The sequence below is a fragment of the Triticum dicoccoides genome, chromosome 7B (assembly GCF_002162155.2).
Source record: "Triticum dicoccoides isolate Atlit2015 ecotype Zavitan chromosome 7B, WEW_v2.0, whole genome shotgun sequence".
Classification (NCBI taxonomy): domain Eukaryota; kingdom Viridiplantae; phylum Streptophyta; class Magnoliopsida; order Poales; family Poaceae; genus Triticum; species Triticum dicoccoides.
In genome coordinates this window covers 24757549-24829637 of record NC_041393.1, presented here as the reverse complement: position 1 = coordinate 24829637, position 72089 = coordinate 24757549, and the positions used below count along the sequence as shown (strand labels likewise).

Sequence of the window (72089 nt, the reverse complement as noted above, 5' to 3'; positions counted from 1 at the left end):
TTAAGGTGGAGGCGACATGCCACAATAGCTCCCAAGCTATAAGTGTTGTCGCCATAAAGTGCACGACGTAAAACAGCAAAGTCTGGAGCGCCAAGTGCACCTACCTTCTCTCTAGCAAGTAAGCACTTTGCAATAAATAGAGCAAAATAATGTACAGCAAGAAAATGTAAGCTAGTAGCGGTGACACCTGATACCCCTCTCTCATCCCCCACTATCAGAGTAAGGTAAAAACCAACAAACTCCGCGGGCCTAGGCTCTACCAAACTACCATCAGAAGGAAGCATGCATATGTCACAAAATTCGGTAAGTGGTATCTGATGGGTTTCAACATATAAATTAAACTGCACCTCAGGGGGATTATTCCTAGAATGGAAATGAAATTTTTGCACAAAGGAATTTGTGAGGAGATGATACTATTTGCATCCAGCTGGGATGAAGTCGGTGAGGCTGGCATTAGCAGTGTATTGTGCAAACTCCTGAAGGATTCTGGCTCCCTTCCATGAACGGGTTATGCGGCCATTCGCACTACCGTAGCTCTGCCAATCTCCGGGTATGGAGATCACTATCAGGTGACTCCCCAATAACTCCCTTGGAGCTCTTCTTGGAAGCAAACTTCCTAAAGATACTCATCCTTTTCCTATGAACAAAATTCTGAAATTTTTAGTCCACAATTTTTTTCTCAACAAAACTTCACAAGATTGTAAGCAACAACTCATAAGGATGTATAGAGGCCATAGCAAGCATTCAAACCAGTTAGAACTCTAAGAATTCAACATGCAAGCTCATCTATAGTAACACCAAGAGTAGCTAATTATTCAAAATATAAACCACTAAAGCAAAAACTAATTGGACACACGGAAGAGTCACATACCAAGCAACAATCCCCTGAAACAGTTTCAGAAATGAAGCTTCAAGCAAAGAGATTGAAATCCGTGAGGGTGAGAGCAAGAACACGAAAGAGAGAGCAATGGTGATTTTTTTCTGGAGGTAGGTGATGATGTGGTATGAAGAGATAAGTGAGGGGGCCCACGTGGGGACCACAACCGACCAGGGCGCGCCTGGGAGTCCTGGCGCGCCCAGGTGGGATGTGCCCACCTAGTGCACCTCCCTCTGATATTATTTGCACCAAAAATTCTTAAATAATTAGAAAGAATCATATTAAATTTTCAGAGCATTCTGAGAACTTTTATTTTTGGGTCATTTTTTTATTGTACGGAAAACTCAAAAAACAAACAAAAGCATGACATTTTATTTTATTTAACTAATAAAAACAGAAAACAAAAGGTAGGGACAGAAGGTTGATCAACTGCATACGTCTCAAAATGATCCATTAATAAGGTTGATCAAGTCTTATTAACAACCACTTTCGATTAGCATGAAACCGAAGAACTTTCATGAATCACTAAGTTACCTCAACTTGGGATATGAATGTCCCCAATAATAAGCGTTTCATATTTCTTTTTAATAGTAGGTATATGTAGTTGAAAACTTCTAATAGTGATGGTCGGAGATTTTCCAATAACATTAATACCATTCACTTGGAATTGTTTCTTCGGAAAGTGCACCGTATGCTCATTACCAGATATGAAAAGTGACCTTGCTTTTATTGCAATCAATAACAGCCCATGCAGTATTCAAGAAGGGTTACCAAGGATAATTGACATGTTGTCTTCCTCGGGCATCTCAAGTATAACAAAGTCAGTCAGAATAGTAACATTAGCAACAACAATGGGCACATCCTCACAAATACCGATAGGTATGCAGTTGATTTGTCAACCATTTGCAAAGATATTTCAGTAGGTGTGAGTTTATTCAAATCAAGTCTTTTATATAAAGAGAAAGGCATGACACCAGCACCAGCTCCCAAATCACATAAAGCAGTTTTCACATAATTTCTTTTGATGGAGCAAGGTATAGTTGGTATTACCAGATCTCCAAGTTTTTTACGTACTCCATCTTTAAAAGTGTAATTAGCAAGCATGGTGGAGATTTCAGCTTCTGGTATTTTTCTCTTATTGGTGATGATGTCTTTCATGTACTTTGCATAAGGAGGCATTTTTAAGATATCAGTCAAGTGAGTACGCAAAAAGACTGGCCTCGGCATTTCAGCAAAGTGTTCAAATTCTTCATCATCTTTCTTTTTAGTTGACTTAGGTGGAAAGGGCATAGGTTTTTGAACCCACAGCTTTCTTTCCTTTCCATGTTTTCTAGCAACAAAGTCTCTTTTATCATATCTTTTGTTCTTGGGTTGTGGGTTATCAAGATCAACAGTTGGTTCTATCTCAACATCATTGCCTGGTTCTTTATTATTTGTTTGTGTTTCTTCATGAACCTCATCATTATCGTTTTCATTATCAGAAGGTGATTGTTCACTACCATATTGACTTTTCAGCATTAGAGATAGAAACTTCATTATCATTATCAGAAGGTTTTTCTACTTCAGGTTCACTAGAGGCATGCAAAGTCCTATTTATTTTCTTCTTGTTTTTCTTTTTAGAAGGACTAGGTGCATCAGTGTTAATTCTTTGAGAGTCTTGTTCAATTCTCTTTGGGTGTCCCTCAGGATAAAGTAGTTCCTGAGTCATTTTACCTCCTCTAGTTGCTACTCTAATAGCAAAGTCACTCATGTTATTGTTCATTTCATCAAGCAACTCTCTTTGAGATTTAGCAACTTGTTCTAGTTGAGTTTGAACCATAGAGGCATGCTTTCCTACACCTCTAACATCATTTGAGATTCTAAATAACAAGTCACTTAAGTGAGCAATCATATTAGAGTTGTATTTCAATTGTTTCATAACATTTAAGTGATCTTGCTTTTTAATGTAATTATCAAACTCATAAAGGCATTGACTAGGATGTTTATTATGAGGATTATCACTATCATTGAACTTCATTAAAGAATTTACCTCTACCACCTTAGGTGGTGGTGTGGTATATCAATCCCATGTATTGCTTCAATAGGTGGTAAATTTTTAACATCCTCGGCTTCAATACATTTTTCCTTCATAGATTTCTTTGCCTCTTGCATATCTTCAGGACTGAGATATAAGATACCCCTCTTCTTCGGAGTAGGTTTAGATGGTGTTTCAGGAGAAGTTCAATCATCATAATTTTTCAATATGTTATTCAATAATTCTTCAGCTTGCTCAATAGTTCGTGCCCCGAAAACACAACTAACACAACTATCTAGGAAATCCCTAGAAGCATCGGTTAGTCCATTATAGAAGATATCAAGTATTTCGTTTTTCTTAAGAGGATGATCAGGAAAAGCATTAAGCAATTGGAGAAGCCTCCCCCAAGCTTGTGGGAGACTCTCTTCTTCAATTGGCACAAAATTAAATATTTCCTGTAAGGCAGCTTGTTTCTTATGAGCAGGAAAATATTTTTCAGAGAAGTAATAAATCATGTCCTGGGGACTACGCACACAACCAGGAGCAAGAGTATTGTACCAAGCTTTAGCATCACCCTTTAATGAGAATGGAAATAATTTGAGGATATAGTAATAGTGAATCTTCTCATCATGAGTAAAAAGGGTGGCTATGTCATTTAACTTAGTGAGATGTGCCACAACAGTTTCAGTTTCGTAACCATGGAAAGGATCAGATTCAACCAAAGTAATTAACTCTGGGTCGACAGAGAATTCATAATCCTTATCATCAATAAAGATAGGTGAAGTAGCAAACTTAGGATCACATTTCATTCTAGCATTCAAAGATCTTTCTTTATACTTGCATAATAATTTTCTAGATCATCTCTATCCTTACAAGCAAGAATATCTCTAGTTGCCTCCTCACCTATAACATAAACTTTCGGTACCTTTGGCAATTCATATCTAGGAGTGCTAGTTCTAATAGGTGTTTCAAGATTTTCAATTTCAAGCTCATCATCAGTTTCAACAATATCATGTTGTCTTACTCTAGCAATTTGTTCGTCATGAAATTCACCTAGTGGCACATTATCATCAAGCAAGGTACTAGCATCATCATGAGTAGCATTCATAGCATAGGTAGCATCATCAATAACTTGTGACATATTAGAATTAATACATGTGGTGGTGTTGCAAATTTACTTATGATAGAAGGTGAATCTAAATCGGAGATGGATGGCAGTTCCTTACCTCCCCTCGTCTTAGAGGGGAAAATCTTGTTCTTAGCATCCTTCAGATTCTTCATAGTGATAATTTGATAATAATCCCAAGTGACTCAACAAATATAGCTATGCTCCCCCGGCAACGGCGCCAGAAAAAGGTCTTGGTAACCCATAAGTATAGGCGATCGCAACAGTTTTTGAGGGTAGAGTATTCAACCCAAATTTATAGATTCGACACAAGGGGAGCCAAAGAATATTTGCAAGTATTAGCAAGTTGTCAATTCAACCACACCTGGAGATTAATTATATGCAGCAAAGTGATCAGTAGCAAAGTAGTATGATAGTTTTGAGAGGAGTAGCAACAGCAATAGTAAGGGTAATAGTGATAGCAACAGTTTTCTGGCAGTAACGATAGCAATAGTAACTTAGCAAGATCAGTATGTAGGAAAATCGTAGGCATTGGATCGGCAATTTGTTGGATGATATTCATCATGAGACTTTCATAACCTAGGGTGATATGACATTAGCTCCAGTTCATAATATAATGTAGGCATGTATTCCGTAAATAGTCATATGTGCTTATGGAAAAAACTTGCATGAAATCTTTTGTCGTACCCTCCTGTGGTAGCGGGGTCCTATTGGAAACTGAGGGATATTAAGCCCTCCTTTTAATAGAGAACCGGAACAAAGCATTAGCACTCGATGAATACATGAACTCCTCAAACTATGGTCATCACCGGGAGTGGTCCTTGTCGGCGTTCTGGGAACGGGGGTCCCCAGACTTGCCTGCCTGCGGCCTGCGGCGTGGCTCAAATGGTGATCCAGTACGGCGCATCTTCATCAGCTCAAGCTCGAGACCCTCGCGAGGGGCCAAGCCTCGCAAGGCGGATGACACAAGGCTTCCTCAGGAGAGGCCTCGCCAGGCAGGCTCGCGAGGAGGCGGAGAGATCAAGGCAGGGGTACCTCGCGAGGTACCCGTGATGCAAGCCATGACGATCGAGACCAGGAGGGTGCCAGGCGGGCGCCAGCCTATGCAATGTCCTTGTTTCCTCATCGGTGCAAAGGGGGCAGGTGCAGGCGCGGAGTACCGAGGCATCAAGCAAAGGTTGCCATTCCGGTGCAACGAGACCAAGACCAGCAGAGCGGCAGGACGGAGGTCACCGTGGAGCCCAAGGCAGCTTCATCGCTAGTGCCTTTGGCAGCCGAAGACCACCTTTAGTCAGAATAACTTGTACTAGATGTTCCCCTTCAAAATGGCCGTTGTTGGCGCCCTTCCCACTCAATATTTGGGAAGAGGACCAGGGGCTCTATATATAGGGCTAGCCACCACAGTAGAGGGCATCAGATCGAGTCCTCACCTGATCCAGAGGCGATCGAACCCACCTAAGTAGAACACCACACCAGCCCAAGAAAACCCCTCGCGAGGTTGTTCTTCCTCTGTACTATTCATCATCAGCCCCTGAGGCAATCCACAACACCACACACTGGATTAGGGTATTACACCACGACGGTGGCCCGAACCAGTATAAACCTTGCGTCCCTTGTGTTGTTCATCGTTTTAGCTTAGATTCTCAGCGAGGCGTTCGGACGTGGATCGGTAGGGGAAAGATCTTCATGCGCACCCTAGAGTTCGAACCTTAAGGGTTTTGTCGGATTTCGGGTTCCGGCAGACCCTCTAGATTCGAACACTGGGGTGCGCGCGGAGATTTCACCCTCTACCTACCTGCACCTCACCGCCTCGCTATGATCTAGGCAATCAAAGGAACAACACAAGAGACACAGAGTTTATACTGGTTCAGGCCACCAGTGTGGTGTAATACCCTACTCCAGTGTGTGGTGTGGTGGATTGCCTCTTGGGCTGATGATGAACAATACAAGGAAGAACAGCCTCGCGAGGGTCTGTTCTTGGCTGGTGCGATGAACTACTAGGGGGAGTTCACTCGCTCTCTCTACTGGTTTCTTGGTGAGGATTCGATGCCTCTACCTGGTTTCCTGGTGAGGATCCGATGCCTCTACCTTGTGGTGGCTAGTCCTATTTATAGGCAAAGGCCCTGGGCCTCTTCCCAAATATTGAGCGGGAAGGGCGCCAACAATTGGCCATTTTGAAGGGGAACATCTAGTACACTTATCCTGACTAAAGTTGGTCCTCTCCTGCCAAAGGCTCTGGTGGTGACGCCGGCTTGGGCTCCACGATGACCTCCATCCTGCCGCTCTGCTAGTCTTGGTCTTGTTGCACCGAAATGGACGCCTTTGCTTGATGCTCTCGCCTGCCCTTGCTCCCTTTGCACCAAAGAGGAAAGAAGGACTCTGCGCAGGCCGGCACCCGCCTGGCGCCCGCCTGGCTTCGGTCGTCATGGCTTGCGTCATGGGCACCTCGCGAGGTACCCTGCCTTGATCTCTCCGCCTCCTCGCGAGCCAGCCTGACGAGGCCGCTCCTGAGGAAGCCTCCTTTCGTCCGCCCCGCGAGGCTTGGCCCCTCGCGAGGGTCTTGAGCTTGTGCTGATGATGATGGGCCATGCTGGGCCGCCCCTCGAGCCACGCCGCAGGCCGCAAGCAGGCAAGCCTCGGGACCCCCATTCCCAGAATGCCGACAGTAGCCCCTGGGCCCAAGGCGCGCCCGAACTTGGCTGAGCAGAGAGGCGAAGGGGCAAGTGCGAAGCGCCGCGGGCCCTAACAGCATGCGGCCTCGGGCGCCGCGTGGCGGTTGGTTGGACGTGGGTGCCACAGCAACTGCGTGAATCGGCAAAAGAGCGGCATCTGCCTAGGCTTTGCTTCCCTTGCTTCCTCCGGTCATTGCCCAGATCCCCTTTCTTGCGCCCTTCCTCTCAGCCTCCGAAATCTTCAGATCTACTTCGACCGCGCACCCTAGCAAGTCATGGCGCCTCGCCAGACCCCGGCCGAAGCTTGGTATTCACCCGCCTTGGACTCGCCGAACGTGTTGGAGGTGAGCCTTGCCCGGATGCGCCGGATGGTGGCGGTGCAAGGCATCGACGGGGTGAAGGTGTTCAAGGCCGGCTCCACCCCTCCTGAGGCCCAAGGGAGCACCTTCTACCCGCTCTTCGTAAGCGCCATTTCTTCCGGTCTGGTACCTCCTTTTTTGAGTTCTTCTTCTCTGTCCTCCGCCATTACGACCTGCAAGCTCTACACCTCCACCCCAACTCTGTCCTTCTTCCAGTGATCTTCGCATACTATTGCGAGGCTCACATCGGGGTGCAGCCTTGGTGGCCTTGCTGCGCCACTACTTCTCCCTCCGGCTCTCTCGCGGTCCTCGCTCCGCGTGCGCGAGCTTCGTCGCGTATGGCGGCTCCAACACAATCTCGAAGCCCGGGAAGAGGATTGAGGGCTTCAGGAGCAAGTGGGTCATGGTGGATGCTGGGCGCATCCACCCTCGACTGATTCTGCCCATGGAGCAGCCCACGAGCTCCGGTGATTGGTCTAGCGCGGAACTCGTGGACCCCCGCGCGAAGCCGGTGTTGGAGAAGATGGGCGTGGATCTGAGGCCGGGGAACATGGTGACGGTGAAGCTGACTGGCGTGTCGCTCCTGAGGGAGTTCCTGGAGCACCAGGTGGCCCCGCTTCGCAAGTACTTGCTCCCGCTGTGGAGGCCCCGCCTGAGCCCCGAAGTTTTGGCCAACGAAGATCTGGCCACGGTCCTCCAATCTTTGGTCGGAGGGGACGTGGCGAGGCTGGAGGGCGCCCCTGTACCCTTGTTTCTTCGAGATGATTGGGAGAAGGTGGTGGAATCTATGCCCGTCTTCAATGGGGACGGGCCCAGGCCCGTGGTGGCTCACGAGGACCCGGCGGCCCAGGCGACGGTGAACGTGTCCTCCGGCGACTCCAGCGAAGAGGAGGAAGAAGAGGAGCGGGAAGGGGGGCCTGACTCCAAGGCTACCGACGGGGAGTCGAGAGCGCCTCTCCCCCGGCGCAGGTCCCGCACTCTCCGCCTTTTGCCGAGCGACGACAAGGATGGTGACGAGTGGGATGGCGGGAGCTTGCCCCCGATCTCGAAGAAGTCCAGGTCTGGGCTGATCACCCTCGGGTCTGCCCCGGCTCCTAGGCGATCCTCAGACGTGCCTCCTGCTTCTGAGCCTCTCGAGGCTGATCCCAGTAGCTGGCTCTCGGGCTTCAAGTACGGCCGAAGGTTGCTCGAGCTCGCGAGCGACGACCAGTGAGTGCTCGATTCTTGTCTTGTTCCTTGCTTTGTCGTTGAGGCTTGATGTCTGTATCTCTTGGCTAGGATGGCGCCTGCGGCGAAGAAATTGAAGGGGGCTCCTGAGGTTCCGTCCGGGGCAGCGCCTCTGCCCACGAAAGAAGGTGGCTGCAAGGCATAGGCCTTTCCTGCCCGGTCGTCCTCGCGGGGCCTGGTGGAGCTGGCTGGGGCGAGCTCAGCCCCCATGGCCCAAGCGACTCCTGAGGTATCCCTGCCTGATGCCATCGCCACAGCTGTTGGGGCGCAGTAGGTCCTGCCTCAGGGTGCCGTGGTTATGCTGTCGTCCTCTCCTCCTACTCCACCAACTGCTGTCTCTCCGACTCCTTCCACCGTCTTGGATCGCGTTGCTGCCGAACTGGACCGGCTGCGGCAAGATCTTCTGGGCGCCGACCCTTGCTTGGTGGTCGGGCGCTTGGAGCTGGCTTCTGGCTGGATTCACTCTGATGCTTCGATTCGAGCGGCGCTGGTTCATGCCTCGACGGCTTGCGATGAGGAGAAGCTAGCCGTCCTTGAGGCAAAGGCCGCTCGAGACGCCGCCTTGGGAGAGGCGGCTGATGCCCGAGGTCGCTGCAAGGCACTGGAGAGCGAATTGCATGGCCTGCGGGACTAGCTTGCCGAGGAGGTCCACATCCGCCAAGAGAAGGAACAAGACCTTAAGGCTCGTGAGGCGGCCATCAAGGACCGAGACGCCAAGCTTAACAAGCGCCGTTACCGCCTGGGCACACTGGAGCAGGAGTTGGAGGCGTGGAAGGCCGAGCTGGACGGCAAGGTGCGGATCCTTGACGAGGACCGCGAGGCCTTCACGGAGATGGAGGTGAAGGTTCGCGGCTTGCTGAAGTCGTTCTACGACAGCGGCCTGGAAAGCCCGCTGGCCGGCACCGAGGACGGCCCCGCCAAGCTGCTCCCCTTCATGGTCCGTGCTCTTGAAGATGTCACCCTTGGCCTTGGCCCTACGGCTGAGGCCGAGGCGCGCGTCCTGTCTTCTGCAGCGCTGACGCGGGTCCTTACCCACGTCTATCTTCGCGGCCCCAACATCGACCTCGACAGCCTACTAGAGCCAGCGAGCGGCCAGCTTGCCGCCACCGCTGCTGAGGCCGTGAAGGGTTGCGCGGAGGCTCTGCTATCGAAGTTCCGGGCCTTCAGCGCCAAGCCGAAGCGAGGCGCTGCCGATCCCGCAGCTCCACGAGGCGAACCGCTCCGCGCAGCTCCACCGCCAACAAATGACTCCATCGTGGCTCCTGTCCTGCTTTTAGCTTCTACAACATGCATCATGCCTCGGGGAGGCGTTTAAACTTGTGTTTGGTGTCATGATAACAGTTCTGGACTGTAATATTTGCTTTTGAATTCCTTGAAATTTGTGCTCTTCCTACTTGCTTATGTTCTACTCCGGCAGAGCCCAGCCCTGCGCATACCTCAGTCGCCGTTAGCCCCGACCGGAAACCAGGACGGGACCAAGGAGTGAGGGGCTACGTGACAAGTTAGGCTCCTGAGTCGTGATGCTCAGGAGTCCCCCTTGGCGCACGAACAGCAAGTAGGGAGGTGAGATGTGTGGGTGAATCTACCATTCTACGTCTGCAGAGCCCGGCCCCGCGCATACCTCAACCGCCGTTAGCCTTTCGGAACAAAGGAGTGAGGGGCTACATGACCAGTTAGGCTCCTGAGTCGCGATGCTCAGGAGTCCCCCTTGACGCTCAACCGGCCTTCGTACCTTGGCTCCGCTCGGGGAGAAACGCGTGACGAACCAGGCCCGAGGGGCCTGGCTGGGTGGCGTACGCCTGGGCGTGACCCAGGCGCAGCCCTCGTGCCCGGGCCCCTCGTGCGGCGCTCCCAAGGGGAGGCATTGCGATGAGGCCAGACACTGAGCTCGGGGCTCCCTGAGGTTGATGCGGCCGGGGGCCACCCTCAGTTGTTTATCACCAGCGCGGAGCATAGCGCTTCCGTATGTGTACGGGCATAGCCGCTCCTCGGCAGTGTCGTCAGCCAGCGCGGAGCATGGTGCTTCCACTGGTGCGTGGGAGGGGGCTCCCCTCCGGGAGGAGCCCCCAGGGCGTGTACAGCCCCGCCCTGACACGTGGCCGGCACGGTAGGGCATGAGGAGGTGTATCTGGGCACCCGTGAGCCAGCGCGGGACTCACGGGGCCCTACCTCAAGGTGGGTTCCGCCTGGCACTGGGCCTTAACTTGTGATGTGTTCCTGCAAATTTGGCCCGATGCTGATGCTCTACGTCCTCGGGTCCCAGCCCTCGAGCTGGTCTCAGCCGTCGCTGGTTTGCCAGGGCGCGATGTCGTGGACAAAGCCAGAGGGTGAGAGCTGGAGAGCCGGTAGGAGCCCTGAGTTGCGATGCTCAGGTACCCCCCCTTTAACGCGCAAGCTTGGTTAGATGTCGACGCTCTACGTCCTCGGGTCCCGGCCCTCGAGCGAGTCTCAGCCGTCGCTGGTTTGCCAGGGCGCGATGCCGTGGACAAAGCCAGAGGGTGAGGGCTGGAGAGCCAGTAGGAGCCCTGAGTCGCGATGCTCAGGTACCCCCCCTTTAACGCGCAAGCTCGGTTCGATGTCGATGCTCTACGTCCTCGGGTCCCGGCCCTCGAGCGAGTCTCAGACGTCGCTCGTTTGCCAGGGCGCGATGTCGTGGACAAAGCCAGAGGGTGAGGGCTAGAAAGCCAGTAGGAGCCCTGAGTCGCGATGCTCAGGTACCCCCCCCCTTTAACGTGCAAGTGGCCGACGCGAAGGAAGAAGAGGTGCCACGGACAGGCACCAAATAACAAGCATGATGGGTCGAATGCATGGCCAGAAAATAAACACAAGAGGGATACATGCCGCTGGGTCTGACCCGAGCGACTTGGGGATGACGCAGCCCGAGGGGCGCCCCCAACAAGGTAAGCTAAAAACATGAACAAAAGGGATACACGCCGCAGGGACGGACCCACGCGGCCTGGGAATGATGCAGCCCTGGGGGCGCTCCCAGCTGGAAATGAAACTTGAAAGATGTCACATGATAGTGTTGACGACGAAGGGGTGTTGAAGTAGTAGACGTAGCGGGCTGTGGGAGCCGATCTTCACGAGCCCCCAGGCCCAGGAGCCTCGGGAGGCTCCGGAGGCGCTGGTGGCTCCTCGCGAACCATCTCCTTCTCCGCCAGGACTGCGGAACGCCTGTCCTCCTGAGCCTCCAGGATGCTCCTCATGAGGCGCTGGCGCACCGCAGCCGCGTTCGGCAAGCCGTAGGGCATATGCGAACATAGCTGTGGGGTGGGCCTCCGCAGCGCCCCATGCGTGAGGGCCAGAAGCGCTCCTGAGAGGCGACTCGGTTGAGCCCTGGGATGTCGATGCAGACGCGCAGCCCACCATCCTCGCCTGGATGGGGAGCTGCGGCGGGTAAGCAGCGGCTGCCACTCATGACTCTTGACTCTTGCAACTCCTGTGTGACCTGACTGACGAACTCCTGAGGGTTGGACCCTCCTTGCTTTGCTCCTTCCTGAGGGAAACATGCTCTGAAACACGCCTCCAAGTGGTGCCCAAGCGCCTCCCTCGTGACCTTAGCAAGGTCGGTGGCCCTCCAAGGGGGAGCCCCCGAGCCCTGCTTGAGGAGGGCGCCGGGCGCGCCTCCCTATGCGACAGAAGGAGGTGCCCCCTGAGCAGGCGCAGACCCTGAAGGGCCTGCCTCCTGAGGGGTCGGGCCTGGCGATGTCTTCTTCTTCTTGGGAGCGGTTTCGGGGAGCCTCCCGCTCCCGCGATCTGGGTCTTCAAGTGATGCGGCCTGAAAAGCTCGTTCGAGGGAGCACACTGCGTCTCTTTCTTCACAGGGCACCGTGATGACTCCACCGCTTCCTGGCATCTTGAGGACGTTGTAGCCGTGATGAGTCACGGCCATGAACTTGGCGAGAGTTGGGTAGTCGAGGATGGCGTTGTACGGCAGGCGAATGTGGGCGACGTCGAAGTCGATGAGCTCGGTGCGGTAGTTGTTGCGTGACCCGAAGGTGACAGGGAGACGGACCTGCCCAATTGGAACTATGGAGCCGTCGGTGACTCTGGAGAAAGGCTTGGTTGGCTGAAGCTGATCGTAAGGCACTTGGAGATTTTTGAACGTCTCTACGGACAGGACGTTGAGCCCTGCCCCGCCATCAATGAGGGTCCTGGTGACTTGCACGTTGCTGATGACTGGGGAGCAAAGCATTGGGAGGACTCCGGCTGTGGCTGCGCACTTGAGCTGATCCGCTGAGCTGAAGGTGATGGCGCACGCCGACCACCTGAGGGGGCGCGTGGCTTCAAGCTTGGGTAGGATTGCATTCACTTCGCGGGCGAACTGCTTGAAGATGCGTTGAGAGGCTGGGGCTTGAGCTCCGCCCAGGATGCAGGTGATCGTGCGCGGCTCCTGGAAGCCCCCAGCCCCCTCGTCCTTATGATGGTCCTCATTTCTCCTTGGCTGCGGAGGCAGTGGAGGGAGGCCTGTGTTTCCTTGCGGACGATCCTCGCGAGGCTGATCCCTCCAGTCTCCCTCGCGAGGCTGATCCTGCCAACGATCCTCGCAAGGTCGGTCGCGCCACCCTTGGCGAGGGCCGCAGTCTTCCCAGCGTCCTGCATTCCTTCCTCCTCCTCGGCCATAGCCACGATCATTGCGGTCGGGGCGTCGGCCGACCCTTCCTTCTCCCACGGCTCGTAGCTCTTGGCATTCGTTGGTGTTGTGGGTGTGGAGGTCGTGGTACACACAGTACCGGCTGCCCTTGAAAGACTCAGGCTGATCTCTGCCCCGCTTGGTGTCTGGTTCTGCCGTGAGCACGGCAGCCCCCTTGCGCTTCACGTCCTTGGCCTTGGATTTCTTCTCCTCTGGGTCTGTGGCTGGCAGCTCGAGGAGGGAAAGGCGCCCTTCCTCAGCCCTGGCGCACTTGGTTGCCAGGTTGAACAGCTCCAAGGAAGTGCACAGATCTTCATGCATCGCCAGCTCCTCCTTCATCTTGACGTCACGCACGCCGTCAGAGAAGGCTGAGATGATGGCCTCCTCGGTCACCTTGGGAATCTTGAGACATGCGTTTTTGAAGCGCTGGATGTACTTCTGCAGGGTCCCCCCTGGTTGCTGCTTGATGCGGCGCATGTCGCTCATGGTAGGTGGCCGGTCGCAAGTACCTTGGAAGTTGGCGATGAAACGGGTGCGCATCTCGTCCCAGGAGCAGACCGTGCCTAGGGCCAGGTTTAGGAGCCAGGTGCGGGCCCCGTCCTTGAGTGCCATGGGAAACCAGTTAGCCATGACCTTCTCATCCCCGTTGGCGGCTTCGATGCCCAGCTTGTAGAGCTGGAGTAACTCCGCAGGGTCGGCCGTGCTGTTGTAGCGAGGGGGCAGGTCTGGCTTGAACTTGCAGGGCCACGCGACGCTGCGCAGCTCGGTGGTGAAGGCGCGGCAGCCTGCTGTGGCCACGGGAGGCCTCTAGTGACGAGGAGCTTGGTCTTGTGGGGCCCCATGCGCTGCAGCTGGGAGCAGCGTGGGGTCTTGGCGCGCTGGAACAGGAGCGTGGTCGCGACGGATCGGAGCAGGGAGCATTCGGGCAGCTTCTTGGGGGCGAGGAACCTCTTGGCAGCTCCGCTATTGCTGCGCTGGCGCCGGACGGGGTGGGTTCTGTCCAGGGGCCACGCGCCTTGGGGCCAGGGTGCCTTCTTGAGGGGGAGGCGGCTGAGCCACCCCCGGAGCTTCATTGCCCGCGCAGGGCGGGGCGCGGTGCAGCGAGAAGGACGGCGCGGGGGAGCCCCCTGCGGCACGGACGAGCTCGGCGATGCGGTCAAGCCACTCTTCGTAGACGTCGTTGACTAGGTGGTAGCGCAGGAGCTCGTTTGCCGCGATGAGCACAGCCCGAGCCTGCATGGCCGCGCGGGGCGCGCGGGACAAAGAACCAGCCGGGGCGAGCGACGGAGTGGCAGTGCGGCCATCTCGCCTCATGGATGGATGCTGGGACGATGCTTGCTGCTCGTTCCCCGCCGGGCCGGTGGCGGCGTTGACGGCAGGTGACGGGGAACGGCGGGGGTGGCCGTCGACGGGGGCCGTCTGGGCGATGCAGGAAGCGAGAGCTGTTCAACCTGGTGACCAAGTGCACAAGGGCTGAGGAGGGACGCCTCTCCCTTCTCGAGCTGCCCGCCGCAGATCCAGAAGAGAAGAAAGCCAAGGCCAAGGACGTGAAGAGCAAAGGAGCAGTTGTGCTTGTAGCAGAGCCAGACACGAAGCATGGCAGGGACCATCCGGAGTCGTCCAAGGGCAGCCGGTACTGCGTGTACCATGACCTCCACACCCACAACACCAACAAATGCCAAGAGCTCAGAGCCATGCGAGAAGGACGTGTCGGTCGGTGCCCTGAGCGCAACTATCGGGGCCATGTCCGAGAAGGAGGAAGAGGTGGAGGACGATGGGACGACCGTGGCCCTCGCCAAGGGTGGCATGACCGCCCTCGTGAGGACCGTTGGCAGGACCAGCCTCGTGAGGGGGCTTGGAGAGATCAGCCTCGTGAGGATCGCCCGCAAGGCAACGCAGGCCTTCCTCCTCTGCCACCACCACCAAGAAGGAATGACGACCATCATCAGGACGAGGAGGCAGGGGGCTTCCAGGAGCCACGTGCTATCGCTTGCATCCTGGGCGGTGCCCAGGCCCTAGCCTCTCAGCGCATCTTCAAGCAGTTTGCTCGTGAGGTGAATGCAGTCCTCCCCAAGCTCGAGGCCACGCGCCCTCTCAGGTGGTCCGCGTGCGCCATCACATTCAGCTCGGCGGATCAACTCAAGTGTGCAGCAATAGCCGGCTTCCTCCCAATGCTCTGCTCCCCAGTCATCAGCAACATGGAGGTCACCAGGACCCTCATCGATGGCGGCGCAGGACTCAATGTTCTGTCCGTCAAGACGTTCAACGATCTCCAAGTGCCGTACGATCAACTTCAGCCAACCAAGCCTTTCTCGGGAGTCACTGACGATTCCACCACCCTGATAGGGCAGGTCCGCCTCCCTGTCACCTTCGGACAGCGCAAGAACTACCGTACCGAGCTCATCGACTTTGACGTTGCCCACATTCGCCTGCTGTACAACACCATCCTCGGGTAGCCAGCACTGGCCAAGTTCATGGCAGTGACTCACTATGGTTACAATGTCCTCAAGATGCCGGGAAGCGGCAGAGTCATCACAGTCCCCTGTGAGGAGAAGGACGCAGTGTGCTCTCTCGAGCGTGCCTTCCAAGCCGCATCAATCGAAGACCCGGACAGCCAGAGTGGGAACCTTCCCAAGGTAGCCCCCAAGAAGAAGAAAGCGTCACCCAGCTCAAGGCCTCAGGAGGCATGCACCTCCAGTGGCACCACGCCAGGATCCGCTCCCGGCCAAGGGGCGCCTCCCTCCATCGCATAGGAAGGCGCGCCCGGCACCCTCCTCGGGCAAGGCTCGGGGGCTCTCTCCTGGAGGGTCACTGACTTTGCCAAGATCACGAGGGAGGCACTCGGGCACCATTTGGAGGCGTGCTTCACGGCACGTTTCCCTCAGGAAGGCGCAAGGCAAGGAGGGCCCAACCCCTAGAGTTCATCGACAAGGTCTCTCAGGAGCTGCAGGAGTCAAGAGTCATGCGCGGCAGCCGCCGCCTACCCGGCGTAGCTCCTCATCCAGGCGAGGATGGCGAGTTGCGTGTCTTCATCGACTACCCAGGGCTCGATCGAGTCGCATCTCAAGGGCGGTTCTGGCCTTCACGCGTGGGACGATGTGAGGGCCCACCTCACAGCTACGTTTGCATGCCCTTTGGCCTGCCGAACACGGCTGCTGCTCGCAAGCGCCTGATGAGGAGCATCCTGGAGGCACAGGAGGCCAGGCACCGCGCGTCCCTAGAGGAGATGGAGATGGACCTTGAGGAGCCACCCAGACCTCCAGAGCCTCCCGAGGCTCAGGGCCCCGAAGGCTCGTGAGGATTGGCTTGTTCATCATGTGTCATCAGCTACTCCAACACTCGCTCTGCAATGGCATCAGGTGACATCTTTCGAGTTTCATTTCAGCTGGGAGCGCCCTTAGGGCTGCATCATTCCCAGGTCGCGTGGGTCAGCCCCCGCGACATGTATCCGTTTTGCTCATGTCTTTATTTACCATGTTGGGGGCACCCCTCAGGCTGCATCATCCCCAAGCCGCTTGGGCCTAGCCTAGTGGCATGCGTCTTTCCTACATCTATCTAAGTTTGTTTTCCTTGCATATTTGACCTGCTATGATTATCGTCCGCTGCCTACTACGAGCCACTTTTCTCCCTCGTGCAAATTGCTTGCACGTTAAAAGGGGGCACCTGAGCATCACGACTCATGGGCTCTTACTGGCTCTCCAGCATTCACCCCCTGGCCTTGACCACGGCATCGCGACCTGGCATACTAGCGGCGGTTGAGCCCGCTCGAGGGCCGGGACCTGAGGATGTAGAGCATTTGCATCTAACCACCCTGTAGGAACATACCATCATCAAAGGCCCGGAGCCAGGCGCAACCCGCCTTGAGGTAGGGCCACGTGAGTCTCGCGCTGGCTCACGGGTGCCCAGATACACCTCGTCTAGCCCTACCGTGCCGGCCACGTGTCAGGGCGGGGTTGTATATGCCCCGAGGGCTCCTCCCGGAGGGGGGCCCCCTCCCACATACCAGTGGAAGCACCATGCTCCGCGCTGGCTGACGACACTACCGAGGAGCGGCTATGCCCGTACACATACGGAAGTGCTATGCTCCGCGCTGGTGATAAACAACTGAGGGCGGCCCACGGCTGTATCAACCTCAGGGAGCCCAGAGCTCAGTGTCTGGCCTCATCGCAATGCCTCCCCTTGGGAGGGCCACGCGAGGGGGCTGGACACGGGGGCTACGCCCGGGCCACGCCCGAGCGCATGCCACCCAGCCATGTCCCTCAGATCTGGTCATCGCGCGCCCCTCCCCGAGCAGAGCCAAGGTATGAAGACCGTTCGAGCATCAAGGGGGACTCCTGAGCATCGCGACTCAGGAGCCTAACTGGTCATGTAGCCCCTCACTCCTTAGTTCTGAAAGGCTAACAGCGGTTGAGGTATGCGCGGGGCCGGGCCCTGCCGACGTAGAACGACAAATCCACTCCTACACCCCCTCCCTATTTGTTGTTTGCTCATCAAGGGGGACTCCTGAGCATCGCGACTCAGGAGCCTAACTTGCCACGTAGCCCCTCACTCCTTAGTCCCGTCCTGGTGATCCGGTCGGGGCTAACAGCGGCTGAGGTATGCGCGGGGCCGGGCTCTGCCGACGTAGAACACAAAGCAAATAGGAAGGAAAACCGCAATCTCGGAAATTCAGAAGCAAATATTACAGACCGCAAATTGTTTATGCAGTGCCAAACACAAGTTTAAACGCCTCCATGAGGCACGGTACATGTTGCAGGAATTGTAACAGGAAGGAAGCCGCGAGGAGATCACACTTGGGCAGCGCTGCCGCTCGTGGTGGGGTTGCGCTTGTTAGCCCCACCTCCTGAAGCCACGGAGCCAGCAGTGCCCCGCTCGGGTGCGGTGTTGAAGGCGCAAAACTTCACCAGCAAGGCCTCCGCTCGGCCCTTCACAGCCTCAGCAGCAGCGGTGGCAAACTCGCCGCTCGCAGGCTTCAGCAACCCGTCGAGCCCGGCGTTGGGGTCGCGAACGTAGACGTGGCTAAGGACATGCGTCAGTGCTGCAGAAGAAAGGACACGAGCTTCGGCCTCGGACATCGGGCTGATGCCATTCACGACATCCTCAAGCGCTTGCACCAAAAAGGGAAGCAGCTCGGCGGGGCCGTCCTCGGTGCCAGCCAGTGGCTTCTCCAAGCCTCCCTCATAGTGCGTCTTCAGTGACTTGCGAGACCTCTCCTCCAGACTCGTGAAGGCCACTCGATCCTCGGCCAAGACCTTCGCCTTGGCATCCAGCTCGGTCCTCTCCGTCCCCATCTTCTGCTCCAACGTCTTCAATCGGCTGCGTTCAGCGGCCAGCTCGGCATCGCGTCCCCTGATGGCGTCCTCACGAGCCTTCATCTCCTCCTCCTTCGCCTGGCGGTCACTAACCTCCTAGGCAAGCTCTTCACGCAAGCCCTGCAGCTCATCCTCCAGCGCCTTGCAGCGGCCCTGGACACTTGAAGCCTCCTTCAAAGCTCATTGCGGGCGGCCTTGGCTTGGGAGGTGACTTGCTTCTCCTCCTCGGAGGTCGTCACAGCCTGGCTCAGCGCCGCTCGGACAGAAGCATCAGAGCGGACCCAGCCAGAGACCAACTTCAGGCGCCCGGCCACCAGGGGGTTGGCACCCTGGAAATCTCCTCGCAGCTGACTCAGCTTGTCGACAGCACGATCCAAGGTGGCAGAATAGGTAGAGGAGACGGAAGCCGGTGGAGTAGGAGGAGAAGACGGCAGCATAATCTTGGCCTGAGGGGTCGGGACCTTCTAAGCCTTGGTAGTCTCGGCGACAGCATCAAGCGCAGGCACCTCCTGAGTCAGCGGGGTCACGGGGGCTGGCTCCCAGCCAGGGCGTCCCACCTGACCTTGCGAGGACAACCGGGCAGGGGAGGTGCGAGCCCCACTACCTCCCTTCAACCTCTTCGCTACAGGCAATGGCCTTACCAAGAAATGGGAAATGTCAGGCCTTGACGGCAAAAACAAGAGCAAAGCAGAGTTCGAGTACTTACTGATCGGCTGCAATGGGTTCCAACAGCCTCCGGCCGAGCTTGAAGCCTGAAAGCCTCCGAAGGGGCTCAGCCTCGGGAGGACCAGCAGCGGAGGAAGGCGCACCAAGGGGGCTGGAGTTGGATTCAGGTAGCACCGGGGCTGGAGTCGACCCCCGGGAAATCAGCCCTGACCTGTCCTTCTTCGGGACCAAGGGCGGGTCCTCTCTCCCCCGCCTGGAGCCGGCCTCGTCGTCGTCTGGCATGGAGTGGAGGGTGCTGGACCTGTGCCAGGGGTAGGTCTCGCCCATCTCCTTGGCGGTCGCCTCCGAGTCGCGCTCTTCCTCCTCCTCATCATCTTCCTCCTCTCCCTCGCCGGAGTCATCGGAAGACAACTCCACCGTCGCCGCCAGACCTCAGGAGCTTCCGCCGGAACTAGACTGTCCCCGTCAAAGGTGGGCATGGCGCCCACCACCAGCTCCCAGTCGTCGCGGAGGAACAAGGGGACCAGAGCGCCCTCCGGGCTCGCCACATCCTCTTCGACCAGGAAATGAAGAGCCGCGGTCAGATCCTCGTCAGTCAGGGCCTCCAAGCTCAGGCGGAGGATAGCATCCGCATCCTCGAGCCTCCACAGCGGGCGCGAGTGTGCCTGAAGTGGAGCCACCCGGTGCTCCAGGTACTCCCTCAGGAGTGTGGCACCGGTCAGCTTCGCCGCTCTCAGGTTGCCTGGCCTCAGGTCAGCATTCATCTTCTCCAGCACCAGCTTCGCCCGACGGTCATCAAGCTTCGCACAAGACCAAGCCTCGACAGCCTCGGGCTGCTTCATGGGCAGCGCCAGTCAGAAGTTGATGCATCTGGCATCCATCATGACCCACTTGCCTCGGAAGCCTTCGGCCTTCTTCCCGGCCTTTGAGATGGCATTGGCTTTGGAGTACGCAACAAAGCCTGCACACACCAAGATGTCGGCGCCAGAAACTCGGAGGGAGAAGAAGTGACGCAGCAAGGCTACGGAGGGCATCACCCCAATGTGTGCCTCGCAGTAGTAGGCGAAGATCGCCAGAAGAAGAACGGAGTTGGGGTGGAGATGCAGAGTGTGCAGATTGTACTGGCGGGGGACAGCAAAGAACAACTCAGAGAAAGGGGGCACCAGACCAGCAATGACGGCACTCATGAAGAAGGGATAGAAGGTGCTCCCCTTGCCCTCCGGCTGCGCGGAGCCGGGCTGGAGCGCGGTTTCCCCCATCTCGCTGCCCTGCTCCGCCGTCATCAGGCGTGCGAGGGCGAGATTCTTGTCCATCATGTTTGGGGGATCCAGAGCCGACGAGTACTAGGCCGGCGGAGCCCCAGTCGTGGTCTTGCGGGGCGCCATCGCTCATCGGAGGTAAAAGGTTTAGGCGGATCTGGGGATTTCGGAAGCAGGAGGGCGGAGAGCAAGAAAGGAGATCTGAAGCAAGGCGAAAATGAAGGTAAGCGTAACCCAGACCAGCCTTTTGTCAGACGGGCAGTTGCCGAGGAAGCGTGGGGAAGCAGAGACGCCCACGTCCAGTCAACCGCCACGCGGCGCCCAAGGCCGCAGGCTGTTGGGGCCCGCGGCGCTCCGAACGTGCCCTTTTGCTTCTCTGCTAAGCCAAGTCCGAGCGCGTCTTGGGCCTGGGGGCTACTGTCGGCGTTCTGGGAATGGGGGTCCCTAGACTTGCCTGCCTACGGCCTGCGGCATGGCTCAAGTGGTGGTCCAGTACGACCCATCTTCATCAGCTCAAGCTCAAGACCCTCGCGAGGGGCCAAGCCTCGCGGGGTGGACGACACAAGGCTTCCTCAGGAGCGGTCTCGTCAGGAAGGCTCGCGAGGAGGCGGAGAGATCAAGGTAGGGGTACCTCGCGAGGTACCCGTGACGCAAGCCATGACGATCGAGACCAGGTGGGCGTCGGCCTGTGCAGTGTCCTTGTTTCCTCTTTGCTGCAAAGGGGGCAGGCGCAGGCGTGGAGTACCGAGGCGTCAAGCAAAGGTTGCCATTCCGATGCAACGAGACCACGACCAGCAGAGCGGCAGGACGGAGGTCACCGTGGAGCCCAAGGCAGCGTCATCGCCAGTGCCTTTGGCAGCCGAAGACCACCTTTAGTCAGGATAACTTGTACTAGATGTTCCCCTTCAAAATGGCCGTTGTTGGCACCCTTCCCGCTCAATATTTGGGAAGAGGACCAGGGGCTCTATATATAGGGCTAGCCACCACCGTAGAGGGCATCGGATCGAGTTCTCACCTGATCCAGAGGCGATCGAACCCACCTAAGTAGAACACCACACCAGTCCAAGAACACCCCTCGTGAGGATGTTCTTCCTCTGGAGTGTTCATCATCAGCCCCTGAGGCAATCCACCACATTACACACTGGATTAGGGTATTACACCACGACGGTGGCCCGAACCAGTATAAACCTTGCGTCCCTTGTGTTGTTCATCGTTTTAGCTTAGATTCTTAGCGAGGCGTTCGGACGTGGATCGGTAGGGGAAAGATCTTGGCGCGCACCCCAGAGTTCGAACCTTAAGGGTTTTGCCAGAACCCGATATCCGACAGTCCTGACTATTGTCACTCTAGGGTTGCCGGATCATAACACGTAGTAGGTGACTATAACTTGCAAGATTGGATCTAGAACATAGATATAATGGTCATAACATAAACGGTTCAAATCTGAAACCATGGCACCCGGGCCCAAAGTGACCAGCATTAAGCATGGAAAAGTCATATCAACATCAATCTCAGAACATAATTGATACTAGGGATCAAGCCCTAACAAAACTAACTCGATTACATGATGAATCTCATCCAACTTCTCATCGACCAGCGAGCCTACGAAGGAATTACTCACTCCCGGTGGGGAGCATCATGGAGTTGGCGATGTAGAAGGGTTGGTGATGACGAAGATCGAAGATCCCCCTCTCTAGAGCCTCAAACGAACTCCAGATTTGGCCTCCCAATGAAGAACAGGAGACGGCGGCAGCTCCATCTCGTGAAACGCGATAATTCTTTCTCCCTGATTTTTTTCTGGAAAATTAGGATTTTATAGCATTGGTTTCAGGATCTGCGGGGCCACCAGGTGGGGACAACTCACCTGGGCGCTCCTGGAGGGGGTGGTGCACCCTGGTGGGTTGTGCCCACCCAGGTGCCCACCTCCGGTGGTTCTTGGCTCCTGAAATTATCTTTTATTGTATAAAAAATCCTCGCAAAGTTTTGTTCCATTCCGAGAACTTTTATTTCTGCACAAAAACAACACCATGGTAGTTGTGATGAAAACAACGTCAGTCCGGGTTAGTTTCATTAAAATCATGTAAATTAGAGTCCAAAACAAGGGGAAAAGCATTAGGAAAAGTAGATATGACGGAGACGTATCACACATCATAGTAATCATATATACCATTAGAATAAAAAGCCAAGGTTTCATTATCATTAAATTTACATGAAAAGGGAAGGTGTGGAGCCTTCATCCTAGAGCAACAAGTATAATCATATCTCAAGCATAAATTCCAAGCATACCAATGCAACATATGAATTTGATCCTATATCTCAAACATATCCAACGAGGAGTAGAAGGAAATGACAAGCGGTTTTCAGCAAGGTATTTTCTGCAAGCACTAAAATTATCGGTAACAGATAGAGTTTGATAGCAAGATAATTTGTAATGAGCAACAAGTAGTAATAGTAACGAAGGTGCGGCAAGGTAGCCCAATCCTTTTTATTGTTGGAAATATGCCCTAGAGGCAATAATAAAATGGTTATTATTATATTTCCTTGTTCATGATAATTGTCTATTGTTCATGCTATAATTGTATTAACTGGAAACCGTAATACATGTGTGAATACATAGACCACAACATGTCCCTAGTAAGCCTCTAGGTGACTAGCTCGTTGATTAATAGATGGTTATGGTTTCCTAACCATGGACATAGGATGTCATTGATAATGGGATCACATCATTAGGAGAATGATGTGATGGACAAGACCCAATCTAAGCATAGCACAAGATCGTGTAGTTTGTTTGCTAAAGCTTTTCTAATGTCAAGTATCATTTCCTTAGACCATGAGATTGTGCAACTCCCAAATACCGTAGGAATGCTTTGGGTGTGCCAAACATCACAACGTAACTGGGTGGCTAGAAAGGTACACTACAGGCATCTCCAAAAGTATCTGTTGGGTTGGCACCAATCGAGACTGGGATTTGTCACTCCGTGTGACGGAGAGGTATCTCTGGGCCCACTCGGTAGGACATCATCATAATGTGCACAATGTGATCAAGGAGTTGATCACGGGATGATGTGTTACGGAACGAGTAAAGAGACTTGCCGGTAACGAGATTGAACAAGGTATCAGGATACCGACGATCGAATCTCGAGCAAATACTATACCGGTAGACAAAGGGAATTGTATACGGGATTGATTGAATCCCTGACATCGTGGTTCATCCGATGAGATCATCGTGGAACATGTGGGAGCCAACATAGGTATCCAGATCCCGCTGTTGGTTATTGACCGGAGAACGTCTCGGTCATGTCTGCATGGTTCCCGAACCCGTAGGGTCTCCACACTTAAGGTTCGATGACGATAGGGTTATAAAGGAAGTTTGTCTGTGGTTACCGAATGTTGTTAGGAGTCCCGGATGAGATCTCAGACGTCACGAGGAGTTCTGGATTGGTCCGGAGGTAAAGATTTTTATATGGGAAGTCCTGTTTTGGTCACCGGAAAAGTTTCGGGTGCTATCGGTAACGTACCGGGACCACCGGGAGGGTCCCGGGGGTCCACCAGGTGGGGCCACCGGCCCCAGAGGTCTGCGTGGGCCAAGTGTGGGAGGGAACCAGCCCCAGGTGGGCTGGTGTGCCCCTCCCCAAGGGCCCAAGCAACCTAGGGTTGAAAACCCTAGGGGAGGGGGCGCCTCCACCTTGCTTGGGGGGCAAGCCACCCCTCCTGGCCGCCGCCCCTCCCCTCTAGATGGGATCTGGAGGGAGCCGGCCCCCTCTCCCCTTCCCCTATATATAGTGGGGGTTTTGGGGCTGCCAAGGACATCAGTTTCCACCTCTCCAGGTGCAGCCCTACCCCTCTCCCTCCTCGTCTCTTGCGGTGCTTGGCGAAGCCCTGCTGGAGTGCCGCGCTCCTCCACCACCACCACGCCGTTGTGCTGCTGCTGGACGGAGTCTTCCCCAACCTCTCCCTCTCCCCTTGCTGGATCAAGGCACGGGAGACGTCATTGGGTTGCACGTGTGTTGAACGCGGAGGCACCGTTGTTCGGTGCTTAGATCAGAATCAACCGCGATCTAAATCGCTACGAGTACGACTCCTTCATCCATGTTCTTGTAACGCTTCCACATTGCGATCTTCAAGGGTATGAAGATGCACTCCCCTCTCTCTCGTTGCCAGTCTCTCCATAGATTGATCTTCGTGATGCGTAGAAAATTTTGAATTTCTGCTACGTTCCCCAACAGTGGCATCATGAGCTAGGTTTATTGCGTAGATTCTATGCACGAGTAGAACACAAGTTGTTGTGGGCGTTGATTTTGTTCAATATGCTTACCGTTACTAGTCCTATCTTGTTTCCACGATATTGTGGGATGAAGCGGCCCGGACCGACCTTACACGTACACTTACGTGAGACAGGTTCCACCGACTGACATGCACTTGTTGCACAAGGTGGCTAGCGGGTGCCAGTCTCTCCCACTTTAGTCGGATCGGATTCGATGAAAAGGGTCCTTATGAAGGGTAAATAGCAATTGGCATATCACGTTGTGGTTTTGGTGTAGGTAAGAAACGTTCTTGCTAGAAACCTATAGCAGCCACGTAAAAACTTGCAACAACAATTAGAGGACGTCTAACTTGTTTTTGCAGCATATGCCGTGTGATGTGATATGGCCAAGAAGGATGTGATGAATAAAATATATGTGATGTATGAGATTGATCATATTCTTGTAATAGGAATCACGACTTGCATGTCGATGAGTATGACAACCGGCAGGAGCCATAGGAGTTGTCTTTATTTATTGTATGACCTGCGTGTCACTGAATAACGCCATGTAATTACTTTACTTCATTGCTAAACCATTAGCCATAGTAGTAGAAGTAATATCTTGCGAGACAACTTCATGGAGACACGATGATGGAGATCATGATGATGGAGATCATGGTGTCATGCCGGTGACGATGATGATCATGGCGCCCCGAAGATGGAGATCAAAAGGAGCAAAATGATATTGGCCATATCATGTCACTATTTGATTGCATGTGATGTTTATCATGTTTTTACATCTTATTTGCTTAGAACGATGGTAGCATAAATAAGATGATCCCTCACTAAAATTTCAAGAAAGTGTTCCCCCTAACTGTGCACCGTTGTGAAAGTTCATTGTTTCGAAGCACCACATGATGATCGGGTGTGATAGATTCTAACATTCACATACAACGGGTGTAAGCCAGATTTACACACGCGAAACACTTAGGTTGACTTGACGAGCCTAGCATGTACAGACATGGCCTCGGAACACAAGAGACCAAAAGGTCGAACATGAGTCGTATAGTAGATGCGATTAACATGAAGATGTTCACCGATGATGACTAGTCCGTCTCACGTGATGATCGGACACGGCCTAGTTGACTCGGATCATGTATCACTTAGATGACTAGAGGGATGTCTATCTGAGTGGGAGTTCATTAATAATTTGATTAGATGAACTTAATTATCATGAACATAGTCAAAAGGTCTTTACAAATTATGTCATAGCTCGCACTTTAGTTCTACTGTTTTAGATATGTTCCTAGAGAAAATTTAGTTGAAAGTTGATAGTAGAAATTATGCGGACTGGGTCCATAAAGTGAGGATTGTCCTCATTACTGCATAGAAGTCTTATGTCCTTAATGCACCGCTCGATGTGTTGAACCTCAAACGTTGTCTGTGGATGTTGCGAACATCTGACATACACGTTTTGATGACTACGTGATAGTTCAGTAATGTTAAACGGTTTAGAATTGTGGCGCCGAAGACGATTTTGAAATGTCACGGAACATAAGAGATGTTCAAAGGGCTGAAATTGGGATTTCAGGCTCGTGCCCACGTCAAGAGGTATGAGACCTCCAACGAGTTTCTTAGCCTACAAACTAATGGAGAAAAGCTCAATCGTTGAGCATGTGCTCAGATTGTCTGGGTACTACAATCACTTGAATCGAGTGGGAGTTAATCTTCTAGATGAGATAGTGATGGTTCTCCATAGTCACTGCCACCAAGCTATTAGAGCTTCGTGATGAACTATAACATATCAATGATAGAGATGATGATCCTTGAAATATTCGCGATGTTTGACGCCGCGAAAGTAGAAATCAAGAAGGAGCATCAATTGTTGATGGTTAGTGAAATCACTAGTTTCAAGAAGGGCAAGGGCAAGGTTGAAACCAAGCCCGAGACTAAGTGCTTCTGTAATGAGGGGAACGGTCACTGAAGCAGGACTACCCTAGATACTTGGTAGATGAGAAGGCTGGCAAGGTCGATAGAAGTATATTGGATATACATTATATTAATGTGTACTTTACTAGTGCTCCTAGTAGCACCAGGGTATTAGATACCGGTTCGGTTGCTAAGTGTTGGTAACTCGAAATAAAAGCTGCGGAATAAACGGAGACTAGCTAAAGGTGAGATGACGATATGTGTTGGAAGTGTTTCCAAGCTTGATGTGATCAAGCATCGCACACTCCCTCTACCACCGAGATTGGTGTTAAACCTAAATAATTGTTATTTAGTGTTTGCGTTGAGCATAGACATGATTGGATTATGTCTATCGCAATACGGTTATTCATTTAAGGAGAATAATGGTTACTCTGTTTATTTGAATAATACCTTCAATGGTCTTGCACCTAAAATGAATGGTTTATTGAATCTCGATTGTAGTGATACACATGTTCATGCCAAAAGATATAGGATAGTAATGATAGTACCACCTGCTTATGGCACTGCCATTTGAGTCATATTGATATAAAACGCATGAAGAAGCTCCATGTTGATGGATCTTTGGACTCACTCGTTTTTGAAAAGATTGAGACATGCGAACCATGTCTATTGGTATATATGCATGAAGAAACTCCATACATATGGATCGTTTGGACTCACTTGATTTTGAATCACTTGAGACATACAAATCATACCACATGGGCAAGATAACTGAAAGGCCTCGTTTTCAGTGAGATGGAAAAAGAAAGCAACTTGTTGGAAGTAATACATTTTGATGTGTGCAGTCCAATGAGTGCTGAGGCACGCAGTGGATATCGTTATGTTCTTACTTCACAGATGATTTGAGTAGATGCTGAGTATACTTACTTGATGAAACACAAGTCTAAATTATTGAAAGGTTCAAGTAATTTCAGAGTGAAGTTGAAGATTATCGTGACAAGAGGATAAAATGTCTGTGATATGATCATAGAGATGAATATCCGAGTTACGAGTTTGGCACACAATTAAGACATTGTGGAAATTGTTTCACAACTAATACCGCCTGGAACACCATAGTGTGATGGTGTGTCAGAACATCATAGTTGCACCCTATTGGATATGGTGCATACCATGATGTCTCTTATCAAATTACCACTATCGTTTATGGGTTAGGCACTAGAGGCAACCGCATTCACTTCAAATAGGGCACCACGTAATTCCCTTGAGATGACAGCGTATGAACTATGGTTTAGAGAAACCTAAGCTGTCATTTCTTAAAAGTTTGGGGCTGCGACGCTTATGTGGAAAAGTTTTAGCCTGATAAGCTCAAACCCAAAGCGGATAAATGCATCTTCATAGCACACCCAAAACAGTTGGGTATACCTCCTACTTCAGATCCAGAAGCAAAAGTGATTGTTTCTAGAAACGGGTCCTTTCTCGAGGAAAAGTTTCTCTCGAAAGAATTGAGTGGGAGGATGGTGGAGACTTGATGAGGTTATTGAACCGTCACTTCAACTAGTGTGTAGCAGGGCACAGAAAGTTGTTCCTATGGTGCCTACACCAATTGAAGTGGAAGCTGATGATATTGATCATGAAACTTCAGATCAAGTCACTACCAAAACTCGTAGGTTGACAAGGATATGTACTACTCTAGAGTGGTACATAATCCTGTCTTGGAGGTCATGTTGCTAGACAACAATGAACCTACGAGCTATGGAGAAGCGATGGTGGGCCCGGATTCCGACAACTGGCTAGAGGCCATAAAGCCCGAGAGAGGATCCATGTCTAGAAACCAAAGTGTAGACTTTGGAAGAACTACTTGATGGTCGTAAGGCTATTGGGTAGAGATGGATTTTAAAAGGAAGACGGACAATGATGGTAAGTATCACCATTAAGAAAGCTCGACTTGTCGTTAAGATGTTTTCCGACAAGTTCAAGGAGTTGACTACGATGAGACTTTCTCACTCGTAGCGATGCTAAGAGTCTGTTGGAATTATATTAGCAATTGCTGCATGATTTATGAAATCTTGCAGATAGGATGTCAAAACATTGTTTCCTCGACGTTATTCTTTAGGAAAGGTTGTATGTGATACAACCAGAAGGTTTTGTCAATCCTGAAAGATGCTAACAAGTGTGCAAAGCTCCAGCAATCCTTCTAAGGACTGGAGTAAGCATCTCGGAGTTGGAATATACACTTTGATGAGATGATCAAAGATTTTGGGTTCATACAAAGTTTGTGAGAAACTTGTATTTCCAAAGAAGTGAGTGGGAGCACTATAGCATTTCTGATGAGTATATGTTGTTGACATATTGTTGATCGGAAATGATGTAGAATTTCTGGAAAGCATATAGGGTTATTTGAAAGTGTTTTTCAATGGAAAACCTGGATTAAGCTACTTGAACATTGAGCATCAAGATCTATAAGGATAGATCAAAAAACGCTCAATAAAACTTTCAAATGAATACATGCCGTGACAAGATTTTGAAGAAGTTCAAAATAGATCGGTGAAGAAGGAGTTCTTGGCTGTGTTATAAGGTGTGAGTATTGAGTAAGATTCAAGACATGACCTCGGCAGAAGAGAGAGAATGGACGAAGGTCGTCCCCTATGCTTCAGACATAGGCTCTACAGTATGCTATGCTGTGTACCGCACCTGAAGTGTGCCTTGCCATGAGTCAGTCAAGGGGTACAAGAATGATCCAGGAATGGATAACAAGGCAACGGTCAAACATATCCTTAGTAACTAGTGGACTAAGGAATTTTCTCGATTATGGAGGTGGTAAAAGAGTTTGTCGTGAAGGGTTACGCCGATGCGAACTTTGACACTAATCCAGATTATTCTGAGTAGTAAACCGGATTCATATAGTATAATAGTTGTTTGGAATAGCTCCAAATAGAGCGTGGTAGCTGCATCTAGGAGATGACATAGATATTTGTAAAGCACACACGGACTTGAAAGGTTCAAACCCGTTGACTAATAACCTCTCTCACAAGCGAGATATGATCAAACCCAATGGGTGTTGGATTCATTACAATCACATAGTGATGTGAACTAGATTATTGACTCTAGTGCAAGTGGGAGACTGTTGGAAATATGCCCTAGAGGCAATAATAAAATGGTTATTATTATATTTCCTTGTTCATGATAATTGTCTATTGTTCATGCTATAATTGTATTAACTGGAAACCGTAATACATGTGTGAATACATAGACCACAACATGTCCCTACTAAGCCTCTAGGTGACTAGCTCGTTGATCAATAGATGGTTATGGTTTCCTAACCATGGACATAGGATGTCATTGATAACGGGATCACATCATTAGGAGAATGATGTGGTGGACAAGACCCAATCCTAAGCATAGCACAAGATCGTGTAGTTCGTTTGCTAAAGCTTTTCTAATGTCAAGTATCATTTCCTTAGACCATGAGATTGTGCAACTCCCGGATACCGTAATGCTTTGGGTGTGCCAAATGTCATAACGTAACTGGGTGGCTATAAAGGTACACTACAGGCATCTCCGAAAGTATCTATTGGGTTGGCACGAATCAAGACTGGGATTTGTCACTCCGTGTGACGGAGAGGTATCTCTAGGCCCACTCGGTAGGACATCATCATAATGTGCACAATGTGATCAAGGAGTTGATCACGGGATGATGTGTTACGGTACGAGTAAAGAGACTTGCCGGTAATGAGATTGAACAAGGTATCAGGATACCGACGATCGAATCTCGGGCAAGTACTATACCGGTAGACAAAGGGAATTGTATACGGGGTTGATTGAATCCTTGACATCATGGTTTATCCAATGAGATCATCGTGGAACATGTGGGAGCCAACATGGGTATCCAGATCCCGCTGTTGGTTATTGACCGGAGAACATCTCGGTCATGCCTGCATGGTTCCCGAACCCGTAGGGTCTACACACTTAAGGTTCCATGATGCTAGGGTTATAAAGAAAGTTTGTCTGTGGTTACCGAATGTTGTTCGGAGTCCCGGATGAGATCTCAGACGTCACGAGGAGTTCCGAAATGGTCTGGAGGTAAAGATTTATATATGGGAAGTCCTGTTTTGGTCACCGGAAAAGTTTCGGGTGCTATCGATAACATAGCAGGACCACCGGGAGGGTCCCGGGGGTCCACCAGGTGGGGCCACCGGCCCCAGAGGGCTGCGCGGGCCAAGTGTGGGAGGGAACCAGCCCCGGGTGGGTTGGTGCACCCCTCCCCAAGGGCCGAAGGCGCCTAGGGTTGAAAATCCTAGGGGAGGGGGCGCCTCCACCTTGCTTGGGGGGCAAGCCACCCCTCCTGGCCGCCGCCCCTCCCCTCTAGAAGGGATCTGGACGGGGCCGGCCCCCTCTCCCCTTCCCCTATATATAGTGGGGGGTTTGGGGCTGCCAAGGACATCAGTTTCCACCTCTCCAGGCGCAGCCCTACCCCTCTCCCTCCTCGTCTCTTGCGGTGCTTGGCGAAGCACTGCTGGAGTGCCACGCTCCTCCACCACCACCAAGCCGTTGTGCTGCTGCTGGACGGAGTCTTCCCCAACCTCTCCCTCTCCCCTTGCTGGATCAAGGCACGGGAGACGTCATCGGGCTGCACGTGTGTTAAACGCGGAGGCACCATTATTCGGTGCTTAGATCGGAATCAACCGCGATCTGAATCGCTACGAGTATGACTCCTTCATCCGCGTTCTTGTAACGCTTCCGCATCGCGATCTTCAAGGGTATGAAGATGCACTCCCCTCTCTCTCGTTGCTAGTCTCTCCATAGATTGATCTTGGTGATGCGTAGAAAATTTTGAATTTCTGCTACGTTCCCCAACATTTATAGCAAAGGACATGCTGGAATTTTCTCGTATAGTGAGCAAAGTGTTCTTGAGGACACATGAGAATTCATCTAGCTAGTCACTTTCATTGTGTTTGTTTGATTTGCGTTCGTTACTTTGATAATTTGATATGTGGGTGGACAGGTGCTTGGGTGTTGTTCTTACTTGAACAAGCCTCCCACTTATGATTAACCCCTCTCTCAAGCATCCACAACTACTAAAGAAGAATTAAGATAAATCTAACCATAGGATGAAACATATGGATCCAAATCAGCCCCTTACAGAATATCGCATAAACTAGGGTTTAAGTTATTGTCACTCTAGCAACCATCATCTGATTACTACTCCACAATGCCTTCCCTTAGGCCCAGAGATGGTGAAGTGTCATGTAGTTGACGTTCACATAACACCACTAAGGGAATCACAACATACACATCATCAAAATATCGAACGAATACCAAATTCACATGATTACTCATGATAAGACTTCTCCCATGTTCTCAAGAACAAAATTAACTACTCGCAAATCATATTCATGTTCAAGATTAGAGGGGTATTGAATAGCATCTAGGATCTAAACATATAATCTTCCGCCAAATAAAGCAACTAGCATCAACTACAATATGTAACCAACACTACTAGCAACTCACATGTACCAATCTGAGGTTTTGAGACAAAGATTGAATACAAGAGACGAACTAGGGATGAGACAAGATGGTTCTGGTGAAGATATTGATGAAGATTGGTCTTCCCACAATGAGAGGATCATTGGTGATGACGATGGCTTCGATCCCCCCTCCCCCCCCCCCAGAGTGAAGTTTCACTGGTGTAATCGCTCTACTGGAGAGCAAAAGTGCTCCTACCCAGGTTCCACCTCGAAACGGCGGCGCTTCGTCCCAAAACCTTCTTCTAATTTTTTTTCCAGGTCAAAATGGCACCATATAGCAGAAGATGGGCTCAGCAGGCACGCCCTAGGGGTGGGGCGCCCCTCAGGCTAGTGACTGCCTGGTGGACTCCCTTCTGTTGATTCCTTCACCAATATATTTTACATATTCCAAGATAATTCTCCGTCAATTTTCAGGTCATTTGGAGTTGTGTAGAATAAGTGCCACCGATATAGCCCTTTTCGATCCAGAATTCCAGCTGCCGGCAATCTCCCTCTTCATGTGAAACTTGCAAAATAAGAGAGAAAAGACATAAGAATTGTATCATAAAGTGAAATAACAGTGCATAATGCAATAAATATCAATATGAAACTTGATGCAAAAATGGACGTACCAGCCCCTGCTGCAAATCCTAGACAACTAAGCTGGAGACGCACCATCGGGGACCGTTGTTGCAAGGGGAGGATGGGCTGTCGCAACTAGGGCACTACTGTCTAGGCAGTGCTAACACTGCAAGTGGACTAGCGCCATTGCAACCGGGGAGACCATGGTGGAGATGGCAACCTACAGCGGGTCCCCGAGGTGTTGCAAGGAGGGTCGTCACCGGTGCTGAACGGGTTGCCAAGGTGCTGCAAGGGAGGCCCCCGCCGGTGCCGAATGGTTCACCACTGTTGAGCAAGTGTAAGTTTCAAGGGTGTTGCCAACACTGCAAGCGAACTGATGCCCTTGCAACGGGGGTTACCACGGTAGAGATGACATACGCTAGAATGGCTCACCAGAGGTGGTGTAGGGAAGGGAGGGTCGCTGTCGGGGTTGTATGCCGATGCCGGTGATGCAGGGGGGTCATGCTCCATACGATGTTGCAAAGAGATCGACACTTATCCTCTCCTGTTGTTGCACATGTTGCTGCAATGCAATGCGAAAGTGGTAGTACAAGAGAAGATATGAGAGCCGGCTTCCGAAATGTGTTCTAGGCGCTTTGCGTGCGTGTGACCTGGGCATTTCCTAAACGACGCTTAAGGCATCCGTTTCTTTGACACCCGCAAATGGGCGGACATCCCTCCTTCCGCGTTGGGCCGGCCCATTTCCCCTTTATTTTTCTAAAATACTACCAAAAAGTTGCGACACGCGGTGATTCAAACCCGTGACATCCTCTTTCTGTCCAAACTACACTAACCACCCGAAACAACACACTTCTTGTGACTACTTCTATCCTTTTTCCTATTTTCTTCTGTTTCTTTTAATATTTTTTCCTTTTCTTTCACATTTTTCTTTTCTAAAATGCACATATTTTTTCATTATTTTTTTGTGAAATCAATGTTTTTTTCAAATTGCTATACTTTTTTCAATTTTAATGATTTTTTTTCAAATTTGATGAACTTTTTTTCCAAATTTGACGATTTTTTTAGATTTGTGAACTTTTTTCAAATTTGATGAACTTTTTTCAAAATCGATGAAGTTATTTTTAAATTTGTGAACATCTATTTTGTAACCCGTGAACATTTTTGAATCCACAATTTGATTTTTCAGCATCAAAATTGTGAAATATATTTCAACATTGATGAACTTCTCTTGAAAATTGATAACTTTTTTCAAATTTTCAAAATTGATGAACCTTTTTTTAAAAACCGATGAACATTTTTTTCAAAATCGTTGAACTTTTTCAATTCTTGTTTTTTCTTTTAAATTCATATTTTTTTCAAAATCTGACAAATCTTTTTAAAATACCGATGAAATTTTTCTGAAGTCCATGAAACTTTTCAAATTTGAACCTTTTTGTCATGCTTGTGAACTTTTTTATTGCAAATCTATGATTTTTTTTCAAATGAATTATAAGGGTAGAGAATATATGTTAATGTTGTCCAAAAAGAAATATTAAATAACACTATTTTCGCATTGTAGACAACTAAGTTGTCTTGGTCAGGTTCAATTCCCACCTCTCCCGTATCTAATCATGTTGAAAATATATTTGATTCGCGTCTCTCTTTTTAAGGAGATTGTTGGGCGGCTCGCTAGGTGTCATGCGTGAGCGCCAGGAGTGCCAGGCGGCACTGAAATCGCCAAATTGGAGCTCCCTGTGATCCAATGGCAAGGGGAACACAATCGGATGACTGGCAGGCCGGCTGATCTTCGTCAAAGATCGCTTAACATATTTTTTTAAGGACATTGCTGGGCCGGCACGCTAGGAGTTGTGCGCGAGCGCCAGGAGCGCTAAGCGGCGCTGAAATCACCAAATAGGAGCTCCCTGTGGGGAGCTCCTGTTCGGCGCCTTAAGCGCCCGAACAGGTAGCTAGCGCCCGCAGCAGAGCCTTGCTGGGCCGGCCCGCGATGGAAAGCCTAGGTGACAAAATCGCTATAATAGAACGCAAAAAATGTGGCTACTTTAGGAATCGAACCGGCGTCGCTCGCGAACACGAGGCCGGTCCAACATTAGCTGACCACCACAGCCATCGGATACTAGTGCTTTTCATTAGCGCTAACGATACATCGCACTTGTGAACCACTATGGCCACGCTATTTATTTAGCATTCAGTTTTTTAAAATATATATATATAACATGAATTTAAAAACGTTCACAATTTTGAGACAAAAAGTTCATCATTTTTGAAGAAAAGTCCACAAACTTAAACAAGTTCACCGATTTTGTAAAAAATATTATGATTTCTTTTAAAAGTTCATCTTTTTCAAAAAAAAGTTCATCGATCTTGAAAAAAGTTCATCATTTTTGAAAAAAGTTCATCGGTTTTGAAAATAAGTTCATCATTTTCGAAAAAAGGTCATCGATTTTGAAAAAAAGTTCAGCGAGTTTGAAAAAAGTTCACAAAATTGAATAAAAAACTCATCACTCTTGAAAAAAGTTCACCAAATATAAAAAAAGTTCATCAAATTTGAAAACATTCACAAATTTGGAAAAAATGTTTATCAAATTTGAAAAAGTTCATTGTATTAGAAAAAATTTCATAGAATTTGAAAAGGTTCATCAATTTAAAAAAATTGTGGATACATTCAAAAGAAAATCATCAAATGAGGAAGAAGGAAAAATGCGAAAAAAGAAAAAAAGAAAAACGAAAACAGAAAACAGAAAAAATGAAAAAAAAAGAAAACAAAAAAAAGGAAAGTAAAGATGGTAAGGAAGAAAAGTGATGGAATTAGTGTATAAAGTTTGTGTGGCGGGGTGGTTACCACAGTGCGATGGGACCCCGGAGATCTTCGGTTGAAACAGGCTATAAACGGCGCCTGCAGCGTCGAATAGGAAATGCCACGATTTTGTGAAGCTTGCAGGCGCCAGTTGATGCCACAGGCGCTCGCTAGCAACCCCTCGCGGGCCGGCCCATCCACGGGCTCAGTATGGAAAACGCGACAGGCGCTCGCTAGCAACCCCTCGCGGGCCGGCCCATCCACGGGCTCAGTATGGAAAACGCGAAAAAAAAGGGAAGAAACTAATCCTAATGGGATATGGGACTCGAACCAAGCACCTCACTAGGAATAACTTAACGCAATAACCACCAGACCATATTAGCTCCTTTGTATGCAAGTACAAACCCGGCCTAGTTAATGCTTCCTTTAGCAAAACGTTAACGTATCAGTATATCTCTTTGAAACAAGTAAATTTTAAAAAAAGATCATCCATTTTTAGAAAAGTTCATCATTTATTAAAATAATCGATTTTCAAAAATAGTTCATCGTTTCTGAAAAAAGTTCACCAATTTTGAAAAGATTTCATGAATTTTAAAAAGAGTTCATTAATTTTGGAAAAAAAAATTCATCGATTTTGAAAAAAGTTCATCGATTTTAAAAATAGTTCATTGATATTGGAAAAAAGTTCATCAATTTAGAAAATAGTTCATCGATTTTCAAAAAAAGTTCATTGATTTTGAAAAAGTTCATCGATTAAAAAAAGAGTTCATCTGTTTTCAAAAAGAGTTCATGGGTTTTGAAAAAAAAAGTTCATCGATTTGGAAAAAAAAGTTCATCCGTTTGAAAAAGAGTTCATCGATTTTGAAAAGAGTTCATGGATTTTAAAAAACTCTTCATTCAAATTAGGAAAAGGAAAAAAGAATAAAAAATAAAAAATCAAACAAAACCATTCTGTATAAAAAGAAAAAAAGAATAAAAAACAGAACAAAAACCGTTCCGAATAAAAAAGAAAGACGAAAAAATAAAAATGCAAAAAAAATAGAAAAAGGAAACAACTTAAGAAGAAATAGAGGCAGAAGCTTTAGCTGTGCAGTTAACCGTAGGTGCTGTGTTGGTTTGCGCCTCGTGCCATTGACATGGAGGTCGCAGGATCGAATCGCAACGAAAACTGTATTGATTTTTGTTTACGGCGAAAATATGTAATGGGCCGAGCCCAGCTAACGGTGCTGCAGGCGCCGGTTTGCAGAAACAGCCTATAACCGGAATTTCCTATTTAACGCTCGTTGCGTCAAACAGTCGACGCATCGGCGCTTGGGCCAGCCCAGTTAACGTGTTCTAGTGTTTCCGGTTTTGGGAACCTTCTAGAGTTTCCCAGCCGGTTTTTTCTGGTTTTGGGAACCTTCTAGAAGGTTCCCTAAACCGGTTTTTCTTTTTTCCTTTTTTCCTTTTTTGTTTTCTTTCTTTTCTGTTTCTTTTTCTAATTTTTTCTTTCTTTCTTTTTTTAGTTTTTATTTTCTTGTTATTTTTTCAACGTTATTTTATCTTTTTAAACTAAGTACATATTCAGATTTTTTTCTTAATTTTCAAAAAATTTTCTTGCTTTTAAAAAATGTTCTTTCTGAATTTGTGAATTTTTCTTCTTCTTTTAGTTTTTAGTTATTTCTGTTTCTTATTTCCTTTCTTTTTTTCCTTTTTTCTATTTGTTTTCTTTCTATGGTTTGCTATTTCATTTTCTTTTCTCCTCATCTTTATAAAAATATTCAAATTTTTTTTGTGTTTCCATAAAATGTTCAGTTTTTAAACAAATGTTCTCAAAATTCAAAATTTGTTCTTGTTATCCAAAAAAGTTCAAAACTTTCGAAATTATATAATATACCCGATTTAAATTTTTTTGTTCACATTTTCAAAAAATGTTCGCGCTTCCAAATTTGTTCAGGATATTTCAAATTTGTTCTCTGTCTCAAAATTTGTGCTCAATATTCAAAAAATATTGGTCCTTTAAGAAATTGTTTGCTCTTCCAAATTTGTTCTCCGTTTCAAAATTTGTTCCCAAGATTCAAAAAAATGTTCATGCTTTAAAAAATTGTTCACTCTCCTAAATTTGTTCTCCGTTTCAAAATTTGTTCTCAAGATTCAAAAAATGTTCGTTCTTTAAAAATGATCATGTTCAAATTTTGTTCTCATTTTCAAAATTTTGTTCTCTAAATTCAAAAAAAAATTCGGGATTTTAAATCACAATTTCGAAAAATGTTCTCATTTCCAATTGTGTTCCTCTTTTCACCACTGTTTGAGGTTCCCAAAAATTGTTCTTGTTTTCACAAATGTTCCGGTTTTCAAATTTTGTACACAATTTCAAAAAAATATTCTTTTGTAATAAATACTCGCAAATTCAAAAAAAAAAATCCATGTTTAAAATTTTGTTCACATTTCCAAAAAAGCGTACAATATAAATTTTGTTTGCATTTTTAAAAAAGTTCCTGTTTTATTTTTTTGGTGCTGAACTAAAAATATGTTCCTGTTTTCCATTTTAAAAAAAACTAAATAATGTTCTTGATATCAAAAAATGTTCGTGTTTTTCGTAGTTTTTGTTTTCAGAATCATTTTTGAAAATTGTTTGGGTTTTGGAATCTGTTTGGGGTTTGCAAATTTTGTTCCTGTTTCATTTTTTAATCAGATTTAAAAAACATATTCACTTTTCCAAAAAGATGGAATACGAAAAAAGCGGCATTTTGAAACTGCTCGCAATTTTCAAGAAATATTTTCAAAATGTTTTCCAAATCTCAACGCTACTGTCTGTTCTTATATATTTCTGCACTTCTTATCTTCAGAAGGTGGCTTGTAGTGTTTTTGCTAATGGCTCGTGGTTGGAGTCTGAGGTCGTGGGATCGATTCCTGGTAGTTGCTGCTGGTTTTCCAGCTCTTTTTGTCGCGCGCGAAAGGAAACGAAAGATCGGGTTGGTGGGCCGGCCCAGTCAAGCGTCAACCCTGTGCGTCGAGCTGCTGTTTGACGCAAAATGCGTCACATAGGAGGTCTCCCTATAACCGGCGCCTGCAGCGCTAAATAGGAATCGCCCTCCCTGTGATCTGACGGCAAGGAGAACACAATCAGATGGCTGGCAGGCCTACTGATCTTTGTCAAAGATCAGGCTAGCAGTCGCCATATTGAAAAAACGCTTTACATATTTTTTTTAGAAAGATGCTATTCTTGTATTTGACAAATGTTATACGTATATGAAAAATATTTCTGATGTATACAAAAATATGTATAACGTGAAAGAAAAAAATATAAATGTTTATGATGTATACGAAAAATATGTGTATCATGTGCACATAAAATGTTAATCACGTGTACAAAAAATGTTTTTGGCAATTAAAGAATGTCACACATTTCAAAAATAATGACGTGATATTTCTTAGATGTTTATATGTTGTAAAAAATGTTTGTGAAATTGAAACAAAATGTCACGTACATTCAGAAAAATGTACGGCACATTTAAAAAAAATCTCAACCAAAAAAGTGTTTGTGACATTTTCCAAAAATGTTTATACAATGTAAAAAAAAAATTACGTAGTTCAAAAGATGTTTATTATCATTCGAATTTTTTAAAATGTATCAGAAAAATATATCCAAAACATGTTTATGCAATAACTGTTAAACATGCATTTGAAAAATACATTCAAAACATGTTTTTGCAAAAATGGTTAAACATGCATTTGAAAATGTTAAATGTGTATAATTTGTTTTACATCTATATGAAAATGTACAAAAGTATAAATGTGTTGGAAAAATAATAAAAGCAGACACGTTTAGAAACCAAAAATCAAAGCAAATTGACAAAACACAAAAAGAAAAGCGAAGAAACAAGAAATAAGCAAGAAAAAACATAGAAAATCAAAGTATATAAAAACCAAAGAATACCATAAAAAACTAATAAAACTGAAAAATTAACGAAGAAAAAAGAAAAAATGAGGAAAGTGAGCGAAAACCGTTGCGAAAACAAAGCAAAACCAAAACGTAATGAAGAAAAAAGAAAATTGAAGAAAACCGTTGAAAAAACAAAGAAACCCGAATAAAAACAACAGAAAACAAAAATTAAAAAAGGAAGAAAAGCTAACTGGTGTGCCAGAACATTTCCGGCGCCCCCCAGAATTACCGACCGTCTAAACATTTCCGTTATGATGGTTTTCCCCAAAACAAATTTCGTTTTCTCTGGAAACTTCAGTTCTGAAACATTTTCGCTGTCTCCGAAATTTTTTCGGTGACTTTCTCTTGGACTCCCTGTCTAGTACTCAGCAGATAGATGACCAGATTGTGATTTGGACAAACTCATCAAACAATGCATGTTTATTTCCCATGAATGAACATCCCTGAACTATGGATCTTAAGAACAAATGGAGCTGTTGTTGCACATAACCAACAAGCAAGATTAGAAAGGACCGCACAGCTAAAATTTGAAGCCACATAGCTAAACTCCAGATCATCAACTAATTACTGGCAAAAAAAAAAGAGAGCCACCAAATCAGTGTTGATGTCAGATGCTTCATCTAAGAGAAATGCAGCTAGCAATGAAGTGAATAAGATGCTCCAGTATATCAGAATGATATCTGGTCAAACAAGACATCAAAACAAAAAGAAGGCAGCTTATGTAGAAAACCTGAAAACAATGTAATGAACTAGTTTTCTTCATGTAGTGCTGTTGGATAAAATCTGAATTTTGTTCATACATTACAAATTCTTTTTCCTGCTCCTTGGCCAACATGAAAACAGCACAAGTGCCAGCACGATCGTCAGCTCACAGCAAGAACCTGCTACATTTTGCATTTGTATCAAGTGCATAGCCTAAGGGAACCACAAGATCATCAACTCATTACAAAAGGAATGAAAGATCATCAACTCATTTAGCAAGAACCACTGCATTTTTCATCATCTAAAAGGAATGGAAGATCATTCAACTCTTTGCAAGAACCCCTAGTTAAATGCTTCATCCAGGAAAGCACCACAGAAATGAATGCCAGAAGAGTGGCACTCACATGACTACTACAACCGCTGCACCGAGCACTTTCCACAGTTCTCAATCATAGAACCGCGGGGCCAAAACAGGCAGACCCCCCCTGTGCCGTCGACAGAACAGAGCAAGTTTAGCTAGCATAAGAAACACAAGAGCTGCTGAGTTTTCTCGACCTATATCTATCTATCTATATGCAAAAGTAGGCGTCCAGTTCTGCTGTCATTGTATCCGAGGTGGCCAAACTTCTGAGGAGGTTTAACTATCAGGACTCCAGCTCTGATCTTTCTCTACTGTGAATAGACATCCGGGTGACGCAGCTCATCATAGGCTGAATTAACAGAAATAACAAGGCAGTTAGGCAGCAGACCAATAATCAATAACAATATAATGACAAGATCAAGAAGTCAAAACATGAAACAGTATAATATGCAAGGAATTAAGCTTTCATGCACTATCTATTGTAGGATACTATCTGAATTTTGTTAACAGGCTAGAAACTTAGTATCTTCTCTGCAAAGATGAAACGAGATGACTGATCTTGATTTGGCTTTTTAGGTTCCATAATTTCTACCAGCGGCAAAATGATACGAAATGGACGAACTGAAATATCTTACTCAAGACAGAAATTTGGAAAACCAGTAGTTTCTACTAGCTTCAGAGTTCCGACCATCATTTACACTGTGTACACAGACTGATAAATCCACATGGCATTGGCACCTACTGTTCCCATTGAACTACTTTTGCTTTTCTACAACAGTTTCAGACAAGTCCCAAGTCCTAACAATCCAAGCATGATCAGATTAGCACCTCACTAACAAAGACTCTAAGTAAAATGTTCATGCAGTAAACAGTATCTAAAAGTTCAGTAAACTGTTTTGTCAGACTATAACACTTTGAATAAACTGTTTTTGAAGCACTTCAGAGTTCAGACCAACATTTACACTGTGTACACAGACTGATAAATCCACATGGCATTGGCACCTACTGTTCCCATTCAACTACTTTTACTTTTCTACAACAGTTTCAGAAAAGTTCCAAGTCCTAACAAAACCTATCATGATCAGATTAGCACCCCACTAACAAAGACTCTTAAGTAAAATGTTCATGCAGTAAACAGTATCTAAAGTTCAGTAAACTGTTTTTCTGAGACTATAACACTTTCAGTAAACTGTTTTTGAAGCACAAGCAGACTAAAACAAATTCTGTAAACTGTTTCACTTGTTAGGAGATCTGGAGGTCTCTCACCAGGGGTCTCGGACAGGTAGGCGACGATCTGGAGGGTCTCGCCGTTGCAGCCGTGGGGCAGGTTGGTGATGAGCGGGGTCAAACGCCCGTAGCGGCCCGCTCGGACGCACATGGCGAGCTCGAACAAGTGCACCTCGGCGTTGATGCGTTTGGCCAGCTCGTTCCTCAGGTGGTACACGTACCTCCCCCTGAACTGGAACTCGGTCCAGCCGTTGCCGTCCTCGGCGTACTCCCCCTCGGCGCTCGCTCGCACGAACCGGATCAGCCGCCACACCCCTCGCTCGCGTCCCAGCATCACGGACAGATCTCGGGGGATGCGGCTCTGCAGTAAAACCATGGTTATTATTGTTCAGGTGATATATACTCTGAATTTTCTGACTGACTGAAAACACAATCACAAATGCGATTCAGAGTTGGCAACCAACGGCAAGAACTGCACCCAGGAAGCGCACATTTGGCAAGAACAGAACCACAGATTTCTCTCGGGCGAATGAAATTAACACAAATCACAATCTCGGTGCAAATAAACGACACCCAATTCGCCTCGGGTCATGGCGAACTCACCGGAATCGGGGCAGCAAAGCCCGGCTGAGGCATGTCCGGCCCTCTGAGGGGGATGGGCTCGACGGTCCAGTGCATCATGGTGCTGACGTTGTCGACGTCGTCGACGGTGACGCCGTTGTTCCAGCGGAGGTACTTGCTGGTGTGCTTGCCGTTGGCGCGGAGGTAGCGGCCGCCGATGCTGCGGAGCAGGACGTCGTTCCCAAATCCTGTCGCGGTGGCCCGCCACATGATGGCCGGCACCACCGGCTGGTCGTAGTCGCGCTGCTCGGCGCGGAAGCCGAGGTGGGCGAGCGGCGCCGGCGTGGCCGTGGCGGCGAGGTAGCGGCCGTAGGCGGCGCTGTAGAGGAGCAGGTACGGCACGTCGCCCTGGTAGATGTGCACCGCCCACGCCGCCTTTAGCGACTCGCGGCGCTGGCGGAGGGAGACGCTCTTCCCGTCGCTGTCGGCGTTGAGGTACGTGCCGTGCACGCAGCTCCGCAGCCACACGTGCTGCCTGTCGTGGAACCTGTCCATCGGTCGCCGGCGCTGGAGAGCAGAGGCGGTGGGCGCTGCTGCGCGGTGGCGAGAGGTGGGTTTCTTGGCGCTCCGGCGAGCTCTGATGGCTGTTGGTTGCGGCGGTTACGCTGGGCGCCAACGCCGGGGTATTTCAAGGTGCCTGACACCATCGCCGTCCAGGGCTTCGAGACTCGGGCCTGCGGGCTGTTTCCTCGGCCCGGCACACGCTCCAGAGCCCCTCTGTATTCCTCTCACACAGGCCCGCACGGGGAGGAGCTCCTCCTAACCGGCGCCTTCAGCGGAATTTCCTATTTGCCGCTCAACGGGCCGGCCCGTTCCAGCGCTCCCGGTTTCCGGTTTTGGGAACCTTCTAGAAGGTTCCCAAAACCGGAAAAAACCAGCTGGAACCTTCTTCTAGTTCCTGAATAGGTTTCCTGAATCGGTTTTTTATTTTCCTTTCTTTCTCTATTTCTGTTTGGTTTTTATTTTCTTATTTCCTTTTTGTTTTTCAAGTTTATGTTTTCTTTTTCAAAAAAAAATTCGCCTTTCTTGGAAAATGTTTGCACTTTTACAAAAATGTTCAGAACTTGAAAACAATTCGTGTTTTCAAATTTTGTTCACAAATTCAAAAACTGTATGCATTTTTTTTAAAAAAATCGGAATTTTCAAAAAAAATATGTGTTAACAAAATTGTTAAGAATATTTTTGTTCAACCTTTTGACAACTTTTAAAAAAATGTTCGGAATTTCAAAAAATGTTTCGGTTTCAAAAATTGTTCGCAATTTTAAAAAAAGTTTGGTATATTCAATACTTTGTTCGGTCCCAAAAAAGATGTTCGAATTTTTTTGTTCAGGTTTCAAAAAACATTTCATTCTTTTCAAAAAATGTACAAAATTTTGTTTGTGTTTCCAAAATTTGTTCGGAGTTTCAAATTTTGTTCGTGATTTTCAAAAAATGTTCACATTTCCAAGTTTGTTCATTTTTTCAAAAAATTGTGGGATTTCACATTTGTTCCCATTTTTCAAAAGTTGTTCATGTTTTTTTTATAATTTGTTTGTGTTTTCAAAAAATTGTTCGCAGATTCAATAAATGGTCATCTTTTCAACTTTTTGTTCAGAAATTTAAAAAAAGTTCCTGTTCTTAAAATTGTTCATGTATTCAAAAAATTTGTTTGGAGTTTCAAAACATGTTCGCGTTGTTTAACAAATGTTCAAACTTTGAAACATTACTTACCTTAAAATTTGTTCTCAAGATTCAAAAAATGTCCGTGGTTGAAAAAATAGTTGGCGCTTCCAAATTTGTTTTCAAGATTCAAAATTGTTCGTGCTTTAAAAAATTTGTTCAAAAATTCCAAAAATGTTCATGTCTTCGAAAAATGTTTTGGAAAATTCGAAATGTTTGAGTTTTCAATTCTATTCTGTTTTTCAAAAAAGTGTTCGCAAATTTGAAAAATGTTCTCGTATTCAATTAATTTGTCCATTAAAAAATGAAATTACGAAAATGTTCTAATTTTAAAATTATTGTTCACAAATTTTGAAGTGGTCGCATTTAAACAAAATGTTCGCAATTTCAGTTTTCTTCCTTTTTTATTCCAAAAAAATGTTTACGCTTCACACAATGTTCTAATTTTTAAAATTTTGTTCACAAATTATAAAATGGTTGCGGTTCAGAAAATATTTACTTTTTGCCAAAAGAATTCACGTTTGAATTTTTTTTAAGTGTAGCCTTTGTCGCGGTTTATAGTTCATATTTGTTGGGCTACCTTTTTTGACACGAAATCTTAGAAACTATAGTGGCTACCTACTTGTGTTGACAGGTGCCTCGCTCACACCTTGGTTCATCGTAATTTTGCGTATTCAGATTTTATGTTTTCTCGCTACTGTTAATTTCTTTAGGTTCGCGCTGCCAATTTACCATAAGAAGTAGCTAGTTGGGGCGGCTAGCTCATCGCGCTTAGCAATAGGAAGTCTCGGGTTCGATTCCAGTACCCCTTTTCCTTTTTTGCGATTTTTAACCTACGAATGTGGCGCACCCGCAATATGGGCCGGCCCAGCCAAGCTGCTTGTGTGCGAAATGCCGACTGCTTGCCACAGCGAGCATCCGATTTTTAAATTCAGAACATATTTCTTTTAACTGAGAACAATTTTGAAAAGGAGAACAATTTTTATATACATGACCAAACAGTTGAAACGGAAACTTTTTTCTAGTGCTTCGAACATTTTTTGAAAGTGCGAACATTTTTTATATAGGTGAACGTTTTTCAGCTGCGTAAACTGAACATGATTTAAAAAACTAAGAACATTTTTTTGAAAAACAAGAACATTTTTTCATACATGAACAAAAATTTGAAAATAAGAACAATTTTTGAAATTTGTGAACATTTTTTTTGGAATTGGTGAACAAAATTTGAAAATGGGGACAACTTTTTAAATTCAGAACAAATTTCTTTTAACTGAGAACAATTTTGAAAAGGAGAACATTTTTATATACATGACCAAACAGTTGTAACGGAAACTTTTTTCTAGTGCTTCGAACATTTTTTGAAAGTGCGAACATTTTTTATATAGGTGAACATTTTTCAGCTGCATAAACTGAACATGATTTAAAAAATAAGAACATTTTTTGAAAAATTTGAAAAAGAAGAACATTTTTTAATACATGAACAGAATTTGGAAAAATAAGAACATTTTTTGAAATTTGTGAACAATTTTTGAAAACAGGCATTTTTTAAATCCATGCCATTAATTTTCAAATTTGTCAAAAAATGAATAAACTAATTTGAACAATTTTTGAAAAAACAGGAACATTTTCTGAAAATTCAGAACCAAAATTTGGAAGCAGGAACATTTTTTAAATTTATGAACAAATTTTGTGAAATGGGAACATTTTTTGAATTTTTGAACAAAATCTGGAAAACAGGAAAAAAAATTGAAATTCGGATTTTTTTTGAAAGTAAACTTGAAAAGAAAAAAAGGAAAAGAAAAAAGAAACAGAAAAAAGGAAACTGAAAAAAAGAAAAAAGTAAAAGAAGAGAAATAGAAAAATGAAAAACGAAAAAGAAACTGAAAAAGAAAAAGCCGGTTCAGTAACCTTCTAGAAGGTTCCCAAAACCGGAAAAAACCGGCTGGAAACATCATAGAAGGTTCCAAAACCGGGGTCTGCTGTAACGCTAAACGGGCCGGCCCACTCGGTCGCTCCCTCGCACCTGCCCTATGCGAAGCGGCGACTGCTTGCCGCAGCGAGCGTCCAATAGGAGTTCCCGCCTTCAGCGCCGGTTCGGTCTCCTGGCGCCCACTGAGGTGCCCGAACTGGGCTTTTGATTCGAAGCCCATTTCACTCGCTACCCCTGTTTCTGCTCGCTGCCCTGTTTCTGCTCCACTGTTTCTCATCTGTTTCACTGTTTCTGCTCCACTCGCTACCCCTTTTTCTGTTTCACTGTTTCTATTGGTTGCCGATTGCTTATTAGAAATTCCTTGCATATGGTTGCTCCACTGTTTCACTATATTTTTTGTTAAAAAATATGTAATTGCTTATTAGAAAAATGACTATCTTTAGTATAGTTAAGATAAGCGAACAGAGAAGGAAACATGGAATGTTTAGTACAGCAGAACAAAATTGCTTATTAGAAATTTCGAATATTCCTTTTCTTTTAAACGTGAACTATGTTTTTCAAAAACTGAACAAATTTCAAAATTTGAATACTTTTTTTGTTCTGTGAACAATTTTGAGAAAGCAAATTTAGAATACACGTTGAACATTTTCTTAGTATAGGGTGAACATTATTCAAAGAAACACTGAATATATTTTTAAAATACGCTAAACTTTTTTTGGATACATGCTGAACAAAATTTCTCTACACGATGAACATTTTTTATACACACTGAATATTTTTTCAATGTACGGCGAACAATATTCAAATACACATAGAACTTTTTTTAAATACGATGAACTCCTTTTGAGTGCATGTTGAAAAAATTTTATATACATGATGAACATTTTTTTTATACACACTGAATATTTTTTCAATGTATGGTGAACATTTTTCTTCAATACGGTGAACAAAAATTTCATCAAATTTGAATTTTAGTTCATCGAATTTGAAAAAAAGTTCACCGAATTCGGAAAAAAGTTCACCAAATTTCAAAAGTAGGTCATCGAAATTCAAAAAAAGTTCATGGATTTCAAAAAAGTTCACTGTGTTTGATTTTTTTTATCAAATTTCAAAATAAAAGTTCATTGAATTTGATAAAAGGTCATCAAATTTGAAAAAAAAAGTTCATCGAATTGGGAAAAAGTTCACAAATTTGAAGAGAATGTTCATGTATTTAGAAAAAAACAAAAAAAAAACAGAACAAAAACAGTTCTAAGAAAAACGAAAAAATAAAAGAAAAAAACTAAGTGAAACTCTTCCAAGAAAAAATAAAAAAATGAAAAAGAAACAAAGAAAGAAGAAAAGAAGTAAAAAATTGTTGAGAGACGCAAAAGGTGCGGTGGCTGTGGTGGTTAGCGTAGTGTGCATATAACCAGCAAGTCACGGTTCGATTCCCACCGCGCTCGTAGTATTTTTGCTCCTTAATAAAGAGGAGGAAAAAAATGAAATGGGCCAGCCCGCGTGGAGAAGGGGGTGTGCGCCCGTTTGCCCTAACACCTAAAACGGGCGCTTAAGGCGTCGTTTAGGAAATGCCCCGCAGGGGTTCCATCCTTCCCCAAACAGACGCGCCGCGGCGGCGGCCGTGGTCGGCAGCACCTCTCCTTCCCTTCATCCAGTGGACTGCCTTCATCGGCGAGCCTCTCCCTCCGCGCTGCCCCAGCGCGCCGTTGCGGCCACGAAGCGGCCGGCGGCACTGCTCCCTTGTTGCGCTGTTCCAGCGAGCGCACGTACTCCGTCACGACTGGCGGGCGCGAGGGGAGCGAGGCAGCGCGATGGCGGCGAGGAGGCGAGGGAACCACCATCAGATCGACGAGACTGCGAGGATTTGCTGCTTGTTGTTGCTCCTAGCGCTGGCGTTTTACTTGCGCTGCCCTCTCCTTGCAATGATGTGTGTTGTGCTGAATGACATGGCAAAATCACAAATCTAACCTGTGGACTTCACAAATTGAACCGTCTTTGAAAAAGTAAGCATCTTATGGTTGTTGTTAAGTGGGGATTAGGGTTATGGTTAGGGTTATTGTTTCATATCTAGGTTAGGGCTTTATTTTGTGTTAATCTTGGGATGAGTACTTATGGAATATGTTTAGTTGTGTTGTTGTATTTATTCTAGGGATGGGAAGAACATGTATTTATGTTCATCATGTGGGCAAAAACGCCTTTTTGAAAGGCAATATTGAACCGGACCCGGATGAGCTTTACATGGTGTTTGAGAGTAGTCCTATCTATGCCGAGGTCTTGGAAAAAGTGAGGAAAGATTTGAATTGGATGGACCCAAGTGAGATCGTTGAGTTTGAGGGAAGGCATAATGTGAGTTTTGGAATGCACATCCGTTGGAAGACTATGCGTGTGAACTCCGAGCAACGTTGGGTTGTATACAAGGAGACGATGGCCGAATCACTAGACAAGGCTCTTAAGTTATTTGCTACGAAGAAGGTTGAGTCTAGTTTGCATTTGGACTTGAACCAGAACGTCTCCCCGTTGGTTGCTAGTAGCCCCCCACCCATGAACCAAGATTAAATGAGTGAACCTCCTTTGACTGAACAAGTGAGGCCAACATTGAGCCTGATTTCAAACAATCAAAACGAAGCTTTGCAAGAGGAGAATGATGAGTATGAGGACGATGACAATGAAGTTGATCTCCAGACAACAATGTGGGTGATATCGACATATATTATGTTCAAGAGACAATGGACCATTCCATCCCTAATTCCCGTTGCTATGCATCGGAGTCGGTCGATGAAGGTTTCGTGGAAGAAGTTGATGAGGAGGTGTTCACGGTGAAGGAGATTGAAGCTTTCCAGAAGGTATTCCGACGGGATCACCGGACCCCATTGTTCAAGGATATTAGTCTCGCGGATGAAGCCGTGGTAGACGGTGGCAAAGGTATATTTCTTGGAGTTATGCCAACTTCTCACCGGGATTTGTAGCACGGCAAGAATGGGATTTCTCCTGGGTCTAAGTTTGGAACCTTCTTGGAATTGAAGATGTGGCTCGACGATTACTCGGTTACACATTATCGTCCACACAAGGTGGTTCACTCGGACATCAATGTGCATTACACGGTTGCATGTGAGGAGGTGCGATGTCCTTGGATTATGCGTGCAAGACCATGAAAAGGAGGACCCACTTGGCACATAGTGAGTTGTGTACCATGTCACATGTGCCGAGGCAAGAAGGTGGATGGCAAGGTTGTGTCTCAGGACCACAGACAACTCACGTCTGAGTTCATTGCTTACAAGTTTTCCAACTTGATATCCTCACTTCCAACCATGAGCATTCAGGCCGTCATGCATCTTGTGAAAGACATCTTTCATTACAAGGTGAAATACGACAAGGCATGGAAGGCGAAGCAAGCCGCATTCAAGATGTTGTATATTTTCTGCAAGACTTTCTGTTTCTTCAATCTTTAGTTGGTATCATTTTCGGTCTGAGATTTTTGGACACACCAGAGGGCTTGGGCTTCTTATGTTTGTTCAAGTTAAGACCTTGGCCGAGATGATAATGCTACATATGTGTGTTCGGTGGCGATGCTAGAACCCATGGCATCTAGTGTGCATGCATTTTGATGTCTTAGACACTGTAGGACTATTGCGTAAAAATGAAAAAAAGGCTTTTCGGCAAAGTTGTGTGTAAGCTGACATCATAGGCTACACATAGTGTTGCTTTTGTATACATTGTAAACATTGTAAATATTGTTATTTGGGTTTCTGTTCCAACTACCCTACCATCTTTGATGGTGTATGCTTGATGAGATCTTGGAAAAATAATAATTGACCGTTACTAGTTTCTACGGAAGTCGTGCATAAATCGTGGAGTGTAGGAATTTTTTATCTGAAGTAGTGGAAATTCGGCCACTACCCTATCTGAAGATCCAAATAAAAAAGGCATTTTTGGTGTTGGTGAGTTTGTTTTCCAACCTTAGATTGATCTTATAATTGCCCTAAAGACCAATAAGAACTTAAGAAGTGATCGACTTTTCTCGAAACAATGTTTTTTTCAAAGGCTTGCTTCTCAAGCGCAAACTTCTCGCTAGGTCTTGGGATCCAGTTGGCCTCTGTAGCCGCATTCCAAGATTCTATTGTGTTTACACTCTATGGTCCAGTAGAATTGAATCATGTACTAAAGTGTAATAGGCAAAATGCCCGCTTCGTCCCCAAAATAAAGCTTCTCTTTAGCCTTCATTTTTTTTCTTGAAGCCTCCATGGAGTTGGAACAACTATATATGTTCTTAGAAAAAATGAACATGTATATTCAGTATATGTAGTTTAGCTAAACGTTTCCAATTGAGATTAGTTCACTTTTCAATACTCAACTTACCACTTTGCTCTCAACCATGAACTATAAAACTAGTTAATGCACACATCGCACTTGTCAATCCGTTCAAGAATCAATCCGGAGCATGGTTGACATCGGTTTTCACTAATGAGGCTAGTTTTCACCTTCTTGAGTGGCCTATTAGCATTGTCATGTCACACCTCCTTACATGTAGGACCCACCCAGAGAAAAATGGTATGTTCATATCAATACCACATCAATCTCAATTGCAATGTTTATACAACAACCATAGTAAATAGTAACAACACATATTATTGACTCTCCAAACACATATGCAAAAATAATTTAAATCATAACATCTTATACATGATATCAGATACAATACTTTGAAGGAAGTTTAAGTAATGCTTGTATACTAGTAGGAACAAAGTTCACTAACCCCTACTGCAACGACAACATCATATAAGTCTCACAAGATACTACTACTAACTCCTTTTCTTCAAGAAAGACAACTCCAAACTAGACTATATTGTTCATGGTGACAAATGGACTTGAAGGAGTTTGCAAATGAAAACTTGGATTTTGGTTATCAACACCAATTGTAGATTTCAAGGCGAGTGCTTGCCAGAAATTAAAGCTATTCTCCATTTTCCATGGATCGGCATCATCGAGCTCCACGTCATTGATGCTATAGCGTTGGCTTCCTGACCCTTTGCTCTGTAGCCTCATGAAGTACTTCTGTGCATGGCTCGAAATCTGGGCTGGAGTCCTACTAGTGACAAAGTACTTTGATATGTCCTTCCATTTTCCACGACCACATGCACTCAACCCATGGAGAAAGAGCCTAGAATAACCATGTTCAAGATGAACTAGTTAGGTTAATTATTTGAAGGACATATTGATTATTAATATATTGGTGAAAAAATGCAATAGTTGGAGTATTAAAACTTGTAGCCAAATATTAACCTTTGTGCTAGTAAAGGACATCTATCTTTATCTTTTACGATGTTATAATATAATATGTGATAATAGATGATTATAAATAAATAAGGAATTTCATAACTACCATGGTCATATATTGATAATAGATATAAATAGACCATGATAAGACTTGCAATAGAAGTTTCATTTTTACTATGAATATATAATTAACTACTCCATCCTTAGTTGCAAGGTCAAGCGCCGGTGGTATTAACTTATTAATGTAAGCACAATAATGAGATAAAGTCAGTCGTCCACAAACAAAATATATACATCTTGGTACTATTGTTTCTGGTAAATGTGAAATGTGCACTATGAGTACAGTAAAAATAAAAAATAAACCTCTGATTCATGATAATGAAAGCCCACATAATAGTTGATAGTATGCTTTCTATTAAAATACACCTGACATCTCCAAGCGAATAATCAAAATGAAATAATTTTTAAAATCCCATGGAAAATTAGGAAGGATGAAACATGAATAACCTGTGTTCCTCCGGGGTCCAAAACCCCTTGGCACGTGGTGCAAGCACTGGTTGAGGGATGCACATCTTATTCTCCAACACCACCTTATTCTCCTCGACCATCTGCACCTCTTCTTGTATCTCCTTGGTTTGCATACTCTCTAATGGATGACCAAACAAAATACCCATTCCTTCTATGGGAACCTCCTCTTGCAATCCAAAGTTTTTATTCACAAGGCCATCCACGGTGTAAATGACACCATGGTTACTATTGGTACCATTGTACTCCTTCTCTGGACACTTCAACATATGCATCTCCATAACAAGATCATCATACAAGTCTGTTACCTGTTGCATGGTCTTCTTAGGGAACCATGCTTTGAGATTGGCAACGATATCATGCTTCTTGTTCTTCTCATTGCTGGTGCCATCACAGTTGTAGTAGTTGTTGAGACGATCAATGATTGATCTTGCCCCCTCTACCTCAGAGGGGTTCCACTCCTGGATGACTCTTTGATTCATGGAGGAAATTTGAGGCTTTTTTGGGGGAAAACTTATGAGAGTTGGATAAAACTATGAGAGGTATGACACCTAAAGAGTGTTTGTATGGAGAGGGTGATGAGGAGGGTACGATATTTATAGCATCACCATATAGCAAATTCCTTCTCTAATGGTAAAACATGATTAAAATACTATAAATGTTAGTGACATGTATGTGTTGTATGGAATATTATATCCAATTTATGACATATCGAGACTAGCAATTTCATATCTGATTTATTGTCAATATAGTTTCGGTGGACAATGAATGCATATTTCAATTGTACTAATAATGCCTCGCCCAAAATATATATACCTACGTCACATATATGATCCATTAAGTGCTATATAATCAAAGCGTATCTTACTATAAGTCGTGATATTACGCACACTATTTTTACTTGCCATGTGATAGTGTAGAAGGTCAAGCACTGACATCAGAGTCTTGATCTTGTCTATCTTCTAAAGGATGTTCTAAAGAATCTATAAATGGCACAAATTGAATATATATATTTCTCCGCTCGATATTTCTTCTACGTGCACATCAATTTAATGCACAACACAAACATTACGATTCAGATATACATATGGTTGACCGGCGAATGATCGCATGGGTGTATGATGCAAGAAAGTTAAGTCATGGGCATAGACTAGTCTTTGCATTAAATTTAAATATTTAATCCACATGATTGTGTCAAATTTCCATTTTTGCTAAAAATTGAACTATTACATATGACCATCTCTCAAATTTCATACTGATTTCCTTGATTCCCAAACAAAGCCTTGATATGAACAAGGCTTTCATATGTAACCATGATGACTTGTTTCATAAAAGATACTAATATGCAATTATATTATGTTGCACCATACTACATGAAGGAAAAAAGGTTGGATAGGTTTTCAAAAGAAACGAAAAATTACATAACCACCATGATCGGTACTATGACTTTCACCATTGCTCACAACTTCCCCAAGATAGACCCACCTTATATAGGTGATGGACATATATTTATGTGTATGCGACTATCAATAAGGTCTGTATCATGTCATGTTATAGCAAATTATTACACATACTTCATAGGCACAACATATTTTCACCTTCGCTCTTGTGATCAATCGTGAATTGCATAAACTACTCAACACCTTTTGAGTATTCCAGGGTCATCTAGATTGAATCAGTTATCTATTTCTGACCCATTTCCTGCAAAACATGAAACTGCATAATAATTTGCATCATCTAATCGAGAAAACTGAATCAATCTCACTAGAATGTCTCATAATAACTAGATCTCACTTAAAAGCATCCTTACTTCACTGTCCCACAATCACGCATCACTTCGATGTGCAGCAGGCGCAGATCGACTCACCATGATGCCCTCTCGCCTTGCATTGTCGGTGACGTGGTAGTCGAGCACAACCTTGCATCGTAGTACCATTGTTTCCAATTCCTTTATCTACGAGGGAATCGCACAATCCTTATTCTATGCAATGTGGTAGTCGAGCACAACCTTATGTCATGGTACTCATGTTCCCAATTCCTTTGTTTATGAGGGAACTGGACGATCTCTATTCAGTGCAATTTCTATTAACAAAGAACATGCGACAAAATAATTCAGCTGCAAAAATAATTAGTAATTTATCTATTTATATTTCTTTCACTAACGCGTCCAACATTTTTTATGACACTCAAAATAATCACTGAATACGGACATGAATTGTGACACTTAACCGGCGTCACGTCATATCAGATCGAATCATCACCCAACATGCAGGGGGAGGCTGCTTCGGGTGGCCATTAGCTTGTGATGGTCACCGTCATAGAAAATGATCTTAGATGATGGTTCTTTCCCCATCACGACGATTTTTTCTACAATAGATGGCATGTTTTATAGTGTGAGAACATTTTTGTCTGAACCTCGGAAATTTTATCCATGATTACCTCTAGCTTGCCAAGTTGTACCTCATGAGATTTGACCTTGCTCAACCCAGTATTGACTTCATCAATTTGGTCTTATATTTCTCTCCTCCTTGGGCCCTAGCGTTGTCACCTCATCATGCAGAATGTCTAGCTCCTTAGTGATCTCATTGTGCTTTGTGCGGGTGCACATGGCCAGATTGAACACACCTCCGGAACTTCACCCAGGAAAATCTCGAATCCCTTGCCAATGACCTCACCCTTCTGCCACCGACTAGATGATGTCTATCGCCGCCATAGCTCAGACAAAGATAGAGCGATTTTAGGAGAGATCCCAATCCTTACTAAATATGAACCAATTTGCCTCCGAGGATAGAAGTGGCTACTGATACCAATTGATAGGACTCAGAACGATTAGAGGAAACGAACACGAGATGGTCTCAGCAATCACCCTGAGATGAGTAGCGATACAACTTGCAGAGATCAGTCTAATTCACCAAGTACTAGCTACATTTCTAAGGTAACTAAGGTATATATTGTAATACATGGGAAAGGGGAAGATGCAGATCCATCAATCACAGAAGCTTTTATAACTAGAATTGTTTCGCTTAAACTTAGGTGAGATTATTTTATTACCTAAGGTTAATGAGGCCGAAAGGATACAAAAATATATACCTATTTACCTCCTTAATGTTGGTTTTAAAATATTCACGAAGGTTGCGACTATTAGGCTAAATTCGATTGTTGAACATGTGATCCGTCCTTCATAGACAACTTTTATGCAAGGCAGACACACCCTATATGGAGTCCTTATCATTCATGAAACATTCCACAAATTACATTGGACATTTTTTTATGGTGTGGTACTCAAAATAGATTTTGAAAAAGCTTAGGACAAAGGCAAGTGGCCCTTTCTTCAACAAACTCTCAGAATGAACGGATTTTCTGCAGAGTGGCACTCTAGGATCCATAGCTTCGTTTCTGGAGGGTAGTGTTGCCATTAAGGTCAATGATAACATTGGCCACTATTTCCAAACAAAGAATGGATTGTGACAAGGTGACTCGTTATCGTCCATGCTATTCAATATAGTGGCGGATATGCTAGCGGTCATGATTGAGTGTGCCAAGGCTGATGGGCAAATTGACGAGGTAGCAAATCATGAAGTTGATGGTGGTCTCTCTATCCTTCAATATGCCAACGATACGATTCTCTTCATGAACCATGACCTCAAGAAAGCAAGAAATCTGAAATTAATTTTATCAGCATTCGAGCAACTCTCGGGTCTTAAGTTCAATTTTCATAAAAGTGAATCGTTTTGCATTGGCGAGGCACATGACGAGGCCCATCGGTACACAGACCTGTTTGGATGCGGGGTTGGCCAGTTTCCGATCACATATTTGGGGATACCGATACATTATCGGAGACTCAAAAATGCTGAATGGAAACATGTCGAGGAGAGACTGCAAAAAATACTTAGCAGTTCAAAAGGTAAACTACTATCTCTGGGTGGAATATTGATCCTCATAAATTCTGTACCAAGTAATATGGTACTATATATGATTTCCTTGTTCTAGTTGCCGAACGGAGTTTTACATAGATTGGATTATTTCCGATCAAGATTCTTTTGCCAAGGAGATAGCGAGAGAAAGAAATATTGACTAGCTAAATGGAGTGTGGTTTTCCGTCCCAAAGTCCAAGGCGGGGTTGGTTATTCATGACCTTGAGGTTAAGAATAGGGCCTTCATCGGCAAATGGTTGTTTAAATTACTGACGGAAGATGGTGTATGGTAAACTCTCCTAAGGAGGAAATATATAGGTTTCAAGGGGGCATCCCAAGTATATTGAAAGCCTGGGGATTCTCACTTTTGTGCGGGTCTAATGGATACAAAGAAAAATTTCTTATGCTATGGATCCTTCTCAATTAAGGTCGACTCGGAAATTAGATTCTGGGAGGATAAGTGGTAGGAAATGCCAGACTCCAGAAATAATATACGGCTCTATAAAACATTGTGCATCACAATGGTGATACTATCGGCATGGTTATGGGATCATTTCCGCCAAATGTGATATTCAAAGACATTTCATTGGACCCAGACTCCAATTGTGGAACATCATGCTCCAGCTGTTGTCCACGGTGCAGTTGTCACATGTGCCCGATGTATTTCGTTGGAACCTACATGGGAATGGACAATTATCAATGGAGTATATGTATAGAGCTTTACTCTAGTCTGATGTGCTAGTTGATAATAACAAGAAGATTTGAAAGATGAAGATACCTCTTAAGAATACAATCTTTGTATGGAGTCATTCTGACTAAAGATAACCTTATTAAGAGGAGTTGTCATGGAAGTACGTGCTACTTATGGGATTTCCCCAGAGAGGACAGGTTAAGTAGATGGTAGCAGATAGTATTTCCCTCAGTAAAGAACCAAGGTTTCTCGAACCAATAGGAGATCCACACAAACGATCTTTAGCAGTACCTACACACACAAGAGCAAATACTTGCACCCAACGCGGGCAAGAGGGTTGTTAATCCCCTTGTACTCGTTAATTGCAAGGATTAAATCTAATAGTAGGAGATATATAAGTTGCAAAGTCAAATAAAATAAAAGGAAATAAATGGCAACAATATTTTTAGGTTTTTTAAATATGATTTGGATAGATGGACCCGGGGGGCATAGTTTTCACTAGAGGCATCTCTCTCAAGAATATAGCAAACAGTGGGTACACAAATTACTGTTGGGCAATTGATAGAAAAAAACACATAGTTGTGATGTTATTCATGGCATGATCAGTCCATAGGCATTACGTCTGTGACAAGTAGACCGAAATGATTCTGCATCTACTATTACTCCACCCCTTGACCGCTATCTAGCATGCAACTTAAGGTATTAAGTTCATAACAAACAGAGTAATGCTTGTAGCATGATGACATAATGGAGACATAATAAGAACAATCAATATGATCAAACCCCGCCGTTTTACCCTTAGTAGCAATAATACAAATACGTGCCTCGCTACCCCTTCTGTCACTAGGTGAGGACACCACAAGATTGAACCTACCACAAAGCACCTCTCCCACTGAAGATAAACCAATCTAGTTGGCCCAACCAAACAGATAGATCAGAGAGAAATACAAAGCTATAACAATTACACATAATAAAGTTCAGAAATAACTCAATTACTTTCAATGAACAATCTGATCATAAACCCACAATTCATCTGATCCTAAACAAACACACCGCAAAAGAAGATTATATCAAATAGATCTCTGAGAAGAACATTGTATTGAAGGCGCTCGCGCGCAAGAGAGAGAGAGAGAGAGAGAGAGAGAGAGAGAGAGAGAGAGAGAGAGAGAGAGAGAGATCTAGCTACTAGCTATGTGCCCATAGGTCCCGTGGGAACTACTCACACATCATTGAAGGAGCAACAAGGTTGATTTAGAAGCCGCTTGTGATTGATTCCCCCTCCGGCAGAGTACCAGCGGAGGCCTCCAGATGGAATCACTCAAAAACAGAGACTTGCGGTGGCAGAATAATTGTTTTAGGTCTCGCTCTGGAGGTTTCGGAATATTTGGGAATTTATAACACTGGAATTAGGTTGGACGGTGCCACGAGGGGTCCACAAGACAACAGGGCGCACCCTACCCCCCAGGGCGCGACCTAATGCCTTGCCGTCTCCTCGTCTGGCTTCTGGTCCTCCCCCAAAGCTTCTAGGGTCCCTCTTGGTTCGGAAAAAATCGCTAAAAAGTTTCATCGTATTTGGACTCCGTTTGGTAGGGATTTTCTATAAAACCAAAAACAAGCAGAAAACTACAACGGGCACTACACACCGAGTTAATAGGTTAGTTCCCAAATTTGGTGTAAATTTGCATAAAAACATATAAGATTGGTAATATAATAGCATGAAATAATAAAAAATTGTAGATATCAGTATGCAATGTGTCCTTTGTCACCATGATGAGACAATAACATTTATTCTTCCAATGCAAATTGGCTCATTCTATATGGCCAGTCATCCAAATAGCTTCTGACTTGTATCCCTCTTGTAGTATTTCTAATGTATTTGACAATTACTTACATGGGATTGATTACAAGTTTAGAACTCTTCTTAGGGTGGGAGCGCTTGCCATTATTTGGTCGCTTTGGCTATGTAGAAATGATAAGGTTTTTAACGATAAAAGTACTTTTCTTATGCAGGTTATCTATAGATATACTCTTTGTTTATGGTCATCTCTACAACGCATGGAGAAACGAGATCTATTTACGGAGAGGTGTACACGATTGGAGGCTACAATGAGGGATACTTTTACCCGGCTTTGGGTGGTAGCATGATTTTAGGATTGGCCCCCCTCCGCTTTAGGTGTTATACGGACTCTACATGTTTCTTTGTATTTCACCTTTTTATTTTTTGTTTGTGTGAGAGGACATTGTTTGATTGTGTGCATTTTTGCTATGCAGAGGCTGGGTGTAATGCTTAAATCTTTTAAGTAATAAAGTGCCCCTTTTTGAAAAACAAGCTTTTACAACTAGGACTAAGCAGGAGCAGCACGACAGCCTCGTTGGCCAGTTCACTATAACAAATGAAGGATCTGGTGGAAACGGTATGAAGAGATACAGTGAAGCCTACCAGGGATCCCAGCCCTCATACCAATTCGTCTCTTCATTGTTCCAAGTGTTATATTCTTCAGAGGTCATCAGGTTCAGAGATTCATAGCCTGAAACAAGGTCAACCAAGGTGTCGTTGACATGGACATGAACTAGGAAGCGGCGACGACGGGATGCCGGTCATGTTTGATCGACTATCGAGGTAGTTTCAAGCCTCAGTCATTCCAGAGAAAGACTGTGTCCATTTCTTGTTGTTCTTCGGAGATACTGTCCAATAAAATTGTGCATCAGAGAAGCTTCTATGTCGCTTTGTTTTCCTGATGTCCAATCACCCAATGTAACTCGGCTTGGACAGAGTTGTGTCCTTGTGTGTTGGTGTACTAGAGTCAGGCAATTGCCCGATGAATTTGCTCTAACCCCAGTCTTGGAATTAATATTCGTAAAGTAAAACTAAATAGTACATTTTTTATGACAAAACTGTTGGATAAACAACAACTGTATTTCCTGAGAGCCAAAGGCCATTACATATACATGTGTGTCAAAATGCAGAAAACCCCTTATACAACGGGGATATACCGAAAAAAGACTATACACATCTAACACCCCCCCTCAAACTCATGGTGGATCAACAACACTGAGTTTGAAAAGAAAAAAGCCATGTTGCGCTCGAGTCCGTGCCTTCGTGAAGAAGTCTGCCAACTGTAACTCAGAGGGCACATAGTGAAGAGCGAGAATCTGATCCTGCACAGCAGCACGCACAAAGTGGGCATCCACACCGATGTGCTTGGTGAGTTCATGCTTCACCGGGTCACGCGCAATACTGATAGCGCCAGTACTGTCTGACAGTAAGGGAGTCGAGGTAGTAGCAGACACACCAAGATCCTCAAGTAACCACCGTAACCAGATCACCTCAGCCGTCAACATAGCCATGGCTGCAACTCAGCCTCTGTACTCGAGTGAGAAACTGCAGTCTGTTTCTTTGTCTTCCAGGCAATAAGAGAGACACCAAGAAAGAAACAATAAGCAGACAGCGAGCGTCGATCAGAGGGATCACTAGCCCAAGTAGCATCAGACTAGGCCTGGAGCTCAAGAGAGCTGGAGCGGGGAAAGAAAAGGCGCTGAGAGATCGTGCCACGAAGATACCATAGAACACGGAGAAGATGACTATAGTGGACAGAGGTGGGGGCAGAAACAAACTGACTCAGAATGTGGACAAGATAGGAGATGTCAGGACGCGTAACAGCAAGATAGACAAGACTGCCAACAAGATGATGATAGCGAGTGGGATTAGGAAGGGGGTCACCATCAGAGGCACGAAGCTGAACGTTGAGCTCCATAGGATTCACAACGGTGCGCTCATCACCGAGAGCAGCGCGAGCAAGAAGATCCTGAATATATTTTTCTTGAGAGATGTAGAAGCCATCAGAAGTCGAGGAAATGTCAATCCCAAGAAAGTAGCAAAGTGGACCAAGATCAGTCATGAGGAACTGTTCGCGAAGGCGAGCCTTAACAAAGGCAATATAGTCAAGATCGTCACCAATGATGATCAGGTCATCAACATAGAGGAGTAGAAGAGTCCGACCACAAGGAGACGTGTGAACAAACAACGCGGGATCATGATCACTGGGCAAGAAACCAGCGGTAGTCACCATAGAGGCAAAGCGCTCAAACCAGGCACGAGGGGCTTGTTTAAGACCATAGAGGGAGCGACGAAGTCTACAGACCAGACCATCAGGAGCGTAGTACCCCGGTGGTGGCTGCATATAAACCTCCTCACGCAACTCGCCATTGAGAAAAGCATTCTGAACATCAAGTTGAGAGATAGACCAATGACGAACAAAAGTCACAACAAGAAGAGTGTGAATAGTGGTCATGTGGGCCACATGAGCGAATGTCTCATCATAATCGCGCCCCTGCTCCTGCTGAAAACCACAAGCCACAAGACGCGCTTTGTAGCGCTCAAGAGAACCATCAGAGTGAGTCTTAATCCTGTAGACCCACTTGCAGGTGATGGGACGAACACCGGAAGGGAGGGAAACCAGATCCCATGTGCCAGAGCGCTCAAGGGCAGCAAGCTCTTCGGCCATCACCAGCTGCCATTCAGGCTGAGTCATGGCAGTCCGATAGGAAGTGGGCTCAGCAATAACAGAGAGACCGTACCGAGTAGGAGAGTAGCGATCATGCGGGGGGCGAGGCCGAGCACGGAGGTTGTGAACCGGGAAAGGCAGGAAGGGAGGTGCACCAGAGGTGGAAGGCGCGTCAGGAGAAGTATCCTCAGACCGATGGCGACGAGTATAGTGGAGAGGAAACAGTGAGAGAGGGCGACGTACTGGAGATGATGGTGGAGAGGTGGAGAGGGAGGATTGTTGGGGAACATAGTAATTTCAAAAAAAATTCCTACGCACACGCAAGATCATGGTGATGCATAGCAACGAGAGGGGAGAGTGTGTCCACGTACCCTCGTAGACCGAAAGCGGAAGCGTTAGAACAACGCGGTTGATGTAGTCGTACGTATTCACGGCCCGACCGATCAAGCATCGAAACTACAGCACCTCCGAGTTCTTGCACACGTTCAGCTCGATGACATCCCTCGAACTCCGATCTAGCCGAGTGTCGAGGAGAGTTCTGTTAGCATGACAGCATGGTGATGATCTTGATGTTCAACAGTCGCAGGACTTCGCCTAAGCACCGCTACAATATTATCGAGGAGGACTATGGTGGAGGGGGGCACCGTACCGCACACGGCTAAGAGATCAAGAGATCAATTGTTGTATCTTTGGGGTGCCCCCCTCCCCCGTATATAAAGGAGTGGAGGAAGGGGCCGGCCAAGGGGGGTGGCGCGCCCTAGGGGGGAGTCCAACCCCCACCGGGAGTAGGACTCCCCCCTTTCCTATTAGGAGAAGGAGAGGGAAGGAAGAGGAAGGAGGGAGGAAGGAAAGGGGGGCCGGGCCCCCTCCCAATTCGGATTGGGCTTGGGGGGGGGGGGGGTGCCCCCTCCCTTGCTCCTTTCCCCTCCTTTCCACTAAGGCCCAATAAGGCCCATATACCTCCCACGGGGTTCCGATAACCTCCCGGAGCTCTGGTATTGTCCCAATCTCACCCGGAACCTTTCCGATGTCCAAATATAGTCGTCCAATATATCAATCTTTATGTCTCGACCATTTCGAGACTCCTCGTCATGTCCGTGATCACATCCGGGACTCCGAACAACCTTCGGTACATCAAAACTCATAAACTCATAATAAAACTGTTAATGAAACCTTAAGCGTGCGGACCCTACGGGTTCGAGAACTATGTAGACATGACCGAGACACGTTTCCGCTCAATAACCAATAGCGGAACCTGGATGCTCATATTGGCTCCGACATATTCTACGAAGATCTTTATCGGTCAAACCGCATAACAACATATGTTGTTCCCTTTGTCATCGGTATGTTACTTGCCCGAGATTCGATCATCGGTATCCAATACCTAGTTCAATCTCGTTACCGGCAAGTCTCTTTACTCGTTACGTAATGCATCATTCCGTAACTAACTCATTAGCTACATTGCTTGCAAGGCTTATAGTGATGTGCATTACCGAGAGGGCCCAGAGATACCTCTCCGACAATCGGAGTGACAAAACCTAATCTCGAAATACGCCAACTCAACATGTAACTTTGGAGACACCTTTAGGGCTCCTTTATAATCACCTAGTTATGTTGTGATGTTTGGTAGCACACAAAGTGTTCCTCCGGTAAACGGGAGTTGCATAATCTCATAGTTGTAGGAACATGTATAAGTCATGAAGAAAGCAATAGCAACATACTAAACGATCAAAGTGCTAAGCTAATGGAATGGGTCATGTCAATCACATCATTCTCCTAATGATGTGATCCCGTTAATCAAATGACAACTCATGTCTATGGTTAGGAAACATAACCATCTTTGATTAATGAGCTAGTAGTGACATTAAGTTTGTCTATGTATTCACACATGTATAATGTTTCTGGTTAATACAATTCTAGCATGAATAATAAACATTTATCATGATATAAGGAAATAAATAATAACTTTATTATTTCCTCTAGGGCATATTTCCTTCAGTCTCCCACTTACACTAGAGTCAATAGTCTAGATTACACAATAATGATTCTAGCACCCATGGAGCCTTTGTGCTGATCATGTTTTGCTCGTGGAAGAGGCTTAGTCAACGGGTCTGCAACATTCAGATCCGTATGTATCTTGAAAATCTCTATGTCTCCCACCTGGACTTGGTCCCAGATGGAGTTGAAGCGTCTCTTGATGTGCTTGGTTCTCTTGTGAAATCTGGATTCCTTTTCCAAGGCAATTGCACCAGTATTGTCACAAAAGATTTTCATTGGACCTGATGCACTAGGTACGACACCTAGATCGGATATGAACTCCTTCATTTGCTGCTTTCGAAGCAGCTATGTACTCCGGTTCACATGTAGATCCCGCTACGACGCTTTGTTTAGAACTGCACCAACTGGCAGCTCCACCATTCAATATAAACACATATCCGGTTTGCGATTTAGAATCGTCCGGATCAGTGTCAAAGCTTGCATCGACGTAACCATTTACGACTAGCTCTTTGTCACCTCCATAAATGAGAAACATATCCTTAGTCCTTTTCAAGTATTTCAGGATGTTCTTGACTGCTGTCCAGTGATCCACTCCTGGATTACTTTGGTACCTCCCTGCCAAACTTCTAGCTAAGCATACGTCAGGTCTGGTACACAACATTGCATACATGATAGAGCCTATGGCTGAAGCATAGGGAACATCTTTCATTTTCTCTCTATCTTCTACTGTGGTCGGGCATTGAGTCTGACTCAACTTCACACCTTGTAATACAGGCATGAACCCTTTCTTTGCCTGATCCATTTTGAACTTTTTCAAAACTTTATCAAGGTATGTGCTTTGTGAAAGTCCAATTAAGCGTCTTGATCTATCTCTATAGATCTTGATGCCCAATATGTAAGCAGCTTCACCGAGGTCTTTCATCGAAAAACTTTTATTCAAGTATCCCTTTATGCTATCCAGAAATTCTATATCATTTCCAATTAATGATATGTCATCTACATATAATGTCAGAAATGCTACAGAGCTCCCACTCACTTTCTTGTAAATACATGCTTCTCCAAAAGTCTGTATAAAACCATATGCTTTGATCACACTATCAAAGCGTTTATTCCAACTCTGAGAGGCTTGCACCAGTCCATAAATGGACCGCTGTAGGTTGCACACTTTGTTAGCACCTTTTGGATCGACAAAACCTTCTGGTTGCATCATATACAACTCTTCTTCCAGAAATCCATTCAGGAACGCAGTTTTGACATCCATTTGCCATATTTCATAATCATAAAATGCGGCAATTGCTAACATGATTTGGACAGACTTAAGCATCGCTACGGGTGAGAAAGTCTCATCGTAGTCAACACCTTGAACTTGTCGAAAACCTTTTGCAACAAGTCGAGCTTTGTAGACAGTTATATTACCATCAGCGCCAGTCTTCTTCTTGAAGATCCATTTATTCTTAATGGCTTGCCGATCATCGGGCAAGTCAACCAAAGTCCATACTTTGTTCTCATGCATGGATCCCATCTCAGATTTCATGGCCTCAAGCCATTTTGCGAAATCTGGGCTCATCATCGCTTCCTCATAGTTCGTAGGTTCGTCATGGTCAAGTAACATGACTTCCAGAATAGGATTACCGTACCACTCTGGTGCGGATCTTACTCTGGTTGACCTACGAGGTTCGGTAGTAACTTGATCTGAAGTTTCATGATCAATATCATTAGCTTCCTCACTAATTGGTGTAGTTGTCATAGGAACCGGTTTCTATGATGAACTACTTTCCAATAAGGGAGCAGGTACAGTTACCTCATCAAGTTCTACTTTCCTCCCACTCATTTCTTTCGAAAGAAACTCCTTCTCTAGAAAGGATCCGAATTTAGCAACAAAAGTCTTGCCTTCATATCTGTGATAGAAGGTGCACCCAATAGTCTCTTTTGGGTATCATATGAAGATACATTTCTCCGATTTGGCTTCGAGCTTATCTGGTTGAAGTTTCTTCACATAAGCATCGCAGCCCCAAACTTTAAGAAACGACAATTTTGGTTTCTTGCCAAACCACAGTTCATAAGGCGTCGTCTCGAAGGATTTTGATGGTGCCCTATTTAACGTGAATGCGGCCGTCTCTAAAGCATAACCCCAAAGCGATAGCGGTAAATCAGTAAGAGACATCATAGATCGCACCATATCTAGTAAAGTACGATTACAACGTTCGGATACACCATTACGCGATGGTGTTCCTGGTGGCGTGAGTTGCGAAACTATTCCGCATTGTTTCAAATGTAAACCAAACTCGTAACTCAAATATTCTCCTCCACGATCAGATCGTAGAAACTTTATTTTCTTGTTACGATGATTTTCCACTTCACTCTGAAATTCTTTGAACTTTTCAAATGTTTCAGACTTGTGTTTCATTAAGTAGATATACCCATATCTGCTCAAATCATCTGTGAAGGTAAGAAAATAACGATACCCGCCGCGAGCCTCAACATTCATTGGACCACACACATTGGTATGTATGATTTCCAACAAATCAGTTGCTCGCTCCATAGTTCCGGAGAACAGTGTTTTAGTCATCTTGCCCATGAGGCACGGTTCGCAAGTACCAAGTGATTCATAATCAAGTGATTCCAGAAGTCCATCTGTATGGAGTTTCTTCATGCGCTTTACACCAATATGACCCAAACGGCAGTGCCACAAATAAGTTGCACTATCATTATCAACTCTGCATCTTTTGGCTTCAACATTATGAATGTGTGTATCATTACTATCGAGATTTAATAAAAATAGACCACTCTTCAAGGGTGCATGACCATAAAAGATATTACTCATATAAATAGAACAACCATTATTCTCTGATTTAAATGAATAACCGTCTCGCATCAAACAAGATCCAGATATAATGTTCATCCTCAACGCTGACACCAAATAACAATTATTCAGGTCTAAAACTAATCCCGAAGGTAGATGTAGAGGTAGCGTGCCGACCGCGATCACATCGACTTTGGAACCATTTCCCACGCGCATCGTCACCTCGTCCTTAGCCAATCTTCGCTTAATCCGTAGTCCCTGTTTCGAGTTGCAAATATTAGTAACAGAACCAGTATCAAATACCCAGGTGCTACTGCGAGCATTAGTAAGGTACACATCAATAACATGTATATCACATATACCTTTGTTCACCTTGCCATCCTTCTTATCCGCCAAATACTTGGGGCAGTTCCGCTTCTAGTGACCAGTCTGCTTGCAGTAGAAGCACTCAGTCTCAGGCTTAGGTCCAGACTTGGGTTTCTTCTCTTGAGTAGCAATTTGTTTGCTGTTCTTCTTGAAGTTCCCTTTGTTTTTCCCTTTGCCCTTCTTCTTGAAACTGGTGGTCTTATTGACCATCAACACTTGATGCTCCTTTTTGATTTCTACCTCCGCAGCCTTTAGCATTGCAAAGAGCTCAGGAATTGTCTTATCCATCCCTTGCATATTATAGTTCATCACGAAGCTCTTGTAGCTTGGTAGCAGTGATTGAAGAATTCTGTCAATGACGCTATCATCCGGAAGATTAACTCCCAGTTGAATCAAATGATTATTATACCCAGACATTCTGAGTATATGCTCACTGACAGAACTATTCTCCTCCATCTTGCAGCTGTAGAACTTATTGGAGACTTCATATCTCTCAATCCGGGCATTTGCTTGAAATATTAACTTCAACTCCTAGAACATCTCATATGCCCCATGACGTTCAAAACATCATTGAAGTCCCGGTTCTAAGCCGTAAAGCATGGCACACTGAACTATCGAGTAGTCATCAGCTTTGCTCTGCCAGACGTTCATAACATCTGGTGTTACTCCTGCAGCAGGTTTGGCACCTAGCGGTGCTTCGAGGACGTAATTCTTCTGTGCAGCAATGAGGATAATCCTCAAGTTATGGACCCAGTTTGCGTAATTGCTACCATCATCTTTCAACTTAGCTTTCTCAAGGAACGCATTAAAATTCAACGGAACAATAGCACGGGCCATCTATCTACAATAAACATAGACAAGCAAAATACTATCAGGTACTAAGTTCATGATAAATTTAAGTTCAATTAATCATATTACTAAAGAACTCCCACTTAGACAGACATCCCTCTAGTCATCTAAGTGATCACGTGATCCAAATCAACTAAACCATGTCCGATCATCACGTGAGATGGAGTAGTTTTCAATGGTGAACATCACTATGTTGATCATATCTACTATATGATTCATGCTCTGCCTTTCGGCCTCCGTGTTCCGAGGCCATATCTGTATATGCTAGGCTCGTCAAGTTTAACATGAGTATTCCATGTGTGCAACTGTTTTGCACCCATTGTATTTGAACGTAGAGCCTATCACACCCGATCATCAGTGGTGTCTCAGCACGAAGAACTTTCGCAACGGTGCATACTCAGGGAGAACACTTCTTGATAATTAGTGAGAGATCATCTTAAAATGCTACCGTCAATCAAAGCAAGATAAGATGCATAAAGGATAAACATCACATGCAATCAATATAAGTGACATGATATGGCCATCATCATCTTGTGCTTGTGATCTCCATCTCCGAAGCACCATCGTGATCACCATCGTCACCGGCACGACACCTTAATCTCCATTGTAGTATCATTGTCGTTTCGCCATATATTGCTTCTACGACTATCACTACCGCTTAGTGATAAAGTAAAGCAATTACAGGGTGCTTGCATTTCATATAATAAAGCGACAACCATATGGCTCCTGCCAGTTGCCGATAACTCGGTTACAAAACATGATCATCTCATACAATAAAATATAGCATCACGTCTTGACCATATCACATCACAACATGCCGTGCAAAAATAAGTTAGACGTCCTCTACTTTGTTGTTGCAAATTTTACATGGCTGCTACGGGCTGAGCAAGAACCGTTCTTACCTACGCATAAAAACCACAACGATAGTTCGTCAAGTTAGTGTTGTTTTAACCTTCTCAAGGACTGGGCGTAGCCACACTCGGTTCAACTAAAGTTGGAGAAACTGACACCCGCTAGTCACCTGTGTGCAAAGCACGGCGGTAAAACCAGTCTCGCGTAAGCGTACGTGTATTGTCGGTCCGGGCCGCTTCATCCAACAATACCGCCAAACCAAAGTATGACATGCTGGTAAGCAGTATGACTTGTATCGCCCACAACTCACTTGTGTTCTACTCGTGCATATAACATCAATGCATAAAACCTAGGCTCTGATACCACAGTTGGGGAACGTAGTAATTTCAAAAAAAATCCTACGCACACGCAAGATCATGGTGATGTATAGCAACGAGAGGGGAGAGTGTGTCCACGTACCCTCGTAGACCGAAAGCGGAAGCGTTAGAACAACGCGGTTGATGTAGTCCTCCATAGCTCCGTTTCGTGCGTGTAATATGTCAAATTGTTCGTATCAACGAGTACATCATTTCATTCCATTGCATCATATTCATTTGAGCTCATATTGATGCCTGAATCATCGTTGTAAGAGTGCTTCATGATGTTTTCTGCTGTCTGTTATCAGAACGAGCTCTTTTGTCATTTTTGCCATGATTAATGTGTGCATCCTATGTGGTTGATGTCTACATGTGTTTTGAACTATGCCATGTCTTCTTTACAGAGGTTCTTACCATGTATTTTTGTGATCAATGTGGTGACTAGCAAAAGCATGCAAACTAGGCATCCTGATGTTGCTGATTTTAGTCACTGTTCTTCTGTTATTTTGATGCCATGTAAACTTGATGCTACAGAGAGATCCATGCATATTTTGAGATACTTCAGTAAGGGTGTTTTGAACATGTGGTTATTGTCTATCCATTCATGCCCTTTGTTGAAATTATGGAGTAGTCTAGCATGTCATTTTCGTGCTCTACTTTTGCTTTAAAATGTTTCCTGGCAGATTGTTTACATGTTATTCAATTTGGCCAAGCTTGTTGTAGTTGATCCTTGCATGCTATGAACTTGTTCTTGCCTTGGTTGGTTACACAAACATGTCTTATTGATGATGCTATGCTTATTTTGTCATGCAATGACTTGTGGTGAGTGATTCAAGATTGTTAAGTAGGGTACATGATGTTGCTGTTTTGCTAGGCTGAATCTGTTATTTCGTGATGCTATATAAACATGTTTCTACTAGTCATTCTATGCATAATCTGGAGATGATCACTAAATATGTTTTGTTCTACATGTCATCCTCTAACCATACATGCCCATGGTTGCATTTATAGCTTGCTGTAGCTTGTTCATATCTTGCTCCGAAGTTGCTTCATAATGTTGCTGTCAGCCTGTTAACATTAAGTTCAGTTGTTTCCATGATTGTTGCTAGTGTTCCATGTACCCTATGGACTTGCTATTGCCATGCTTAGCTTCACAAACATGTCTTCTTACTGTTGGTTGCCTTGCCATGCCATGTAATGATCTGTAGTGAGTTGCACAAGCTCATCTACATGCCTTCATAATTCTGTTTCTGCCATGTTTGAATCTGTATTATAACTTGCCATGTTTACATGGGTGCCATGATATTTTCTGATCCTTTTTGGCTTATGGTCACTAAGGGAATTTTTATCTATGCATTTAGTAGTATCATGCCATGCCTTTTTTTGCCATGATAAGTTCCTGTACCATGTTGTTTGATAGCTCTAAACATTGCATCGTGATGTTATTTTCTGCAAAGTCTGAAATTGTTATAACTTGCAATCTTATCATGTGTGATTGAGCATGTTCTAGTGATTTATGGAGATAGCTCAGTGTTCATGTTTTGTTATGCTTTACATGTACTTCATGTCCATGTCTTTTGTTTTCATGTTGGGGTGCTGTAGCATGTTGTTTTGATGCTTGCAATATGCCTAGTTGCTGTTTTGGGCAGCTTGTCCTTCAAACTTGTTTCATGTGTGTGTGTTGAACCGTTGCTCCGTTTTGAGTGTGCTTTATATGAAACTTGCTTAGAATTGCATGTAGTTTCATATTATCATGTTGCATCCATGTTTTGAGGTGTTTGCTTGATGTTTGGGTGCATTTTGCATCAATGCCATGTTTAACTTGTGTTGCTCATATCTTCTAGACCGTAGCTCCAAATCTAATAAACTTTATATGTAACTTGACTAGAATCTCGTGTAGATCATCTTTGCGGATCTTAACTTGCTGTTTAACAACTTGAACATAAGGTTTATTCAGATCTGGACCAACTTCGAAATTTGCATATGAGGACTTACCGGAATTGTTATATGTTGTTCCCGGCCTCATTTAAACTTGCCTTGATGTGTTGCTCTTGTTTGCATCATCTCTTGCCATGAGTAGCTTCATTTAGTCTTGTCATGCATCATGCTTGTTGTGCATCATGCCTTGTTCATGTGTGGTGTGTTTACTATGTTGTGTGCTTCTTTTCGATAGTTCCTGTTTCGTTGCGATCGTGAGGATTCGTTCGTCTACGGTTGGTTCGACTTCATCAGTTCATCTTCTTCATGGACTTGTTCTTCTTCCTTGCGGGATTTCAGGCAAGATGATCGCTACCCTGGATCTCACTACTATCATTGCTATGCTAGTTGCTTCGTTCTATCGCTATGCTGCGCTACCTATCACCTGTTTATCAAGCCTCCCACATTGCCATGAACCTCTAACCTTTGACACCTTTCCTATGCAAACTGTTGCTTGGCTATGTTACCGCTTTTGCTCAGCCCTCTTATAGCGTTGCTAGTTGCAGGTGAAGTTGAAGATTGCTCCATGGTGGACATGTTTATGTTGGGATATCACAATATCTCTTATATTATTATTAATGCATCTATATACTTGGTAAAGGGTGGAAGACTCGGCCTTATGCCTGGTGTTTTGTTCCACTCTTGCCGCCCTAGTTTCCGTCATACCGGTGTTATGTTCCTGGATTTTGCGTTCCTTACGCGGTCGGGTGATTTATGGGACCCCCTTGACAGTTCGCTTTGAATAAAACTCCTCCAGCAAGGCCCAACCTTGGTTTTACCATTTGCCTCACCACCACCTATCCTTTCCCTTGGGTCGGCCAACCCGAGGGTCATCTTTATTTTAGCCCCCCCGGGCCAGTGCTTGTCTAAGTGTTGGTCCGAACCGAGTAGACTGCGGGGCCACCTCAGGGCAACTCGAGGTCTGGTTTTACTCGTAGGATGTCTCATCCGGTGTTGCCCAGAGAACGAGATATGTGCAGCTCCTATCGGGATTTGTCGGCGCATCGGGTGGCTTTGCTGGTCTTGTTTTACCATTGTCAAAAGGTCTTATAAACCGAGATTCCGAGTCTGATCGGGTCTTCCTGGGAGAAGGTATATCCTTCGTTGATTGCGAGAGCTTATCATGGGCTAAGTTGGGACACCCCTGCAGGGTATAATCTTTCGAAAGCCGTGCCTGTGGTTATAGGCAGATGGGAATTTGTTAATGTTCGGTTGTAGATAACTTGACACCATATCCGAATTAAAACGCATCAACCGCGTGTGTAGCCGTGATGGTCTCTTCTCGGCGGAGTCCGGGAAGTGAGCACGGTTTTTGGGTTATGTTTGACGTAAGTAGGAGTTCAGGATCACTTCTTGATCATTGCTAGTTTCACGACCGTTTCGCTTGCTCTCTTATCGCTCTTATTTGCGTATGCTAGCCACCATATATGCTTAGTCGCTGCTGCAGCCTCACCACTTTACCCCTTCCTTTCCCTTTAAGCTTTGCTAGTCTTGATACCCATGGTAATGGGATTGCTGAGTCCTCGTGGCTCACAGATTACTACAACAACAGTTGCAGGTACAAGTTATTCGATGATCATGATGCGAGAGTGATGTTTGCTTGTCTTGGAGTTCTTCTTCTGCTTCTTCGATCAGGGGATAGGTTCCAGGTCGGCAGCCTGGGCTAGCAGGGTGGATGTCGTTTGAGTTTTTGTTTGTGCTTCATCTGTAGTCAGATGATGATCTTATGTATGATGATGTTATAGTCATGTGGCATTGTATGCCTCTTGTATGTATCCCCATCTATTATGTAATGTTGATGTAATGATATCCACCTTGCAAAAGCGTTTCAATATGCGGGTCTATCCTTGGTGGGACCTTCGAGTTCCTTTTGGATAGGGTCGCATATTGGCCGTGACAAGTTGGTATCAGAGCCTCGACTGACCCTAGGAGCCCCCTTGATTGATCGTGTAGTTTGGCCGTTGTTGAGTCTAGAAGAAAACTGTTTTCGAAGTCTAGTTATATCGGAGAGTAGGAATTCTTTTTACTCCTCAGCCCCTTCGTCGCTCTGGTAAGGAATCTTGACGTAGGTGTTTTGAATTACTTCTCTTCCCCTTCAAATTTTTCTTTAGGATCACGCAGTTGGTTTTTCGATCGTTGGTTCTCTTCTCTTTTCATCCGGTGCATTTCTCGTCATGTTGACTCGAGCCTCTTCATCATTGAGTTCAATCCTCAGTTCAATCTCAACGAAGTTGTTTTTCTGTCCTCAGTTGTTTTCTTTTCCCACCCGCCCTCCCCTTCTTCTTCTCCAAGCCGAAGTCCGTATTTGAGTATCCATCCTACTCGTGCGAAGTTTTTGCTCTCTCTCCTCAACGATTTC

The 72089-nt window shown here is 45.6% G+C and overlaps 2 protein-coding genes across 2 annotated transcripts; both read right to left on the bottom strand.

Annotated features, from left to right (window-relative positions):
* Positions 1 to 40491: 40491 nt before the first annotated feature.
* Positions 40492 to 42526, bottom strand: LOC119337304. Its single transcript, XM_037609414.1, has 3 exons — positions 42014 to 42526; positions 41450 to 41729; positions 40492 to 40532 (listed from the first exon to the last, which is right to left on the bottom strand). Exons 1-3 carry the CDS (start codon positions 42524 to 42526, stop codon positions 40492 to 40494), a joined length of 834 nt encoding a protein of 277 aa, XP_037465311.1.
* Positions 42527 to 50342: 7816 nt separating this feature from the next.
* On the bottom strand, positions 50343 to 51946 carry LOC119335501. The gene is made up of 2 exons (XM_037607620.1): positions 51402 to 51946; positions 50343 to 50778 (listed from the first exon to the last, which is right to left on the bottom strand). Exons 1-2 carry the CDS (start codon positions 51899 to 51901, stop codon positions 50454 to 50456), a joined length of 825 nt encoding a protein of 274 aa, XP_037463517.1. The 5' UTR covers positions 51902 to 51946; the 3' UTR covers positions 50343 to 50453.
* Between the last annotated feature and the right edge of the window lie 20143 nt (positions 51947 to 72089).

What these genes read in the sequence shown, in the direction of transcription:
- LOC119337304 (XM_037609414.1), bottom strand. Translation starts at nt 42,526, where the DNA reads ATGGACAGGTTCCACGACAGGCAGCACGTGTGGCTGCGGAGCTGCGTG. An exon ending in GCTTTGCTGCCCCGATTCCG is followed by an intron (nt 41,730 to 42,013) that starts GTGAGTTCGCCA and finishes CTGGGACGCGAG; the next exon opens with CGAGGGGTGTGGCGGCTGAT. An exon ending in CTACCTGTCCGAGACCCCTG is followed by an intron (nt 40,533 to 41,449) that starts GTGAGAGACCTC and finishes CTGTTAATTCAG; the next exon opens with CCTATGATGAGCTGCGTCAC.
- LOC119335501 (XM_037607620.1), bottom strand. Translation starts at nt 51,901, where the DNA reads ATGAATCAAAGAGTCATCCAGGAGTGGAACCCCTCTGAGGTAGAGGGG. An exon ending in TGGACCCCGGAGGAACACAG is followed by an intron (nt 50,779 to 51,401) that starts GTTATTCATGTT and finishes TGGTTATTCTAG; the next exon opens with GCTCTTTCTCCATGGGTTGA.